The sequence below is a fragment of the Uranotaenia lowii genome, chromosome 1 (assembly GCF_029784155.1).
Source record: "Uranotaenia lowii strain MFRU-FL chromosome 1, ASM2978415v1, whole genome shotgun sequence".
Taxonomy (NCBI): Eukaryota; Metazoa; Arthropoda; class Insecta; order Diptera; family Culicidae; genus Uranotaenia; species Uranotaenia lowii.
In genome coordinates, this window is record NC_073691.1 from 48,645,859 (window position 1) to 48,709,489 (window position 63,631).

At 35.7% G+C, this 63,631-nt stretch overlaps 1 protein-coding gene across 1 annotated transcript; it reads left to right on the top strand.

The window, feature by feature from the left end:
* The first annotated feature begins 37,282 nt into the window (after window positions 1–37,282).
* Window positions 37,283–37,840, top strand: LOC129759825 (uncharacterized). Its single transcript, XM_055757360.1, has one exon. The coding sequence runs from the start codon at window positions 37,283–37,285 to the stop codon at window positions 37,838–37,840; it is 558 nt and encodes a 185-aa protein (XP_055613335.1).
* The last annotated feature ends 25,791 nt before the right edge of the window (window positions 37,841–63,631 follow it).

Here is a 63,631-nt window from a genome sequence, read left to right on the forward strand (position 1 = left end):
TGTTGGTAGGACATAAGGTCAAATAACACTTCACTCAGATGGCTCCGGTTAAATTCAGCGGCAGATTTGAGTTTCTGAGGAAATTTCACGTGTGATAAATGATTATGAAAACAAAATTTTGAAGAAAAATCAGTTTATTTTAATTTGGATTGTCCCCCGGATTTTGCGGAAAACAGGAGCATCTGGGAAAGCTGATGCACCTGGATTCAAATGATGCCCACCGGATCAGAACGACTAGATGCAGCAACTCTTCAAACGACAAGGACATTACAAACCTATACCATCAAGAATGGAACCGAGGGATCCGGAATCGAGAAAGACGGATGAGTATTGTTTTTTTTTAGTGGGAGAAGAGGGGGACTATGGCAAAACCAGTAAATATTATCTTATTAACATAGTTTTTACAAGCTTGTGAAATTTTGATTAGAAAATAATCTAGTTGGAATTCTATTTGCTGTGATGGAATTAAGAGTACCTTGATTGACTTCCTAGGTAAAAAATTTAAATTCGAGAAGTGTTTTTTCTTAACTTGAGAAATTGTTTTTGATTTAAAATATGGAAAATGGGAAAGTTACAAACTTGTCCTTCCTGATGATGGCTTACAGGATTGAAAAGACTACATACAATCAAATTGTTTTTTTTACCCACACAGAAATGGGACAAGAATTTCTAATTACAAATGATATAAAAATGGGTTTTCACATTGTCTTTAGAATCTTGATATACATTCATCTCATGAAATTGTGTACAACAATGTTCAGTTCTATATAAAGCCCATTCTTTCGATTGAATTTTGTGAAAAATCGGTAGTTCCTATGTTATTGATCAACTTTGTATGATAATTTAAAATGTCATTATAGATTCTGGGTCAGGGTGAATTGTTTCAAGCAATTCAATGCATTTACTCTAAACTTTCTGGACAAGTATTGATTTTAAGTGGGATTCTACAAATGGTTTCATTTTTTAACGGTGAGAATCGATTAATATTTGGCATTTTATAATAACAGATTGCATTAGTTTTATTATTCATAGCCAAATTGATAGACGTTTGTGTACAATTTCTATGAAAGTTTTTTGTTTGATTATCTTCATAAAACGACAGTTGCTAATTTTAACTTTCATGCTTTTGGGAATAAAAAGCAGCATTAACATTTTTGATAAGTTTGTTTTTTTTTTTCAAAAATTGAAAACAAACTTTGTGGAGTTTTCAACCATACTTCAAGTCTTTTTTAAGTCGTTTCAATATTTTTGCGGCACTATGCATTAAAATTTTCACTCGAAATAAGAAACAAGAATTTTTAGAGTCCCTTCATAGTTAATTTTGGTCACCATTAAACTTAACATACTTAAGCCTTTTAATGAACTGAAAGCTTTCAATCGGAACTAATAGGAGTTAGGAAAATAATTTTTAAGGTTCACCGTAACACTAGTCAAAAGTGTCTCCCAATCAATTCCTTCAAACCCTTTCCCAACCAAAATTGTTTTGCTAGGATGCAGAGGTAACCTCGGTCCTAAAGCACAAAATAGATCTTTCATCCTTTTCTCTTTCTTCCAATCTATCTATTGACTACTAGGACGTGGCCGGCGCCGTTATTGACGTTAAAAGAGAGAGCATCAGTTATGTTCAGTGTGAATGAGCTGCTAATCCCAAGCACCATTCATTTGACCTCTGATCAAAATTGATGACCTCGGTCAATCACGGAGTAGCAACCATTGGCAATGTGGAACTTGTTCTACTGAGCCACGCCAGCGATCGTGGACCTCGAAGTGATTGTTATCATAATATGTTTTTGGAACAAGCAATGCATACATTTTCTACAACCATGCACTTCGGGTTTTACGGTTTAAGGTGGATGCGAGTAGTTAATAAAGCTAAGCTAAGCTAAGCTAAATTTCACGTGTGATAAATGATATTCCAGACTTTCAAACCAGCGGCTTCGTGTTTTTTTTTCGATTTTGGGTGCGAATTTTCCCGTTGTGCATTGGACGGTTTATATGGAAGACCTCCCTCAAAAAGGGCCGCTTCCAAATTGGATTTCATTTGAACTAGAAGTTCTCATAATAAGTTTCCGTAACAAATATCAGCCTCTTTCAATATATAATGGCTGACCAATAAAAAGACTTTTAAAATGATCAACCATTGGAAAAAATCGGACAACATTAGGCACGATATAAATTTTGCCTGTGCAACTATTAGGCACAGACAAGCTGTTTTAAATGATTTTTCAAATTTTAATGTCACTTTTTTCGATCACTTGAACTTTTGGATCTTGTTGACCAATCCTGTATGAGTGCAATCGACAAAAAAAATCAAGTGAATTTGATTGAGATGACTAAAATACAGCATAAAAACCCAAATCATGTGCTTAGCTGTTCAACGATTTGCAAATCAATAAAAATAGAAATGGCAATAGAAATGTCAAATTGGCTCAGATAAAGGTGCGATAACACAAAGAAACAAAATTCAAATTTCCCGAGCTGCCATAAATTTGAAAATAGGTTTTGACTAACATGGAAACGCATTTTACGCTCGGGTTTGGAAAAAACTTTTGAAAGTAGGAAAAATTCTTTAAAAAATTTTTTTGTACTTTTTCAGCAAAACTGTAGAATGAAATATGATTTTAAAAATAAAATTTTTTCGCAATAATCAACTTTCCCGAATACCGCAAGTTATTTTGACTAATACTTATAGAAGTTTTATTATTTTTTTATTTTTCCCCGCTCTTATAAAATGGAATTCCAGTGAAATTTCGAATCAAAATTAATCAAAGATATTTTTCACAGTATAAGTTTAAACGCTTTCCAGTCTTCAATAAAGAAGAAAATATAATAAAAAGACATCAATGATTATTTTATCATAAAACTGTTTAATAATAAACGCCTTATCAGTATAACTGAATGCGATGGACGAAGTTGATCAAAATTTCGTGATCAGGATGCCAAAATCTTTTAAAACAAGCTATAAAACATTGATAGAAGATTTGAATCCAATATTTAGAGTGTGAAGTTCAAGGTTGTAGTGACAATGGCCAGCACATAATTTCTATTGAGTTTTAAACGGATATTTTAAAAAATAAGGAAATAAACGAAGCTTATCAGGTTATCATGCAGGATATTCAAAAATCAGGCAAGTCCTAAAAAATTAGGCACATTGGCATCTCTGCTTGCATGCAGGATTCATCAAAACGCACTCATTTAGCTACGCACAGCACACGCCAACCATTTCTTTCGAGCGATACTCTCATCGTTTGCGTTCTGGCCGTAGACGCACTATTGCTCAAAACAAAAACGCGCTCGCTTATAGCGTGTTTTTTTCGATTCTCAGTTTGCTTCTGATTTCGTCCGAATAAAAAAAACGATTTTCGATTTTCGAGTTATTCCATCTGTAGGTGTGCGTCATTTGTTTTCCCTTCTGGATTTTCTTCACTCGGTTCTTTAAACCCGGATTGTCATTTTTCGTGTCCGGATTGTACTGGTCAGCAGATAGTAGAATTTTGCTTGGCTGAGAGTTTCAAAATCGCGGCTATAATAATTTTTCAGCCACAAACAGCTGTTCGTTGTTTTAATAACATTGGTAACAGTATTGGTGAACTTCTTCCAACACTGACTTTATTCCCAGGGCGCTTCCGTCAGTTTTTTGTGCGCAACTAGGTTGCAACTGGGTTCCCAGACAACCATTTGGTGGGTATTTCGAATTTGCAACGCAAACATACGTGCAAATATACGTGTAAACATATCGTATATAATGTAACAAAACCAGTATATACGTTTCATTTTGGAGGCCATATAGGTACATTAGCAAACATATTCTTGATTTGGATTGTATTAAATTACGATTTGCACGACTTGTCATGCTCATCATTTACGACTACCCTGATTCTTTTTGGAATATACTATGACATTTTACATCATATAGATGATTGAGGTTGTAATATACGACATTATTCGTAACAATATGGAAAGTTTGACGACTTATTTGGTCGTCTTTTGCGACTTGAGTGCAGGGCTCTAATTTTCCGTCAGTTGAATAAAAATAAGATAATTTTTTTTTTGTACTTTAAACCAATTGGTTTACTCATTTCCAAAAATAATAAAAAATAAGATTATTTCAAAGAAATGCGTTTTTTGCTGTCAAATTCAAGTTTATATCGTACAAATTTATTATTTGCCTGATTGCTGATTTTTTTTTCAACGTTCATGAAGTTATTGTTAGTACCTGGACTTGATCCCCTGACGATACGATCTGCAGCTCATGATGGTTCCTCGACGCTATCTGGAAAATATAAATTCAAGGGGATTTGCTTCAAAGGCATTAAACCAAAAGCAAATCGTATATTTCTATAACTTAAATCTTTTAAATCGTAGAACACGTCATCGATGATCTAAAAATAGACCAACATTTTGAAGCCTCCTTTAATACGATTCCAATCATCGATGTCCCATTATGATAAACGATTTTATTGAACTTTTTTGTATTCTTTGACGATTGCCAGCAAATATGTTTTACGGAAATCAGACATGCGAATTAATTTGCAAAGGTATACGATTGCATGCACATTATTACGAATCAATGCAGTTATAAACGTTTTTTATTTCGAATTATTTTATGCAAAGCACGACAAAATCACTCAGTCACGGCTGATCACCGTATATCGGTCCTTTCACGGATTTTTTGCGAATTGTCGTACACAAAGGTCGAGTTCATATGTACATAAATACGAGTCTCTCTTCTTGTCGTTATAAAATCATACAATGCTTTTGAATACGATAAAGAATATGCATGGACCGCACATTGTAGGTGCAGATATACGAAAATGAGTATAAATAACATTTTATACGATGTAATCTGTAAAAGAAAATACGACTTCTGGTTGTCTGGGTTGCCACCAGGTGGAAAAAACAGAGTGATGGAAAATTTATACAAATGATGCATGGAAACAACACTTTTTAAAGTGAAATTTTGTAACACTTTCCGAATTTTCACAAAAACTGGTGAAAGAGAAAGTTCGAAAAACTATTCAAGATTTTTTTTTTGTTTTCTTTAATATATTTTCAAGGTGAGTATTATGTGATTGAAGGCAGTGCTTTCAAATGGGATTAAAAAACAAGCAAATAATTTAAGATTAAACCAATAGTTTGATTTTTTTCATTAATTGTTTACCAAACGTGTAGTGAGACCTTATTAAATATGATTATCAGATGTGATGAAGTATGGTTCTTGAATAATTGTATGTTAAATTTCTGATCTTTCTTTCCATTCATTCCTAATAACTATTTGAACTTTTTCTTAACTTATCAAGTGGTCGGAAATAAGATCATTTTTGCATTATTTAAATAACCAAACTGTAACCGATTGAACTTAGTCAATAGTCAACACAAACTGTAGACTTCCATTCGCATATAGTCATTATTCGCTTACTTGAACTGCATGCATCTTTGAGCTTAAAAACACTTTATTTGCAGTTTTTGGCTGAATAAATAAGCATTCAAAACTCTTAAAGTAAATGGATTAAAATACACTCTAGGTCGTTTGACTTTAATTTACATTCCAGAACGTTTAAAGCGGTTCCGCTAGAGAGTTAGTTTTGTTCTCATAAGCTTATTTTGGTCAATGAAATCAGTGATTTTGTTATATTCAAAAATTTGGTAGTTTGAAAATTTCAGAATTCTACAAAAAATCATTTTGCAACCAGCCATACCTCTTTAAACTTTTTGTGAAAAAACGGGAAGGATTAACACAGTATACTGAGTCGATTTGGAGTAATTTTTGAATTATTTAACCCTAGGGTCTAAAAAGCTTTGTTTTGGATTTTTTTTGCAGAATTTTAAAGTTACGTTTACATGAGTAAATTCGAACTTTTAGATTTGTATGGGGTATTTAATATTTTGTAATGAGAAATCAACATCATTTTGGTTTCTTCTGTGGAACCTGCTTATAATTTTTGAGCCAGTTTTATAAATCCTTATAAGGAAATTTTCTGCTGAAAAACTTTGTTGACTCAGAATAATAACAAGAGTCCATGATCCGAGATCAAGATCACAATTCCGAATAGAGATCTAAAATCATGATACGGGACCAGGAATCGGTATAAGGTTTAAAATGTGAGAACAGGATTCAAGATCCTGGATCAAATCAATCTTAAAAGGATCCATAATCTAAAATCAGAATCAAGATTCTTAACAGGAGTAGAGGTCAGGATCTCTTAAACAAGGATTAAAAATCAAAACTAGGGATACCCGATCAAAACTAGGATAAGGATGAAAATCAGAATGCGAGAACAGGATCAGGGTTGAGATCATGAATCAGGATTGAAATTTAAAATCTAGATCAGGGTTAAGAATCCAAAATGAAGATGATAATTTATAATCCATAATCCACAATCCGGGAAAGTTTCCGTAAAAGTTTAAAAAGTTCAGTGACAAAAAAAGCTTGAAATTAACATTGCAATTAATTACATCAATTACAACATTCCCAAGCAACTAAAAGTCCCATAAAACAGGTACAAACACGCTTACTCAGCCCCATCATTGATATGAAGTACGTTCTATGCAGCTCAAAATTTAAGTTCTTATTGATGCTTTCAAGTTCCAAAACAAATCTTAATGATCTTCTATTCAGCTTCCAGCGGCCTCTTAACTCAGCTTCCGAAAAATCGCAAAATGAGCAAAAAAATCTCTATCTATCTCAACTGAACCGTTGGCTTCGGTTCATATCACCTTCACTTGATTATTTACTGTGTTCTGTACCGGTGCCGCATGATGCCACGCGCCGGATTTCAAACTCGACAAATTGTTCAATTGCTTCTTCCCTGCATTTCCTACATATATCGCATCAGAATGGTCACTCAGGTACAAAATTACTTATTGAAAAAAACTTGCCCGGCTTGGGGATCGAACCCCGACCTTCGTGGTGAGAATCGAACACGCTACCACGAGACCATGCCTAGATGTTGTTCTAACTGAAACTAAAACTCGAAGAGGTGATTTGATTCTGAAAGCACATAAATGCACTTTTTGTGACTTATAAATACCCGTTTAAGCACTTTTGTGCCCTTTATGTGACTTACCAAATCCCGTATTGAGCACTTTTGTGCCCTTTATGTGACTGAAGTCCCGTATAACGTACGTATAAATCACTTTTGCAGCTTTCAAGTTCGTTAATGAGTTCATATAGTTCACTAATAAGAATTGGGCAACACAAGTCACATACAACGTACATATTAATCACTTTTGCAACTTTCAAGTTCATTAATGAGTACATAAAGTTCACTAAAGGGAATTAGGCAGTTGATTCTCTTTGTATGTGTAACTTTCAATGCATTCATTCAAGTAAATATGTGACTTTTGGTTGCCTGGGTTGTTCAATCATAAACATAAATTTCAAAGTATAAATGATTTTTGATCGGAATCTTTTTTAGGCATTATTGATTCCAAGTTTTCCGTGCGCCAAAGTCGCGATGAACGCGAGAATGCGGGTGGATTTTCGCGTGCTTTCGCAAACTTTGTTTGCCCTTCGGATGAAAGAAGACTGTCGGCGGATGCTTCCAGATCAGTCCAATGAAAATAGACCAAGATAGCAGGACCCCTTGGCAGCAAATTCTAATTAGTGTTGAACTATTTTAAGGTAGACGTTTAAACACCGGCCGGAATATAGAAGATTAAGAGGTGGGCGGATGGCGGAACCTAGATATCAGAAGTCTCTCACGGTTTAGGGAAAGGAAGACCTCGTAGAAACTGCCACTTCTGACTCATACTTCTATACTGAAACTGACCACAGCAATATACGTAGACGAAATCTGCCCGGGATGCTGCAAAAACGGTTGGAATTACCGGCTAGTGATCATTATGGTTATTATTTTTGTTGCGAAGCTCTTTCCACCATGAAGAGATTTACTCGAACTGAGGTGTAATTTTTCACTTAACGGCTAGCAAAATTGGTTTATTAAACGCATGGGAAAACACGCGGCCACAGTTTACTTTTGACAGAATCAATTAAATGTAAATTGAAAAATCTTTATTTATTCTGAGAATTTGTCAGAAATTGTGAAATTATTGAGATTATATTACCAATCGAGAAGTTTGTTTTAATTATTTTCTGATTAAAATTAAGCGGATAACTTGGTAACATCATATCAAAAAAATCACAGGTTTCGGTTTGAAAAGCCTTACAAAATTAAGAGTTCAAAGACAGACTATTAGTAAAACTCAAATATAATTTTCTTGTCGATACCCCCAAATGTACGCTAACCGACTCTCCAACAACAGCCGCCAATCATTGAAGACTTGGGTCAGGTAAGACGAGAAACAAAATCATCAACCTGAGGAAAAAAAAGTATCACGAAGGAAAGGAACTGTAATAAATTTTACATTGGGTAAGGTTAGGTAAAAAATCCAATATTATCATCCCCTATCGTCTTCGTCTTGCTTTTCGGACATGAGATGGAGAAAATTTCTTCCGAGAGATTTTGAAGACGCGTTGAATCAACGATTTTGAACTAAGCAAGGGCCACAACGCTCCATGTGAAGCACGATATTATCATTTTATTTATTAAAGTTAAACTTGTTTAAAAATTGATAATATATTTTTATGATTTTTTTTCCTCAGTAAAGCTCAGTCAACAAAAAATAATAGTTTTCAATTTTTTTTAATCTTTGTTTGTTCAGTTTTTTTGAGAACAAAGTAAGAGAAATTAATTGAATTCTAAAGTGAAGTTCAAAGTTAAGTTCAGCAACGAAAGTCGATCCTCCTGTTCCTGGCGTTTGAAATAGGCATCCCGGGCCCTAGGATCCTGCTTTTATTGGACAATATTTTCCAGGTCCAGGATTTCCTGCATCCAGCATACATGGGGCACGCGATTTTATGCCCGGTACGAGTTTTCCCGGTCATCAATATTTCCTGACTAGCAGACGAATTCCCCAAAGGGAGGAAGGAAAGAAATAAGAAACAGTCACCAGTCACGACAGCGCAATGTTTTGTCATCAAAACCTGAGAAGGAAGCAGGAGTTTAGTAAGGAAAACGCAAAGACCCGGGATCCGTTTATTTGCTATTTTTATGCGAACCCGTATGAGACATACAGAAGTAGGTAAGCAAAAGTGACAAAAAAAAACAAGCTGAATCGAAACAGGAAATGGCAGCAGCACTTTGTTGGAGGCGGGATTCAAGATTCGGGTTTCTGCAATTTTCGTAAGTAAAGCAGTGTTGTATGTCACCATTTAACTCATTTGACATATCTCTAAGCTTGAAAGTATCCTTAACAAGTTTTTAAAAATAAAATCTCCGTTTTTAATCACATACCTTTAAATTGAGTATGCCAGATTTTTTTCAGCACGTATCCGGGTCGGAAAATGCGGGCCATTTTTCTATAAAAACCTGGCAAAATCTGGGCATTTGATTTCAAAATTGACGACCTTAAATCCTCGCAATATCCGTCTTTTTTTTCAAAACCCAGAAATCACTCAACGAAAATAAAAAAAAAAAATGATACAAATTTTCTTTCTTCAAAACTTATCGAAAGATTAGTTCGTATTTTAGTCTTTCAAAAAACGTTGCATGATTATTTTTATAAAACTTGTTCAAAAAATTTCGTTTTGGAGGCAAAAATATAAAAAAAATGTACAATACAATTTGATTTTTGTTTGATTTGCTAAAAAAAGTGGAAAATTCCGGTTAAATTCCGGGCGTTTTTCAATGAAATCCGGGCAATCGGGCCGGGCCGAACTGTTCATAAATTTTGTAATAAATATCCGGGCAAGCCCAGATAAAACCGAACAATTTGGCAATCCTACTATAAATAATATGGGAAGGAATTTTTATTGATGTCTACAATAACATTTTATTTTACTCCAAAATATCATATGTTTACAGAAAACGTTTAAGACTTGCCCAAAAAAAAAAATAAAAATTTATAAAAAAGGTTATGGATTCAAACTTTGATTTGAGGTTCATGTCTCGAAACATTTGAGGCCCTCAGAGCCAAAGGGGTATAAGTGACAAAATTGTCGTTTTTGAATTATTTATTACAAACAATTCTCCTTAATTCAAACTTAAACAGTATTTTTTCGGATTTTAAGATTTTATTAACATACTTTTACATTCGATATAAAAACAAAAATTCTCGAAAAACATGTATGAAATTGCCAAACACAACTATTTGAAATCGTGTTTTCTCAAAACAAGCTTTAATGTACTTTTACTTCTTTGGCTCCAAGGGCCTCATTTGTTGAGTAACCGATTTAACAGTAGGTTTACATTTTTATTAAGGGATAAAATGGGATAGCGAGAACCTTAAGAAAAACTTTTCTTTAACCATACTTGACAGCTAAAATTAGTTCTAACCCTTTTGGGTAGCACCACTAGCAAAATAAACAATCAAAATAATTGGGCTTGTGATATAGCTCTGTTGGCATGTCTGTTGTCTCCTGAGCCGATGTCCGCGAGTTCGAGCCCAAGAGTAAACATCGAACACAGTTGTACCGGATAGTTTTTCAATAACGATCCGCCAACTGTAACGTTGATAAAGTCGCGAATGCCATAAAGATGGTAAAACGACTATAATCGAAACAAAAAAAAAAAAATCAAAATAACAGGCTCGCCGAGATTAATTTGCAATAAGATTACACGGCAGAGGGTGCTCAACTTGCCCCACCGATAGCTGTTGATTTTACAAATATTCCACTGATTTGACATATTAAAGTTAAATCCGAGTTTTGCATAAATTTTAAGGTATGTATAATCAAAATTTTTACAACAAATGAATTTATGTTGATATATTTCCATGTATTTGTAGAATATTTGAGTAGTTTTTGATTGAAAAAAAAAAACAGATACTGTAGAAACCACAGAAGAATTTCTCACAAATATTGGTACTCGTTATGCCCTTATTTTCCACTATGAACATGAGACCGCTGCAAACTTTGCATGAAAATTTCAAATTCATACATTTTAACACTTCCAATTATTTTTTGTTGGTTTTTTATTGCCACAAATAGCAACAGAAAAATTGGAAGCGATTCATACACTCTTAACTCAGCAAGAGTTTCAATTTTGTGTGCAAATTTGTTTAGGGTAGCAAAATTTTTCACTCAAAAATCTCCAGAGATGTACTGAAATTTTTGAAAAATGTATCTTTACATTTTAAATATTCCTTGATTCCTGCAGTACATTTCATGTAAACATACCATAAATCTAACTTTTACTTTAGAAAAGATATTCGATGTTATGCAATTTTTTTTTTCGAAATATATATATGACCCATTCCAAGCACCCCTGAACTGGAGAACCGATTTTTATTTTTCATTATCCAAAAATAAATTATATAGCGTTAGAGTGTCATTTTCCATTAAAAGATTTTCAGCTACCTTTTTTTAGAATTGTGTATGTTAACGTTGAAATTAAAAAAAATGAGTATGAAATTAAATTGATTTTTGAAAATATTCTTTATTTATAACAAAACTTTGTCAAAAATCTGTGTATGTCAAAAACAATTACTGCAAAATGATGGTAGTTAAGCCATCTTTTAAACATGATATAAGATAAATAACAGTTACTGCAAGTTAACGCTCTAGAATCGTTGATAAAGGTATCTTTTTTAAGCGTTGTGACGTCACGAAAATTCTACTGTTTTTAAATTTATGATTTACTGAAATTTCACATATTGTCGAAAATTGAAGGTCTCTTCAAATTTTTTGAGTGAAATTTAATGCAATTTTTAGATTGAAAATCGGTTTAGCAGGTTGTGAGTTGCACCCGGGTAAAGAATGCGTTGTGACGTCACGAAAATTTATTTACTTTTTTTCGAAAACGTTCACGACTTTTTACTTCAACAGTATGATAGTATTTTTTCAATACAAGTTCAACACAACAATGTGCTTCAAAAAACGAATTCTATTATCAAGTTTTTAAAGAAACTTGCACTTTTTTTGCATTAACTTAGTTGTTTTTAAACATTTCTAATAAAACATATAAAACAGCGCTTAAAAACGCTTGATTCAAGAATAAACAAACTATCAAACAAATGAAATCCTCATTGATTTTGTAAAAGAAAATTTGTGGATCATAAAGCAGGTAGGTATCTGTGATTTGAATATAAATCTTGCAAAAGATCAAGTTCTTCATATATCTACGTTAGAATGAAAAACACCGCTAGTAGCTTCTATTTCTTTCTGGCATTATGTTCAAACAAAATCAGTTCCATGAAATAAATGTAATGGGATTCAAAAAATCTTTGAACTTGGTAAACTAAATAGATTAACTTTTTTATTAGAAAATTCATAAGATTTTCAAAGAAGTTAATAAATAAAATTAATTATATTATTTTAATAGAAAACTGCCCTTATTGAAATTTCCACCTCAAAGAATGTCACTAGAAAATCCAAATCGAACCCCGTGTTCACATAAAATCTCACAAAAGAGACTTTGAACTGAATTACAAAATTAAATAAATTCAAATATGTACTAGCATAAGGTCTCATGCAAAGTTTGGGTCAAATTATTCTAAGAGAAGGGGTTGTGCAACGCACCTGAAGTTTGTATGGAATTATGTAGATTTTGTTCGGCATGATAAATAAAACCGTTTTTCGTCAATAATTTAGGTCTTTATCAACCAATTTTTCTTTTAATTTGAGTATTTTAAAGCTTTGATTATGACAATATTTCATCTGAGGAACGCGTTTCGATTAGAGTTATCATAAAACAGCTATAACGTCAAAAATTAGCGATGATTAACGATCATTCAGGTATTTTTTGTATTTGACCCATCAGAAGCTAATTTTTGAAACTCAAAAACCTTTTTAACTAAACCATTGTCGAAATGGGATCTTGAGATAAACTATTTGTCATAATGAAAGTTTTGTGAATGACTATAATTAAAACAAATCAGCCGATAGCGACTTCAGATATTGGTGCACTTGGTTTTAATGTCCTTCCAAACCCAATTTCTCATTATTCCATACAAATTTTAGGCTCATTGTGCCCTCTATTTCCGTGGGCCAATCCCCAAATTTGGCACTGGACTTTGTGTTAGGCCTAGGATCTATTTAAGCTTGCAACTTATAAGATTTTCATTAGATGGCTGATTTAGGCACTCTAGTGTCGATTAACTATCTTTGAAAAGATCGAAGGCTTTGAAATTATCATTTACTTTTCCTTTCCTTTGCAATTAAAGATTAAAAAGATTCAGAAACACATTTCAACGCTTTCACGAATAAATATTTCCTAGTTTTAGTTTTGTCCTAAATAATATTCACATGATCGCTCAAAAAAATTCGAATAAAATTGATGTGAGCAGTGTTGCAAACCTTATCTGCTTATATGGGCCTTTAAGATTTAATTCCTTTTAATTTTTGGGAATAAATGGATCGATTTCATCACCAAATGACATTATTTATTAAATTTTTAAGCATTTTAAGTAAATGAAGCATCCATTTTAAGATTATACTTTGATTTATTTCATGTAGCTAAACATAAAATTTCGTGACGTCACAACGCTTTGCAAAACCCTGCTTTAAAAAAATAATGCGTTGTGACGTCACGAAACTGAACCGCTCTAAAATAAATTGAAATCGAAACTTGAAAAAATCAAAAACAGCGATTTGTTGGTTGTAATAAAACGATACTTTCCTGAAATTTCCATAAAATTTGATCTAATAGAAGAGCAGAAAATTGCGGCGTTGTAAAAAAAACTGAAAAGTGGGAAAAGAGGCGCGTTGTGACGTCAAGATTCCTTTGGCTTATATTTTGTTAACTATTTATTCTATACAAATTCATTTGGTTCCAAATTGTAGAGAATTAAATTTTGACCTTATAATGTACGATTTTCAACAATGTGCGATGAGACCTGTAAAACTTACATAGAATATACAAAAAAATTGTTTTGCAAACGTTGTGACGTCACGCTGGAATGGGTCATATGTATTTTTTTGAATTATTTTGTTTTTGACTGCTCATTTGAAGGCTTTTAACCATTGAATGGAAATATAATTCCGCAAAAAAAACTGCTTTGCAATGCCTGTGTAATTGTTGACAGATTTAACCTAAAAAAAATTCTTGTAATTTGTGAAAGTGGTAGCCTGCAAAACCTGCTATTTTTAAATAATTTCCACTGAATTCATATTTTTTATTTTGTTATTTATAACTTTTTTCATGAAATGAAGGGTGATACGGTTTGCATTTGAAAATCCTGAACACCCTCATTTTGAAGGTGTGTGTGTGTGTGTGTGTGTGTGTGTGTGTGTGTGTGTGTGTGTGTGTGTGTGTGTGTGTGTGTGTGTGTGTGTGTGTGTGTGTGTGTGTGTGTGTGTGTGTGTGTGTGTGTGTGTGTGTGTGTGTGTGTGTGTGTGTGTGTGTGTGTGTGTGTGTGTGTGTGTGTGTGTGTGTGTGTGTGTGTGTGTGTGTGTGTGTGTGTGTGTGTGTGTGTGTGTGTGTGTGTGTGTGTGTGTGTGTGTGTGTGTGTGTGTGTGTGTGTGTGTGTGTGTGTGTGTGTGTGTGTGTGTGTGTGTGTGTGTGTGTGTGTGTGTGTGTGTGTGTGAGTGTGTGTGTGTATGTGTGTGCGTGTCTGTGTATGTACAATGTTGCTCCTATTTTGATTTTGGAATTCACTCTTCAGTTGTCAAAATGCCGCCCAAGGAAGAAGAGCAGCGTATCAAAATTTTCCTCGCGCATCGCGAAAATCCGAGCTACTAGCACGCAAAGCTGGCAAAATCGCTAAAAGTTGCCAAATCAACCGTTATAAATGTAATCGTGCATCGTGCCAAAAAACGAGCCGGACTATCGACTTACAAGAAGGTAGTGACTTGAAATCGCGATGATAAACAATATACGACGGCCAAAGCGCGATCCCGGAAGCTGTACACAACGATGCTGACGAAGTTTGACTGCGTGGTAATGGACGACGAAACCTATGTCAAAGCCGACTACAAGCAGCTTCCAGGACAGGAGTTTTATACGGCAAAAAGAAGGGGAAAGGTAGCAGATATTTTCAAGCACATGAAACTGTCAAAGTTCGCGAAGAAATATCTGGTTTGGCAAGCCATCTGTACCTGTGGCTTGAAAAGCTGCATTTCCATTGCTTCCGGGACTGTCAAACAAGAAATTTACGTGAAAGAGTGTTTAAATAAACTTCTGTTGCCTTTCCTGAAGAAACACGGTTTTTCCGTACTGTTTTGGCCGGATATGGCATCTTGCCATTACGGTAAAAAGGCAATGGAGTGGTACGCCGCCAACAACGTGCAGGTGGTTCCCAAGGACAAGAACCCTTCAACACGCCAGAGCTCAGCCCAATTGAGAAATACTGGGCTATTTTCAAGCGGAACCTAAAGAAGGCCTAAAAAACTGCTAAGGACGAGCAGCAGTTCAAGGCAAACTGGCTTTCTGCGGTGAAGAAGGTGGACAAGGTGGCTGTACAAATGAGCCAGCGGATTTGGTGTAGTGGTTAAAGCTCAAGTCTTCTACGCCAAGCAGGGTTGCCAACATTTATTTTCAAAAATCAGGGAACTTGTGAAATAAAAATCAGGCAAAATCAGGCTACGTAAAAGTAACGGAAATTTTGCTCAAAGTGATGACCTTTTTTTTTTTGGTCATCGCATTTTCACTCCAATATGTGTTGTGCGCTTACTTAGTTGGATAATTCTGCTGCATCAAAGCAATCCCTTCAATTCTCTTTTTCAATAAGAATTAACGGGAAACTTTCGATTGCTTTGATTCAGCCACATTTTCACTTTTTCACTTCAGCTATGGTACCTACTCCAGTTCCTTACTACCCATTTTTCATGACATTCGCAAAAATCAGGCAAAATCAGGCATATTTTAAAAAATCAGGGAAAATCAATGGCTTATCAGGTTGTCAGGCAGAGCCTCGAAAAATCAGGCAACGCCTGAAAAATCAGGCACATTGGCATCTCTGACGCCAAAGTTCATGAGATCGAATCCCGGTCATGGCATACATAGTACACTTTCTGTGGTTTAGTGGTTTTAGCATTTGTAAGATGCTAGCCATTATAACTTCGAAAGATGTACGCTTAGAGTTAAGGAAAGAAAATCTCTTCAAAGAAACATGAAGTTTCACTGAGATCCTATGTGTGTGTGTTCGTTTTAAAAATCTGATGGCAGGGGTTAAGCGTAAGGTCTGCCAATTCGGATTTTGGAAAAGCGGAAGCCTTACTGAATATTTTTCCTGAATTTTATACTAATGAAACTTGAAAAAGAAATAAACGATTTCACCGATTTACACGCGTTTTCCCTTTAAACCAAATTTTGACCGTATCACCCTTTATGGATTAGGATTAAACCCCAGGGCCAGGAACCCAAGTAAGATAAGCTTTTGAATCAAAATTTTGAGATTAACGTGATATTTTTTCGCAGTTACTAAACATCATATGCACATGTTTCAAAATGCAGTAGTTTTTTTTTGGTTTTTTTTTAACTTTTTCCAAGGATTTAATATAGGTTAATAATATAGCTTATCTCATCTTCGAATGATTTTATTTCCACCGACCAGCAAATAAACTTACGAACGCCTCTGCCAAGCTTCGAAATTGACTGCACCAAAATGTCCGTTAAACTCGGTCCTCGGTATTGTGAAGCTATAAATTTTTAATATTTTTACCAGGCTGGAATGAACAACGGTGAGGGACCGAGATGTCGTCGTCGTCGTTGTTTTTATTTTTCCAAATTCACCTTCCTCGAATGCACAATGCAGTTCCATAGCAGCAGAAGGTTGCCTTTACTGGTGCCCGGAAGTCTAAGGACAGAAATGAGATGAAGGTGGTCCCCATTCGGTAGGAGATGTGTATGCTTCCGGATTTGGCCTATCCCGATTCCGGTTGCACTTCCTACTGACGACCGAACACATCCCACCCACAAGAAGTCAAATGGTAGTAAGGAAGGAGGAATTTGAAGTTTCGAAAGCGCATCTATAAAAGAATTATTTCCGGTACGTGACGTGTGCTGATGGGCTGCCGGGTGTCGTAAGATCCGTACCGTGTAAGCTCCGGGATCGACCAGAGAGTACCCCGGGTTCCTCGCAAAGTTGTTGCCGGCGTTGTTGTTTACTAGGGACATCGAGCCGCCAGGTCCTGGATGCATTTTCACTCGCTTGCTGGAAAAACACGATTTTCTGTAGCAGGTTCTAGTGAGAAACGGGGGAAATATAGAGATGTTTTGCTCCTGGCCAACAGCCGGAACTGCATTCGCACATGAATAATGCACACGGCAGTTGCACAGTTGCATTTTATGGTGGCTTCTTGGCATGTCATGAGCCCCAAAAGTCAGGCTTGTCGTAAAAACAAAAAGGAAAAACATTCTGAAGAACTTATCCTGCCGGCCCGGGTTCTAGATATAATAGTGGGGAGGCCGTAAAGTTTGAATTACGAACCCGTGATCGGGCAGCTTGCCGGTTAATGTAATTGAATTTCAGAACCCAACCAGGCAGAGGCACATCGCGTTACGAGTTGAAAGTTGATGTGTTTCAGCTCAATAAAATAAGCTGAAAATAAATGATTTTTTTCCAATTTTGACTTCCAAGCAATGAATGAATGGATTCGACCAGAAAAAATACAGCCCAGCCCGGACACATGTCAGATAACATACGTGTAACAGGAAAGTCAATTAATGAATTATCTTGGCCACGACACGACCATCAGGCTAACCAATTCATCGAAGGATGTGGGACGCGTACACTTTTCTAGCTAAATTTGGAACGTTGCGAACAACAGGAACGTCCTCAACGCCAACGTCGCCGGGAAAAAGATGAGTGATATTCAAATTTTCCCCGAACCAACAGAAGAGGACCGCGTATTGTCGTCCGTTGGGTTGCGTTTGAATGTTGAAGGTAGCGTCCTTTTGCGAAGTCGCGCGTATGTTTTGTTGTTAACTTTCTTCCCTATTTCACTCGTTCTGAAAGTAAAAGGAAATTCAGGCGAATGGGCATCCGACATATGAAGATACATATGTTGATGCAGGAAAAGTGCGAACTTACTGTCGTGGATACTGGACTGGTTCCTTTTCAATGATGAACCTGCTTCCTGGAAATGGTAATGAGCGTTGAAGTGAATCAACCCACATCGAAGTATGGAGATAGTTTTTCATGAATCCTAGACTTACATTTTCAACGAAATTCTAAACTATACTTCTTTAAGTATACAACCTAAAGGGTGATACGGTCAAAATTTGGTCAAAAGAAAACGCTTGTAAATCGGTGAAACCGTTTATTCGAAACATGAAATTAATTTTTTTTTTCAAGTTTAATTAGTATAAAATTCAGGAAAAATATTCAGTTAGGCTTCCGCTTTTCATAATTCGAATTGCCGGGCCTTACGCTTAACCCCTGCCCTCAGATTTTTCTTCGCCGCAGAAAGCCAGTTTGCCTTGAACTGCTGCTCGTCCTTTGCAGTTTTTTTTGGTCTTCTTTAGGTTCCGCTTGATAATAGCCCAGTATTTCTCAATTGGACGGAGCTCTGGCGTGTTGGGAGGGTTCTTGTCCTTGGGAAACTGCACGTTGTTGGTGGCGTACCACTCCATGGCCTTTTTACCGTAACGGCATGATGCCAAATCCGGAGAAAACAGTACGGAACAACCGTGTTTCTTCAGGAAAGGCAGCAGACGTTTATTCAAATACTCTTTCACGTAAATTTCTTGGTTGACAGTCCCGGAAGCAATGAAAATGCTGCTTTTCAATCCACAGGTACAGATGGCTTGCCAAACCAGATATTTCTTCGCGAACTTTGACAGTTTCATGTGCTTGAAAATATCTGCTGCCTTACCCCTTCCTTTTGCCGTATAAAACTCCAGCCCCGGAAGCTGCTTGTAGTGGGCTTTGACGTAGGTTTCGTCGTCCATTACCACGCAGTCAAACTTCGTCAGCATCGTCGTGTACAGCCTCTGGGATCGCGCTTTGGAGTCATTACCTTCTTGTAAGTCGTTAGTCCCGCTCGTTTTTTGGCTCGATGCACGGTTGTAGACGATACACCCAGGGATGCCAACTGTTTTTCTGGAAAGTCTGGAAGATTTTGAAAAAAAATTCTGGAAAAGTCTGGATGGCTATCTTTGTAGGTGATGACCTTTTTTTTTTTGGTCGTCAAATCGCAATATTGTAGTCTAAGGATCTATACTCATTCCTTGAAAATAATCAATGTCTGAGTTTATGTGACCGAAAGCTTGAACAACCGAAAGCTTAGACCCATTCAGCAGTCAAAATAACTTCTGTATTCTGCTTCACAGTAAATTCAGTCTTGCAGTTATGAGCAATTGGATTTTAATAGCATTTTTTTACTAAAACGTTGAGCTTATAGAAATTTCTGGACAAACCTGGATAATTTATGAAAAGTCTGGACCAGACAACATGAGGTCTGTATTTCTGGATGGCACATGAAAATCTGGAAGATTCCAGTAAAATCTGGAAGGTTGGCAACGCTGGATATACCCAGCTTATTTGCGGCATCTCGGAGAGAGAGCGCGGGGATTTCGCTTGAAACTACCGGCAACTCTCTTTGTCGTCTCAGCGGCTTCCGGTTTTCGATTTCCTCCCGATCCAGACTTCCTGGCTGTCGACAAACGTTCCCCAAACACTTTAATTACATTTGTAACGGTTGATTTGGCAACTTTTAGCGATTTTGCCAGCTTTGCGTGCGAGAAGCTCGGATTTTTGATACGCTGCTCTTCTTCCTTGGACGGCATTTTGACAACTGAAGAGTGAATTCCAAAATCAAAATGGGAGCAACATTCTACACACACACATACACCTTCAAAATGAGGGGTGTTCAGGTTTTTTAAATGCAAAGCTGAAAGAAATACGTCAAGTTGATATTGACCAAATTTTAAACGTTTTACCCTTTAAATCACTAATTTGCCCTCAAATGCCCTAATTAACACGAGCAAATGGTTTTGTATTTTGTAATTGCATCAACTTTTGAGCTGCTAATTATTCATTTTCTTTTAAATTTCAATAGAATGACACATTTGGAAAAGTCAAGTATGGCTATTAGAAAACTTTAAATATTTTTCCTTTATAGACTTCTTTAACTTTCATGAAGTATATTTTATAATCGCTTTTATAGAAGAAAACAAGAAGATTTCCGCAAACTATATGTGTTGGGTTAAAATCTTGTAATTTGCAACTTTCTTCAATTTGAAAATACATTCCATTTATTCAGACACCACGTGATCAGAAAAATGAGATTTTTCCCCCATTTCTCCTCCGTGGAAAAGCGTGGACATTTTGGAAACCCTCACTCCTAGGTGTCCACGTGTACAGATTTTTCCCAGCTAACATGAAATCGTAATACAAATGACAATATAAGTCGTTTAAATTGAGATTGCTCGTGGCTATCGTACAAATGTTTGTTCTGAGTTTTTCATGATACATTTACGACTGCTTCCGAAAAACATTTCAAATCGAGCAAACAATAACTTGAATCGTGAATATGTAGTCAAAAAGTATCAATTCGTTCAGATTTACGACAAATGGGCGGGACTTAAATTGACACTCAATCGGGTCTCTTCCTTTCTTCTCGTTTCGAACAAAATGTTTAATGTTTAATGTTTATTGTTAGGAGCCTGTCAGTGCGTGATGGAACTTCAACATCTCTTATGGAGCAACAGCTTGACTCTCAATAAACTAATAAGTTGGGCTTGAGGGTAAGGTGCCGGTGAGCTGACTCGGAGGATTGGAGTTCAATTCTCGGTTAGATCCATTTTTTTTTTCGTTTGCCTCAAGTTGTTCATGATTGTATATTTGCTTGTTGTAGACGTAATGAAATCGGAAATCCGTTTTGGAATCTAGTCATTATCGATATTTCGCCTCCACTTTAGTAGCTATATGCTATTTTGGTAAATTTGATACGATTATTCCTTCTGGTATAAGCGTTTCTATATTCCTTTTGTTTCTGCGATATACCTAGTTAAATGTTTGCTGGGTTATTGCCTACATCTTTTACTACTGTTAGCAAACCTTAGATTTGAATGGTAACTATCAGAAATAAACAATTTATTCAATATTTTTTATTAAATTTTAAAAATAAAGAAAAAAAATTGGAAATATTGAGTGCTTGAAGAAAAAATACGTTTGATAGGTCACTATCAGACTATCGACCGTACCGTTTCGCATCCAAACCCCGGATTTAACAGAAGCGCGATGATAACAAACTGAGAAGACTATACATCGATAGATGCGTTTCTGAGTTAAAGGGAGTATATCTGAGCGATCTCATTTCATCTTTTTTGTTCGTCCGCACTGCAAGTTTTCCCTTGTGGGGCAGACCACGCTTGGCCTACTAATGTGTGGTGGTAGATGCAACTCTATCTGTATCTACCGCTTCATAGTAGTAGGCCCGTGAGGAACAAAAATTTGATATGTGATGATATGCTTCTAAATAAATTCTACCCGCTCATTTTCAACATCTTTCATTTTCATCTGACCTTCTATCCACCTAGGGGAGGAGCGGGCTATATGCGCCTATTAAGCAGAACACTGATTTAATCAAATATCACATCGAATATGTGTACAAAAACTATCTACACGTGTGCAGGCATCTGTTTTCTATACAATGGAGTAATTTTTATGTTAAAATTTTCTTCTGTTTCCAAGAAAACGATTTTATTGTAAGTGTTGTCTAAAAAGCCGAACCTCAAACCGTGCGGGCTAAATGCGTCTATTTATGTTTTGAACAAAATTTATGTTTTTTGGCCAATATTTCCGTATAATTCCATTGAAACTGCTAGAAAATAATAATTTCCTTACGACTAAGCTGAAGTTTTATAAAAATCTATGTATATTATAATTTTATGGAATAAAACAAAAGTTAGGGTTGCCATACTATGGAGGCAGTTCATCTATGAGAAAAACTTTATCAAATCTGTTTTTAGATCTTCAATTCTCTCTTAAGATGTTATTCAGAGCTTAGATTTGAAGGTTCAATGATAAAAATCATTTATTTATTCTATCTAACCTGTTATTTTAGGATGGGGGCATTTTACAAACATGATAGGAGCATACAAAAACACTCTATTATTCCACTATATAATCATTATTAAACCCCCAAAAAAGCTGAAATATGTTTAATTTCTTAAGTTCATTTGAGTAAGAAACAAAAATCATCCTAGTTTTTGTTTTAAGCTTCTTTACGTATAATTCTTAAAAGTCGAAATATTACATCAAAATGTATCAAAACCTTGGATGATTTTTTAAATTTTTTTGAGTTTGTTAATTCATAAAATTCTTTCTTGCCTTATGTTCTAAGCGTATCACCCTCAAAATGCATTGGTCAGATAAGCTGTCTAGTCAGCCATTTCATCAAACAGCCGTAGGGTCATTTAACCCGATAGGCCCATTTAGGAAACCTTTCCCCTATATAAAAACTTCATAATCTTTAGATGTCCCTACTAAAAAGGACATCACTTTTCGCCGCTAGGCCGATAAATTACATCTACATTTGTTTATCGTTTAAAAAAAACTTAAAATAGTGGAGAAGCGGAGTAGGTTCTGGCTGCATACGACGCGAAAATTTATGTATCTCGTGTCAAAAATTTTAAAATTTGAATAGTTTCTTGATATTTTCGAATCTACAAGGGCAGTTTAGAATTAGTGTTGAGTGTTTTCTTTGAGGATTACAGGTTTCTTTTAATTGTTGGCTTCCTGAGTCGGATTCGACGAAGATTTCTCGGAATACTCTTTGCTGGAACTGTGCCTGAAAGGGGCTGGTTCTACGCCCTCCGGACTGTCCCTGGATCCTGTTTCTTTGCGACCGGCGGGATGTTTAAGAGAAGTTGTATTTCTATATTTCCGGATAATTACTCTGTTAATGATACTAGTTACAGTTAAATTGAAGGTAAACTTGCTCAGTAACAATTTGATTGTCCGACAAGAAATTTCATTTTGATACCGATAATGCCGAATAAATTATTTATTTGGTCATTTAATTTCTTTTTACTTTGAGTTGTTCTTTGTTTAAAGGTAACTTATTGAACGTTAAGAATCAGATGCAAGATGAACGACCTCATTTTTCTAGCAATCGTACATCAGAGTTCCTTACAATTGAAGTTTTTCATATTGCTAAAAGAGTTCATTTTGTTTCATAAGTTATCAGATGTTGAGAAGTAAGTAAATTTTATTTTTTAATTTGACTTATAAATTGAAACTCTAATCGACCCTAATGTTCAATACTGTAACGGTGCGAGAATTTTTGGTGTTTATACGAATTTCAATAAATCCAAGTAAAGAAAAATGGCTTACAAAATTGATTTATTTTTTTTTTTCGAAACATTTCGATGTGAATAATAAATTGTTTGAAAATTCATAACACTGAAATAAAAATAATGGCAAAACTTAATGGCAAAATTAATTTTCAGAACTAAATGTGAAATTTATAATGAATTACCAACATGAAAATTTGATTATTGATTCTGGAGTTTGAGTTATCTTAACAGTTTTTAATAGGAGTAATCCAGTATTTACAAATAATAAAATGTTCTGATTGATTAATAGTTACTCGAATTGGTAAATCGAAAAAAATATCAGATCTTTTCAAAAGTAGCAAAAATTTGAACATTACTTTGTACATGCAATGATGCTCAAAAAAAAGGCAAGGAGAAGAAAAAATTAAAGAATTTTCAAAATGGTATTAATCACAAAAAATAGTTTGAGAAGTTTTTGTCGGCATATTATGAAAAATACATTCAATTCAAAAAAATGTTTTTTTCTTTCAACCATAAAAGCCTTTTGATAATTCTTTGATTAAACGGGGACCACTGTTAGGGAAAAAAAGCTAGTTTGGTAGGGATGAACTGAGGATGGTAATTTTTTTTTTCAATATTTAACTCAATATATATTTATTTAACGTTTATCGAAAGCCTCGTAGAAGTAGGAGTTTCCTTATGAAATGTCTAGGAGCATAGAAGGTGTAGGAAAATACGATCGCACCATTGACCAAAATGGATCCTGATCTTTACCTTTTTCTAACACACACACCCCATCCTTTGATACTTGAATATAGATTCGCAGACGTACAGACGGTTTCCATTGTTGGTGATACTTACTTATTTCTGGTTCTGACTATTTCAAAATGATTTTTGGAGTATGCAGGAGCCTGAAGTTGCTAGTTGAACCAAAAGAGTGTCAAACTAACATTTCTTCCTTTTCCCCATTGACTACTAGGACGTGGCCGGCGCCGTTATTAATCATTTAAAAAACGGAGAGCATGAGTTTTGTTCATTGAGAATGAACTGCAAATTCCAAGCACCATTCTTTTGGACTTTGTGCAAAATTGATGGCCTCGATTAATCACGGAGTAGCAACCATTGGCAACGTGGAACTTGTTCTGCTTAGCCACGCCAGCGATCATGGAATTCGAAATGCGCACGAATTGATAAAAAATAACAAAAAAAATCATCTTTTCTTTTTAAGTACGTAATTAAATAGCATTACCATCCCCTGAAACAATTAAATAGCATTTCGAGTTCAATGATTTAAGGTGGATATGAGTAGTCAAACAAGCTAAGCTAAAAAAAACTTAAAATAGTTTTTGTAAGTAAAACTGTTTTTCCCCTAAGAGTGTTCACTTTACGATGTTGAGAAGAGTTGTAGACCATACTTTTCCTTACCACCAAAAACCAAAACATCGAATTCTTATTTTTTTAAATCGACTTTAATATTAGTTTTCATTTTTTTTTTTTCAGTGTATGATTTCCACTGACTTTTACCAACCATTATTACAATCGAAGCTCTTTTTTCTTCGAAATCAGAACCATCAATTCAATGAAACAGTTTTTGAGATAAAAGTTGAAAATCTACAGAGAAAAAATAAATAACATGACGTTAGAAAAACTTGTTTCCCTTAAATATGCACAAGTTGCAATGTATGGACGACTTGCAGGCCTTATTAAAACTCGGCTTTTTTCCTGTTGGGGAGAGAATCCACTACGACCATTAAGTTCATCTATTGTGGAATTACTTAATTCGTTATTATTTTTAGTTTGCTATGCTACTTGACAGCCTTGCACTATTGGTTGAAGTTGCAGTTGTTGTTTACCTGTAGCACAACAACACAAACATAGCTAGGTAGGATCTCCAAATGCAATCTAAGTTCGATCTAAGTCGATCTCATGAACGTTGACTTAGAAGACAAGGATGCTATCCTCTAGGCCCCGATCTACTGGCATTACTCGGCTTAGAAACAAATTTCATCAAAATCTGAGATGACATTTTTTTTGGAAACTGAGGTTTAGTTTTTGAAATACGTTTTTTTCATTGTAAGATTTAAAAAAAATCTTTTTTTTTTCTTAAAAGCTCAATAATTTTTCTAAAACTCTCTCATGAACCACATTTGGGGAGGAATTGTAATTTTCGAGCTAAACTTTTTGATAAAATTTATGCCTGAAAAGTATGGACCTTTTCAAATGTTAGTCTACATCTTTTTTTTGGGGAACTATGAAGGGTAAGTTTCTATACTATGTGGGCATAAAGAGCTTACCTCTTTATGCCCAAATAGTTTTTTTGAATTCAGAAAGGGTCACGCCATCCTCCCTTCGTGTCGATTTTACGTGAAATCCGTCAATTACCTGATTTTCAAAACTCAAATGCTAGTTTTTTTCGTTAGTTCCATTAAGCCGAAACAAATTTTGAAACCTTCTTTTGTCACTTGGAGTTAAAACATTGCGAAATTTATTTTTTTTTTCGAAATTTAAATGAAATACTTCAAACTTTATTTACTCCCCCCTTCGGGTTTTTTGGAAATTTCGAAGGGGGGGGGGGAGGCAGACAAATGAAGAATTTGATATTTTTTCTAGCCTTTTCATTTTCAAAGAACATATTTAGTCTCTAAAAAATCCCAGTTCTTCAGTATTTTGGAACGATGATGGAAAACAAATTTCATTTTAAAATTAAGAAATACAATCGGTTTTCCCAGTATTCGTTTTCCTGAAGTTTTTTAAACTTGTAGGTTTTATAAAACGGAATAAATAAAGATCACTTCAAAAATGATGGTTCATACTTAAACTAAATAGATATTTGACCCATGAATCTTGTTGTAAGTCACGAGAATTCCTTAATTAGACAACAGTTTGGTGGGTATTTCGAATTTGCAACACATGAATACGTGCAAATATACGTGCAAATATACGTGCAAATATACGTGCAAATATACGTGCAAATATACGTGTAAACATATCGTACATAATGCAGCAAAACCAGAATATGAAGAATTAAAGTTTATCACCGGTACTTTTTATACGGTTTTTGCTTATTGAGTTTTTTCGGCAATGTACGTATAATTTTGGAAACCATATATGTAGGTACATTAGCACACATATTTTTGATTTGGATTATATTGTCGAAATAAAATCATGCAATGTATTTAAATACGATAAAGAATTTCCATGAGCCGCACATTGTAGATGCAGATGTACGAAAATGAGTTAAAAAACATTCTATACGATATAATCAGTAAAATAAAATACGACTTCTGGTTGTCTGGGTAATGTATACATAGTTTTGCTTTCACAATACTTGTTATTCTCAGAAAAACCTCAAGTAGAACTCTCATTCATCATCGGTACCCAGAATCCATTCAATGGATACAATCTGTCACCGGTGTTCGCCATCCACCCTCATACCATCGTCACCTTTCCTGAAACAACGCAACAAACGAAACCTGAACTTGAAATGGTCATTTGGACTGATTTCATTTCCATTTGTACGTACCTTCTATGCACTTACTCGTTACTTCATCCAGCCTTCATCTACAATTGACACAGGACAATTCATCCTGCCTCAATCAGTTTTCCTTTCTTCTGGGTCTGCGTATGAGGACCGGACCAATTCCCTGAATGTGTCCAATCCAGTCCATAGACCCAAACACAGGAAAATCCGTCTCGCGAACTCATAATGACGCAAATATAATTGAGATGAAGCCCGCCAGATTGTTCTTCCACGTTCGTTCACGTCTTGTTTTGTGTGAGGTTGTTGTTTCTGGTTCGGTTCATCCATCCATTTATTGAGTTGAGTAGTTTTGTCGTTTGAATTGAAAAAAAAGAAGCTGGTAGTCGAGGGTGGGTCATCAGCATCCAGACCGTCCATCCATCCTTGCCAAGTGAACATAAATCCCCAAAAGACGGTAAGGGAATATAGAACTGAGGAAAAAACTCGACCAAATTCGCTTACGGGAAACTACTTTGCATATCGTCATCGGCCCCACGACTCACGAATTGGCCCCCGTGACCGTCAACAAGTAAGTAATGAAGAAGAGTGAATGGGGAAGGAAGACGACGAGGGCTGACTGGGATCCACCCCCTTGATGGCAATTTCATTGAGAACAACTCACCTTCAACTGTGAGTATACAACACACAAACGCTGTTCTGTCATCAACTGAGTTCAAGTCGCGGAACGGGGAAGAATCTGGAAGACAATTGCCAGAAAGAACTGCCCTGTCGATTGGTGGTCAAACTTCTCAAGAATTGGTTACCTTCAGGAAGTGATAAGATCGCACTGAATTCGCACTTTTTGTCCCCTGGGATCAGTCATTCGCACTTCGGATGGGCTTTCCATTCACGCTTTGGATCGGAATATTGTCTGATCGGTGGTTCCCAATATTTTTCTTCAATTAACTAATGTCAGACTCCGTTTGAATAAATTTTGACGGTTCTATGGCGACCGTCAGAATTAAGTTGAACACAAGTCTCCGTAAACACTATCAAAGCAAAACGTCTCTTAAGAGTTCAAATAATGTACAGAAAAATGTATCTTCACACAATTCCTGCATTGTCAAAATAATATTCGGCACTGTAAAGGCAGATTTTTTCACAAACTAAGAATCACCTGAATCCGGTCACACTTTTTTCTCCCGGTGTTCCCTTGCAATTGCTTCCAGTAAACGTAGGAAGGTACCACTTAATTTTTCCCGACAACTCCCCACCAAGACTTGGGAGCAGTTCACGTGGAGGCTCTCGGCCTTTCGTCCCTACTTTGCTGGTCGTGTTCATTAGCGAGTCATTTGATCTACTGATTAGCTTCTCGGGAAGGTTGGCTTCCCTCGAATCAATATAGCCACCAATATCCAGAGCCACCTTCCCGGGAAGTTTTTTTTACATAAATCGCGAATCAAAACATTGTATTGAGCAGAGATATAGTCAACCGAACTGAGAACTTAAATTCGAAGAATTTTAATCCTCAATCAGAAGTACTGAAACTTACTACATTTAACCAAAAATTCTTTTTGAAATTCATCTTGATTGTTTGTGTAAAAATGTTCCAAATGTGATTTGAAAAACTCATAGAAATTCATGAGGCTTTAAATTTATCTTCCATTGGTTGATTGTTTGTTCATCTCAGTCTGAATTTTTCAGAGATGTTTTCCCCAAAATTAAAATTTTTAATCAAAGTTTAATTTCATTGCAGCAGATTCAACACACTTTCTGAAGAAAAAAAAAATGATATTTGGATATCCTAACGTATTTAAGTGCTTTCTAATTTTAACTACAAAAAAAGAATTTTCCAATTAATGACTTGGAGCGGTGATTTTGAAAGTGATCGTGAAGTGATTTGAAATTCAAAGAAACGTCGACATTGTTTTTTTTTTCAAATTCGAATTCATTTCAGGCCTTCTTCTGTGTTAAAATTGTGTTCATTTTTAAACTATCATTTGTATTTTGGGCTAACGTGAAAATTATTACTTCGAACATAGAGTGATAATATGGAGTTTTCAACTTTGATGGAACAGATTGGAGAACAAAATATCAAAATTCGAATCGCTTCCGGAGTTTTTAACCTTTTTCAACAATTCTCGAATTATTTTTTTCTTGCGAAAAACATTCTGTGAATAGTTTGAGTGTAATTAAAAACGGTTTAGAAGTTTTTAAACTCTGAAACCGTTCAGAATTTCATCTCCAAATCAGTCCTAATCAAATAAAATAAGTTCCGAAGTGAAATTCAGCTAGCGTTTTAACAACAATCTATCAAATTAATGATGAGCAATAGTTTTTAAAATCCAACTGTTATGATTTTTTGAGGAAAACTTTATATTAAATCTTACTCATCAAGTGAATTTTGATTTTTGTTCAATGCAATTTTATAATTTCAATCTAAAGTTTTTTTTCGGATTTTTTTTTCAAGAACAAAGTGAGATCGATTTACTGAAAGAAATTGGACTGTTTGTGAAAAAAAACTCTGTTTCAGAGATGAAAAACTTATTAAAAAAACTAAAGGCTTAGGTTTTTTCATCTAATTGAGCAAATCCAAAATTTTTCATAAATATTGATTACCATGAAATTTGTACTTTCCAATTGAATCTATAGAAATGTGAATTTTAAAATGTTCATTACTAGATCTATTTTTAACATGCAATCACAAATATTTTCATGACACTCATTTGAAATCTTAATCATTAAAATATTTTTTTAGACTTGCTTAAAACAATATTTTTTAAAATGGAAATTTCAGTTCAATTAAAAAAAACATTAAAAATCGCAACAAAAAATTTGTTTTTTCTTAAAAGCTCTGCTCTAATATAGAGCATCAAGACTAAGATAAAACTTTGATTTGAATTAAAAACCTTAAACTCTGATCATTGTCTATTGTATGATCGTAGTAACGGGAGTTTTTTGGGGGGTTGAAAGCACCCCATGAGGGTCAAGGAAAAACAAGCGATAAATTCTACTTCACACTCAAAATTTTAATTTTTTGATAAAATTTTTCTAAACCCGTCCAAAATATCGAAAACTTTTCCCAGGTTCAGAATTCCGCTACAGGATTTAAAAATTTTCTCGCTTACCGATGGCGATTCAGTAGAGAATTTAATATTTTAAATGAGATTAAACTCATTTCAGAGATCCAAGTTCCAAACAATAAAAATCATATTTGCATTTTCACATTTGAGATTCTGTATTCAGTGGAGGATCTTTGATTTTAAGCTTGAATTTTCATAAAATTCGAAATGATAAGCTTGAGTCTTGATATTCTGGCTTGATTTTTTCCATTTTATTCTAAATATGATTCATGATTTTTGATACTCATATGAATTTTCAATATTTAGACAAATATTTTCCGAATATAAAAAAAAATCAAAAATAAGAAAACATCCTGAGTTTTGTTCCATTTTAAGATTCGAAGTTCTGAAACAAAATTTTAAAGCAGAATTCAAACATAATAAATCTCTAAAATGGCGTTTTAGAATTGGAAAACTCAAAGTCTGACTCATCACTCGAATTTCTTTTTTCAACCCAGATTCACAAGTTGAAATAAAAATAATGAAGATAGATTGAAACCCAAAACATCAGAATCTTAATTGTAGATTCATGATTGAGGGCTCTAAAACAAATTTTAATTCTTGGCTCATATTGACAATTTTGACTCGGGATTTTGATTTCGAGACCTGTTTTTTTTTTTACATTTCAGTAGATAATGGTATTGAAATTCGGAAAGAAATTCAAAAACCAAATTTTAAATTCAGGTTAAGAGTTCAGATTAAGAATTAATTGTCGAAATACAGATTCAGATTACACTCGTAAATGAGTTTTACAATCATGACTAAAAATATCAAAAAGACTTTTTTGTTGGGAAATTTAAACCCCAAGAGATCGCATATTCATAATTAGTTGTTGATTCAATTTAAAAATTTAAAAATTTATAATCAATTTCTGTTTTTTCACACAATTCAGCTCAAAATCACAAATTTCAAGTGGAATTTGAGTTTATTTAGGAAGTTTTAATTTGTTAAATAAACCTGATATTCATTTTAAAAAAATCATTCACAGGGTTCCAATTATGGAATCGGTTTTTAACTTAAAACATTTGCTGATGTTAAAACGTGTAATTTTCTCGTGAATAAATCTTAAAGGAAATTCATTTTTTTTAAATATATATTGTATCATTATTTATATTGCAGTTTGTTTCTAGAGCTAAATTTCAAACTAAATTTATAAATTTTTATAGAGTTTGTAAGAATCTGATTTTCACTCTTGAAATTTTGACAGTTTTTTGAGAGATTTCATAAAAAAAAACCTTTTTTATGCCCAGATCATACAAGGTAAATCTTCCAGTCCTTGGAGAAAATTCAATGATTTTATCCATCGATGAAAGTATGTATCCAATTTTGTTTCTGAGAGCTTCATTTTACAACTGAAGCCAACCAGTTTGAAATTTTCAGGATGCATTTTCTAAAGTTACTACTTAATAAGAAACACTATTAAATTAAATGAACTTAAAATATGAATAGCCCTCCCCCCACCAATAAGGCAGTTCTTCCTACGGTCCTTGTCCGTTGTCATTAAAAAATTGACAAGTTCCTTTTTGAAAACGAATTTCATTATTTTTGTCATACTTTTAAAGATCGGATTGTTTTTAAACTTTATTTATTTTTCTGCTGTGTTATTAAATTTTCAGTTGAATTTGTTGAAAGATCTTATCTTCCCATTTTTCCACATATTTCTATTTTGTACATTCTTTATCTCACCTGTACATTCCTACTCACCTCTAATCTTATACTAAAACTTTCATAATTTGCTTCAAAATAAATTGCAGCAAGAATTACGCGATTTTTCAGCCATCCATCTGACAACCAAAATCGAAATGGTTGAAAAACAATCGCAGCAGCCTTGACAAATATTGCTTTTCAAGTATCTCCGTCTTATTAACCGGAGGAATAAACCATCAGCAGCCTTAACAACCTGGCGTTCTTAGCCAATCCGTCTTTTTCTTCTGGAAAGCCAAATCAAAATACACAATCAGGAGCAGGTCCCTTCGGAAGACCGACTAAGAAAAAAATTATCAGCAAAAATCTACGCTGCCAAAGCCAGGCCGTCTTTTTCTACCGGAATGTCAAGTCAAAACAACCAAATAGCAGCTGCAGACTTAAAAATCTGCATTTCCAAAGCCAATTCGTCATTCACCACCGGAAACAAACCAAAACAAACAATCAGCAGCAGTAGTAGCCTTGATAATCTGCGTATTTTAAGCCAATCAGCCTTTTTCCATCAGAAGGCCGATTAAGAAACAAATTATCAACAGCAGCAGCCTTGAAAATCTGCACTGCCAAAGCCAGGCCGTCTTTTTCTACCGGAAACCCAAATCACAACAACCAAACAGCAGCAGCAGACTTGGAAAATCTGCACTTTCAAAGCCAATCTGTCTTTACCCATAGGAAGGCCAAACCAAAACACACAATCAGCAGCCGAAGCAACCTTGAAAATTTGCGCTTCCTGAGCCAATTCGTATTTTTTTAGAAAGCCAAACGAAAACAAACAAACAGCGGAAGAAGCCATAAAAATCTGCGCTTCCAAAGCCAATCCGTCATTTGCCACCGGAAGGCCCAATCAAAACACACAATCAGCAGCAGTAGTAGCCTTGAAAATCTGCGCTTCTTAAGCCAATCCGCCTTTTTCCATCGGAAGGTCAATTAAGACAAAAAAAATATCAGCAGCAGCAGTCTTAAAAATCTGCGCTGACTAAGCTAGTCCGTCTTTTTCACCGGAAAGTCAAAACAAAACAAACAAACATACAAACAAACATCAGCAGCAGCCTTGGAAATTTGCGCTTCTTAAGGCAATTCGTCTTTTTTCACCGAAAGGCTGATCAGGAAACAAACAAACAGCAGCAGCCTTAACCATCTGCACTTTTTCAGTCGATTCATCTTGTTTATCGGAGAATCATACAATTATAGCACCAGTCTTAACAATCTGCGTTTTTCCAGTCGCTCCTTCTTATTTACTGGAGTCGAAACCATTTCATTCAATCTGAGTATCAGCCTTGCAAACCTGTGCTCATCTTACTAACAACGAAATTTCCATGATTTCACGATTCTTATAATTCTCAATTAAGAGAATCACTCGAATACGTCTGTCGCTCTCAAGAGTAGATCAATGACTGACTTGTGTTTTTTTACACTTCGTAGCCTATTTTCCACTGTTGCCACATATTTGTTTAAAAAAATTTCTTAAATTTAATATTTTATTTCGTACATTCTTCATCTCACCTCTAAAAAAATGTTCCTCGATTTTTAAAAAAACCATCTGGCAACGAAAATTTTGTTGCGACACAAATTGCTCGTTCGTTTTACGCATTTGCAATGGTATTGCGTCTTTCAAACGAAAATTTTTAAGTAACACACATTGCATACTTTTGATGAGTTAACACTTAAGACTTTCAGATAATTTTCAAACCATCGTATCTTTTTTACTATAACTCTAATCGTGGTGCAGTTTCGGGTGAAATGTTTGTGATGATATTAGCTTTAACAAAACTAACATTAAAAACATATCGATCACTTCTGGAATAAGCTATTGATGAGAAACCACTGCAGCTATTCGTTTGATCGAAACACTTTCTACAAAGAATAAAAAGATAATCTTATCATAATTCATGAACAATTTTTTTTTTAATAACTCGATGTTTTTAAGAAATATTTTTATTTTATTCAGGGTATCTCCCATTTGCCGGCGCATAGTCATGATATTGTTTATCCCACATATAGGGGAGGAGCGGGCTATATGCACCTACTAAGCAGAACACTGATTTAATCAAATATCACTTCGAATATGTGTACAAAAACTGTATACAAGTGTGCGGGCATCTGTTTTCTATACAATGGAGTAATTTTTATGTTGAAATTTTCTTCTGTTTCCAAGAAAACGATTTTATTGTAAGTGTTGTCTAAAATGCCGAACCTCAAACCGTGCGGGCTAAATGCGCCTATTTATGTTTTGAACAAAATTTCTGTTTTTTGGGCAATATTTCCGTATAATTTCATTGAAACTGGTAAAAAGTAATAATTTCCGTACGACAAAGTTGAAGTTTTATAAAAATTTATGTATATTATAATTTTGTGGAATAAAACAAAAGTTAGGGTTGTCATACTATGGAGGCAGTTCATCCATGAGAAAAACTTTATCAAATCTGTCTTTAGATCTTCAATTCATTCTTAAGATGTCATTCAGAGCTTAGATTTGAAGGTTCAGTGATAAAAATCATTTTTTTATTCTATTTGACCTGTTATTTTAGGATGGAGGCATTTTACAAACATGATGGGGGCATACAAAAGCACTTTATTATTCCACTATATAATCATTATTAAACGTCCACAAAAGCTGAAATATGTTGAATTTCTTAAGTTCATTTGAGTGAGAAACAAAACCCATCCTAGTTTTTGTTTTAAACTTCTTTATGTATAATTTTTAAAAGTCGAAATATTACATCAAAGTTTATCAAAACCTTGTATGATTTTTTAAATTTTTTTGAGTTTGTAAATTCATGAAATTCTTTCTTGCCTTATGTTCTAAGCGTATCACCTTCAAAATGCATTGGTCAGATAAGCTGTCTAGTCAGCCATTTCATCAAACAGCCGTAGGGTCATTTAACCCAATAGGCCCATTTAGGAAACCTTTCCCCTACGTCGTGTAATCTGTTCTTAGGTGACTGAATCCTTTTCTATCAATTTCCGCTATTCACTTGTTGACCTCCAAAATTTTTGCTTTTTAGTACAGCCCAAAATAAACTTTCCGAGTAGACTTCGATGCCTGAATCGATAGCAAACAGTAACCAAAATAAGTTATCAATGCCAAAAGCATAGCATAATTTAGCATCGCATATTGCCCGATGGCAAAGTTAAGTTTTATTGAAGTATCATACTGAAACTTAACTTTGCCATCGAAAAATGATACCAAACCAATACCTAAATAATGCATTGACCAAAATGAAAGCACTGTTTGTTTCGGTGTTTTTTTTTTCAAGATAACAAAACAAGGCATCTTTTAGGTTTCATTTATTACTATAAGGAGTATTGACGAAAATTGGCCTCAGCCATAACCTCAAATTTTGATTTACTGGCGGCCTCACCAGTGATGCTAGGTGCGTTACTAAAATCAGTATTTGCTTGCTTTAAACTAATTATAATATTTCTGAATTCATTAAATTTTTCAACTATCAACAGCTTAACGTTTGAATTCATTACGGGGCGTCCCTAAATGGATTAAGATAAGCCATCTTTTGCTAATGTATTTTCAAGGTGGATTCAAATCATCTGATATATATTTTCATATACAGCTCGGTAGATTAAAAAAGAGTTGTTTCTAAGTTCTAAAGGAATGCAAAATCATTCACTGTTACAAACAAGTAAATTAATGAAAGCCCCGTCTATGTTGATTTTGAAAATAATCGCCTACATGCTCTGATTATTTTAAACATATCCACATAATTTGCTACATCGTTTAAGTGTGCGATACAGTAATGATGCGTTTAATTTCACAGTCGAATAAAAATCTACGGGAAGATTGCAAATTCTTAGCACTCATGAAAAGGTTTTTAATAGCAATGCAATTAAAAAAAATATAATCATTCTCCAAATATCAATGCACTTGGCAGCACTGAACACCCAAAAAATCAAAACACGATCATCTGTGTATCGCTTTTCCACAGGGCGAATTTGTCGATATTAGTATCGAAAAATCGCGTTTATCGTGCGCCCTTCTCAAAAATCGATTCTGTTCTTCCATGGTTTGAGGTTAGGGCTGAGGCCTCCTGCTAAAGTGGTGTTCGTGCAGAACTGTCAATATATCCTAATAGAGCAGAAAAGTGAGATTACACAGAAAAAATTTTTGACTAATACGTGTCACTGAAACTGCAACCATTAAAATAAACCAACCTGTAGTTAACAAAACCTGTAATTGAAAATTGTTTTCCTTGAAAGTTAATGAAGATTCATTTATCATTACAGCAAATTTCCTGTAATAACGTTGTACACTGAAAATTATTAGGTTTTATTAGAAGATTTTTTACATTATTTAAAATGTTATTTTTAAATCTTGAAATATCTGGTTTTTCGAAGGCTCACAAACAAACATCTCTCCTGATCAAATTTTTAGCATAAAGGAGCAAATGGGGTGTTTTATAGGAAATTTCAACTTTTTCCTTTGCTTATGTTCAGTTCAAGTGTTATTTTTTGGTAATTTGATGATATTTTTTGGGTATTGAAAAAAAAACGGCGATTTACCATGAAAAAACCCGTATAGTAAAAATGGCTAAAACCCTATCAAATGGTAAAATTTGAAGAAAAAATGAACATGGGAACAGTACGGGGACCTAGGGAATTGCATGAAGGCAAAATTTCATTTGTTTTTAAAGCAAAAAATAATTGAGAAATTTTTATAATTTTCACCCCTAGCTGTATGCAGCAACATTGTCCATCTATTGATAATAAATGTTTATGAAAAAAAAAATTAAATTTTTTTTTTGTTTCGATTATTGTCGTTTTACCATATTTATGGCATTCGCGACTTTATCAACGTTACAGTTGGCGGATAGTTATTGAAAAACTTTTCCGGTACAACTGTGTTCGATATTTACTCTTGGGCTCGAACTCACGGACATCGGCTCAGGAGACAACAGACTTGCCAACTGAGCTATATCACAAGCCCAAAAAAAATTTTAACAAATAAGTTTAGTCCTACCAAAAATTACTGTGATTAATCTTCTCGTTTTTGGATTGATTTTTTTCGGTGATTCAATGAATTAACTGCCGTGTAGTTTACGTTTCGGTTTACTTATTTTATTTCAACCATCTTCAGAACTAATTTTATAAAAAATAAACGGAAAAAAAATGTTTTAATTAATTAATATAAACTTTCTCATCTTTCCTATCTACTATGTTTCGCTTACACTAATAGCTTTTTTACACCCGCTGGGGCGGTCACATTGATTTTTTCTAGTCACTGTTGATGCTGCTGCTGCTGCGGCTCGCTGTCGACTGAATGTGTTCCGTTTTGCGATGTAGTTCCATTTCCTCTTTTTTCCGCAGCTTTTTCCACAATCCGTTGTACACGCTCGAGATGCCTTTTGTGTCCTGTTGGATGTTAACTGCACGATTCTCTCGCATCTTTATGTGCAGTTTTTCAGCCTGTAGCTAGGCCTGTAGCTTTCTGTTTTAGACGCACGGTGGTTTCGTGTTGTTTGATGCGTTTGGCAAGAGTTTGCGACGTTTGTCCGATGTACTCATTTCCGCAAGCGCATGTGATGGCATAAACGACATTTGTTTGTTGCATGATCGGAATTGGGTCTTTAAGTTTCGTAAAGATGTTGGACTTGATTTTGTCGCACGGCTTAGGAGCTGCAATCAAATTGTGCTTGCGCAAGATTTTCGCAACTTTCTCGGTCAGACATGGTATGTACGGCAACGACATGAAACGGCTACCGTCGGGTATGTGTTGCTTGTTTTCGCATGTTGCTAGCTCAGCATGCGTTGGAAAACGGCCCCGGTCATGTGTTTGATTTCCCGAAAACGAGAATTCTCGAACGAATCCCAAATACAACACAATGCCGTACATACCATGTCTGACCGAGAAAGTTGCGAAAATCTTGCGCAAGCACAATTTGATTGCAGCTCCTAAGCCGTGCGACAAAATCAAGTCCAACATCTTTACGAAACTTAAAGACCCAATTCCGATCATGCAACAAACAAATGTCGTTTATGCCATCACATGCGCTTGCGGAAATGAGTACATCGGACAAACGTCGCAAACTCTTGCCAAACGCATCAAACAACACGAAACCACCGTGCGTCTAAAACAGAAAGCTACAGGCCTAGCTCAGCATGCGTTGGAAAACGGCCCCGGTCATGTGTTAGATTTCCCGAAAACGAGAATTCTCGAACGAATCCCAAATACAACACACCGTCGGATAGCTGAAAAACTGCACATAAAGATGCGAGAGAATCGTGCAGTTAACATCCAACAGGACACAAAAGGCATCTCGAGCGTGTACAACGGATTGTGGAAAAAGCTGCGGAAAAAAGAGGAAATGGAACTACATCGCAAAACGGAACACATTCAGTCGACAGCGAGCCGCAGCAGCAGCAGCATCAACAGTGACTAGAAAAAATCAATGTGACCGCCCCAGCGGGTGTAAAAAAGCTATTAGTGTAAGCGAAACATAGTAGATAGGAAAGATGAGAAAGTTTATATTAATTAATTAAAACATTTTTTTTCCGTTTATTTTTTATAAAATTAGTTCTGAAGATGGTTGAAATAAAATAAGTAAACCGAAACGTAAACTACACGGCAGTTAATTCATTGAATCACCGAAAAAAATCAATCCAAAAACGAGAAGATAACAACAACGGTGACTTAAACATTTAAAGATACTGTGATTAATGTTTATGCCTTCTGTGCTAAACGGCAAAATAACAATAATTTTGAAGATGTAGATGTACGTTAAAACCATAGTGATCAAAGTTACCCCGAAACTGGAAACCCCTTCCAAAATATTCAAAAATGAATGAAAAAAGTGATCAAAGTTCCCCCAGTTTACGGTACAGGAAAACAATTTTTTAAGTGTTGAAATTTGAACTTAACTGAAAACAAACTTTGTATTAATTTTTCTGTTATAGAAAAACAAGGCATCGTTAAGCTATCATCGAATCGATAAGAAATCAACAATTAAAATCTATCTAAATATTTTGGTTACACTAAACGTTTTTTGATACCTCGTTTAGCCAGCCTTTTCAAAGGAGTTTTGAGGGGTCAACAATGCCAAATTTTCGTTCTTTGGAACACTATGCCCTCAAAAGTCGTTTAAAAACGTTGGCTTACAAGGCATTATTAAGGTTTCGGTTAAACCTACACGCATAAACGAGATATCATTATACGAAAAGTGAGACCCAAATTTTTAGCGTTGTACCACCTTTTTTTCGGGAAAAGTGATACCACATTTCACTATCACTATCACATTTCACTATTACTGATAGCAAAATAAAATATAATTTTGAAATAAAAATCTGCTGGGGTTACAAAACCAGATCAATATACAGATGGTATACGAAATCTGTCACAATTTAAAGAAAAATCTGTCGGTGTCGTGACTTACGGAGACAAAAACTTGCTTATAAACTCTGTAAGTTTACATATATTGTCCCTTGCTAAAATTTGCATTCAACGTACATTCTTGTTGTAATTTCATTTCTAAGATGATCCGTTATATGTGAAAATGTGAATTTGAAAACGACCCCACCGTCCCACTGAGCCCTTCTAACGCCCCCAAGGGGGCAATAGGGACCACTTTGAAAACCACTGCTCTAAACCATGTTTTCAATGGAATGTTTGCAAGCTGAATCTGACAAAAACGGAGCAAAATCCTCATGAGAATGAACTCGAAGTATAATCGATTAGTTAAGATTGTAGCAAAAACAGCGATAACCAAAGTTTTCCTTTTGAAAATTGTTATTATTTTAAAACAGTTATATATGAAATTCGTTAATACGGAATAATCTAATTGACATTTGCCTTGAGATGTATTTTCAGATTTCATAAACTATATGATAGACTGAAGTTAAAAAGTCATCGTCCGTGTTCTGAGTGCTTTGATAATTATAATTTCTCTCTGGCTTTTTTACATTTTTGAGGTTTCATAAAAAGTATAATTGTTTTAATCTTTAGCTAATCAATCAATTTTTCATGTCAGTCTTCAGATAGCCTTTGTCCGTATCACTCAAGCCAAAGTTTAAAAATGGGAGTGGGCCGGGGCTTCCCGAACAACTTATTTCAAGTTCTTGTTCATGTTCCTCTTTCGGGGCATCAAAACGGGGGCTATCGATCGATTTTACGACAATGGCGGCCATTGTACCGACGAGCTAGTGAAGCTCTAATCAAACTACAAAAACCGACCCATGTAAGCAAAGGCAGCAGCAAAAACGGTATACATAGGTACACACGAATAGAAGCAGGATTTCTGCCATGAAAACTACCCTTCAACTGCAACTACGAAGCGTTTCAATTAGCAGAACAATAAAAACATTCCCCATTACGTCCCCTTTTTTCCTTACTCTCCTCTTTCATTCTGGGATGAGTTGAAGTCGTCGAAACGTCTACTTACACACAGGATCAGCTTCTGAAAGGAGTTTGAAATCTGGAAATCCATCCTTGACCAAGGCGGTGGAACACAAATAGGGGAAAATGGCGGGGAGTTGCATTACCCGCAGCTGTAAATACACACAAATAATGGCGAAACGTGCATTATCGCTATCGACGTGATCGACGTCCCCCTCTGGACCGCACCTCCCCAGAAAGTTTACGTGTGTGTATTTGTGTGTAGCTATAATTTCAACAAACGTCAACAATAGTTCTCCACCCACCCCACCCCCATCAGCTACTGGGAGCTCACAAACTACTGGGTGAGTGAAAAAGTTCTAGTTTCAAGCCAGCGCGCGTGAACGCCGCACCAAAACGAACAGCCGCAAACTCACGCGTGGGATTTGAACCTCCGCTAGGGATCGTAAAACCGGTGATTTTCAAGATCTATTCGTTCGTCGCCTCGCTCATTTTGGTACACCGAAAAAACTCTTCACATGAACGCTACGTGAAAATGTACATGGATTTTTGTCACCATGAAAATCACGTGAAACCTACGTGAATTTCAGGTAGCAAACAGAGCTAGTAGGATTTTTTCGTATCTTATAAAAAAAAAACTTTGTGGATTTTGCAAGAGATTTTATGTTTTCAAGTTAAGATACATTTTTCAATTTCACTTTTTCACTTTTTTTCACATTTTCACTTTTTACACTTCACTTCACTTAAATCAACATCAAATTCTCGCGAAATAGTCGTTATTGTTTGCCTTCTTGGTCGTCCTAGCTGCTCAACTTCGAATTCTGTTGTAAAAGCAAAAGATATAAATAACTAATACACAACCATTTTTAACTTCGTACCAAAAATCAGGTTCCTCATCACTAAGTAATGTTATTCCTGACAGCACCAACAGTTGGAGCTACGCCATATTCAGAACTGTTTTCTTTCACATAAATGTAACGTGAATAAGCTATTTAGAGTTACGTGAACATCACATAAAATGCACCAACTCCGTCTACACTTAGCGGACTACTGGACTTTCACTTAAATCAGATGTGTATTTGTTTTGGCAAATACAACTATGTGAATTTCACGTAGCAATCAAGTGGTTTCTGGGTGGGTTCCAAGTGCATCACGTAAATCAAGCAAAAATTCACGTTATCAACCCCTACGTGAAAATCAAGGTGAATTTAACGTTTGATTTTCGGCTGAGTGTAGTTTTACTAGCCGGACCCTAAAAAAATTTTAGAGAGAGAAAGCAAAGAGGGAGAACTCCAATATTTGAAACGTGTGTCGAAGCTGTGCGGTACACTCAAGTAAGAGAGCGTCACACGCCTTTTTATGTGACGGGTTTCCCCAGGAAATTCACCCGTCACCCCTTTAAAGCAGCCCCGAAATGCAGTCTTCGGATTAAATATTTTTCATAGTTTAGACTTTAAGAAAAACCGTTTTCAGAAGAAATCGACCTAAGAGGACCAAAGTTATTCATGAAAAACTGGATTTCATGTTTGAAAAGACATACACCGTCTTAGCCGATTCAGGCTTTACAGACAGAATAAATGACGTGGACAACTTAAGATTCACATTTAACACCCAGTACCGAGATAGGAATCGAACCCATGCCATCAGTGGACCAGCGATTACCGTCATACCACGCTAACCACTCGACCACCGAGACGTAGGGGAGGTGCGGGCTATATGCGCCTATTAAGCAGAACACTGATTTAATCAAATATCACATCGAATATTTGTACAAAAACTATATACACGTGTGCAGGCATCTGTTTTCTATACAATGGAGTAATTTTTATGTTGAAATTTTCTTCTGTTTCCAAGAAAACGATTTTATTGTAAGTGTTGTCTAAAATGCCGATCCTCAAACCGTGCGGGCTAAATGCGCCTATTTATGTTTTGAACAAAATTTCAGTTTTTTGGGCAATATATCCGTATAATTTCATTGAAACTGGTAAAAAGTAATAATTTCCGTACGATAAAGCTGAAGTTTGATAAAAATCTATGTATATTATAATTTTATGGAATAAAATAAAAGTTAGGGTTGCCATCCTATGGAGGCAGTTCATCCATGAGAAAAACTTTGTCAAATCTGTTTTTGGAACTTCAATTCTCTCTTAAGATGTTAGTCAGAGCTTAGAGATGAAGGTTCAATGATAAAAATTATTTATTTATTCTATTTAACCTGTTATTTTAGGATGGAGGCATTTTACAAACATAATGGGGGCATACAAAAACACTCTATTATTCCACTATATAATCATTATTAAACCTCCACAAAAGCTGAAATATGTTTCATTTCTTAAGTTCATTTGAGTAAGACACAAAAACCATCCTTGTTTTTGTTTTAAGCTTTTTTACGTATAATTTTTAAAAGCCGAAATATTACATCAAAATGTATCAAAACCTTGTATGATTTTTTAATTTTTTTGGAGTTCATAAAAATTAAATAAATAAGTAAATTCAATTCAATAAATAAGGAGTAAATTCATAAAATTCTTTCTTGCCTTATGTTCTAAGCGTATCACCCTCAAAATGCATTGGTCAAATAAACTGTCTAGTCAGCCATTTCATCAAACAGCCGTAGGATCATTTAACCCAATAGGCCCATTTAGGAAACCTTTCCCCTACACGTGTTCCTCCCGAAAAAAATTTCTCAATAGCTTCTATTTCAAATGCTCTTCGCTCTTTTCACCACCTTAGAATTTTCTTCTGATCTTCTATCCGTCTTTCATTTCAACTCTTTAACCCTTACCGATAAAGCCGCAAATTAATTTCATAAAACAAATTCCTGGTGATTTCTCTTCTCAAATATTAACTCTAATGCTATATCATCTGGCGTCTTTAACCAGCATTTCAATCATTTTTTTATGTGAGTGTGACAGAACGCATGAACGCTAAAGATAACGGTTCGAGATCAATTTTACGATTCTGATAAATTTGAAATAAATCGTTCGTACCATTTATTCCCCTTTTCAGATACCGTCACTTTTTTACATAAACGTTCATGTTCCGTTGTGGAAGAAAAGTTTAGTATTATGGTTATGTATACAGAGATAGTCACTTTTTGTGGGTCCGTAGATGTACCGTATGAATTGTTACTATACAGTTTTTTACTATGCGAGGACTCAAGGCAAGAAGAACGATTGTCAAAGGCAACAATTAGATGAAGATCTAGTGGAATGAGATAGCTAAAATGAAGGACGAAGAGCGTGTGCGGTGCCTAATAAGCCATGTTACAGAAAAAATCGGAATTCCTTCGAAACTGTGACAAATAATTTTGTACGTATTATTTCTTAAAAGTTAAAAGAAAACGCATTTGTATAAAAAAGATCTATCTGAAGCAAGCTTTAGCAATCATTGGCTAAGTAGAGCGTGTTCCTGTGATCATGGAATTTGAAAAGCGTAAGTTGAACAAAGCCAAATCAAATATATTATAATGAAGTTTTATTTTAAAATTAAGGATGAATGATCATACCTTATAATATTTCAAGTTCAATGATTTAAGGTGGATATAAGTAGTCTACCGGTCTAAGCTAAGCTAAACGCAATGAGTATGTGAGGACAATGCAGAGGACTGAACCAGCTGTCAAATCGCATATAAACGCACCGTACCAAATTTTTGGTACCCAGAACGTCAGTGTGGTTCCAGAAATTTAACACTTCACCCCATAACAGACTCGAAATAGGGTAACATTTTGGTTGCCAAACGCATCTGTTGTTGTCATACCGCAGATTTAGAATCAATTTTAACAAGGATTATGCTGAAAACTTTGCATTTTGTGCCCAACCATAATTTATAAATGTTGCCATAGATCCCTTTGATTGACATTCCCTAGCCGCAGATATCATTATAAGGATCATTAAAAAATTGCCTCCTGTATGCACGGAGAAAAAAGTATAGTATTTCCAACAATAATCCACTTCTATTCAATCATATATCTGATTGCTTCTCCGCTAACTATAATTATTAAAATTTCAACAATACATATAATAGACAATCTGATTGATTTCGTTCAGTCAACAGTGTATATAATACATTCAACTATTGTTGTATGATTAATATTATGCATTCAACTATAAATATAATAGATTCAACTTTAATGCACGGTTGATGTTATACATTCAACAATAATTATAATAGAATCAATTATAATTATATAATTGATTAAATTATAAATATGATAGATTCAACTATAATAATATAATTGATTCAATTATAAATATGAAAGATTGAATTATAATATGTACTATGATTGATTTAATAATATGATAGATTCAATTTTATTTCTATGATTGATTCACTGAGGTCAACTATAAATATTGTACATTTAATTTCTGTTTGTATTGGAAGTTATCATATCTGAAGCACTTTTTCGGAATAATTTATTGTCTACGTTTTATTTTCTTTTAATTTATTATTTCAGCATTTTACATTTAGTTCGTTTTTGCCACCATATTGCTAGAAAACCTGACCGGAAATCCCGATAACCACGTACTGGTTCCAAAGCTGTTGTTCTTTTTGGATCTTGATGCATGGTTGCCCAGGAAATTGTGCGTCTTAACTAATCGGTCCCGGAAGACGTCCGTGCTTCTCCACCCGGCGAAGATTGACCTTTTGGGGGGGGGGGGAATTTACTCAATATCATGACATAAATCTATCATACGCTGACTTACCATAATGCTAGTTTCCTGTAGGATCCTGCCAGGATCATGTAAAAGAACGTCGAGACCCACGGCGATTTCCTGGGCAGCCAGAGTATATGTATTTTTTCCAATTCCAGGAACTGTCGGCCTTCTACACGACCGCTGCCACGAACTGGTAGAGGAAAATGTTTATACATCACCGGAGAGCGCTTGCGTTTTGCCACCTATGTCAGGAACTATCGACTGAGCCCTAAAACAGCGATACGATCGCTACAGGGAACACGTATTGTGTCCCACACTTACTATTTTTTTTTGTTTTTGCTGATGAACACTATAGTATTCAAGTAACACAGAATCTATCATAACAATATAGTTTTATTTGCTATATTTATGGTTCAATACCTAGAATCAATCATACATTTGTAGTTGAATCTATCATATTTACAATTGAATCAATTATACCACTACAGTTTAATCTATCATATTTACAGTTGAATCAATTATACCACTACAGTTGAATCTATTATATTTATAGTTGATTGCATAAGGTCAATCAGCAGTTTGTATTTGAATCTATTGTATTTATAGTTGAATGCATAAAATAATTCATACAGTTGAATGCATTATATTGATAGTTGATTGCGTAAGGACAATTAGAAGTTTCTAGTTGGATCTGTTATAAAAGTAGTTGAATGCGAAAAAATCAACTGCATTAAGAAAGCATATGAAAGCGTGTCGTACGTTTCTCGGTTGGAAATTTTCTATTGACAGTAGTTCTCGTTTGCTAGTCACGACACGCATCATTATTTAAAAAAATATTTCTTGTCTTCATGATGTAGTCATTAACTTCAGCTTTCATATGCATAAGGCAAATATTTTTTTGGACGTGTAACATATGAACTACAGCAGTTTTCGTGAGGCATGTTTTTTCGGATTTTTTTTCTTTCATGCTGAATAACGAGAAAACTAGTAACTTTAGCTATATATAATGTTCTAAACATATTTTACTGACATTACAAGGTTTCTTTTGATGTAAGTTATGTTTAAATCGGTCCAACACGCCAAAAGTTATAACGATTTGAGCTTGTGGTGTCAAATTGACACCACAAGTGCTGATTAGGGTAATGAAATCTAATGCGGATGAGGGTTAAATCATATTTCCTGATACACGCACCTGCTTTTGAGAGATTTTGACATTCTAGGCAGATTATTTTAAATTTTGGTTTTGTGATTTTAAATTCTCATTCTTAATGAATTGCTAATTTTGGCTTAGAATATTTTTCTACATTTTACTAAAAAATCAGTATTATCATCCCTAGTAACAATGCATGGCCAATCCCCACCCCTTCCTCTTTCTAAACTAGCTGCTGCCATCATTACTAGTTCGTCAACCGGCGTCCGGGGTCGCCACAGTTTTACACTGCGAGTTTTGTATATAAACAACCATGATGGGTCCCCTAACTTCCATCCTTTCCGTTCCTTTCGGTTCCATTCCTATCGTGTGCATAGAAAAGCAACGGCACCGGCTCGAATGAAGAAAAAACTATAAACATGTTAGCACATAGAGCATGCTAGAACCACCATAGGGCGCCCCCGTTTTGCGAACGAACGCGCCGCGTCGCACAAAGTTCAGCGATAAAAAAGGAATGCAATTCCACCACCCCATTCTCCCATACCGGGGTTCAGTAGCGCCTGCTGCGAGCGCGTTCTATATGCAGTTCTATGATGCCGGGTGCCACGTTCAGAATCGAGGACCAAAGCAACCTAGGAACCGACTGACTGACGAGGGGTTCTCCAACGAGTGAGTGTGCTGCCGAACCGAGACGAGGGGTTGCAGTTGCAGACCACACCCTCTTGCAGTTCTGATTGGTCGCCGAGACCCCCATGCACGCTGCATAGCACACGATGTGGCCCGGGATCGAGAGCGAGAGGAAGTGAACAACTGGCTATCGTTTTTCACCCTCCCTGTTCCCCTTTCTAGCCTCTTGGCTAGAAAATTTTCCCTTAACATCCACCCTTCCCCATTTCGATGTAGAACGCTTTGATGGAAACTGATGCCAACCCGAAAAACAACGTGTGGGAAGTGATGGGCTTCGAGTGCACCGGAACTAGAATTCTAACAGTGAGACGCCCCACTCTTCTAGCTTTCCATACACCCAACAACCTAGAGCCGTCCGAATGTTGAAAATCAACACGACGACGACGAGACGGTTGCAACAACTACTCTACGTCAGCTAGAAGCGCAGCAGAACTCGAACTCGCTCTCTAGACCGTTCTCGACTAGTCCTTGGTAGTGTGGTGACTGACGTTTTACGAATGGACCGACAACCGACCAGGAGAGCAGCTGCTAGTTTTCCATTCCACCCTCACCCCCAGAGTTTTTCACCCAGTTGCAGGCAACACACGCGGAAAAACACGTTGTGCATTTTCCTCTTCCATCCGACACAACTGGCAGCAGAACGTGGCCTGCGAGGATTCTTCCAATATGTATACTCCCGGACATGGTAGGAAGGTAGTGAGGAAAACTTTTGGGAGCCTGTCGTTTTTGTTTTGTTGCATTTTCTGCTCGATTCTGGATTCGCCTTGTTTGACCGGTGTGCCGGTTTTGCGTCCAGTTAGTCGGCGATGTCTCGGTCTTTGTTTGGAAGGGGAATCAGGGATGCCAATTTGTGCAAAGTTTTTAGATGAATTTTTGATCAATTAATGATCTTCAATATACATGTATGTATGCAGATAAGGGCATCTGTATTCGTGGTCTATTCTTGGGTCTAATTTATACAAGAATTGAACCAAAGATATTAGATCCGATCCAATGAAAATACTGGCAACTGCACTCGTGTTCCATTAACTGTCAAACGGTTTAGAACTGCGTCAAATTGGATCCAAATCTTATCAGTTTTGGATCAATCTTTATATCAGCTCTAAAAAAAATTGGGTTGAAACTGGTATAATAGATCACCAGTGCGGTTGCTCGGGTCGGATTTTGGTTCTAAACCGGCTGTTTGGACCACGGATACAGGTGCTCTAAAAATGAATATTTTTCTGACTGTTTCCTATAGACTTGACAAGCCCTGAATGTTCGCAAACATTTTTTCCTTCAATGTACAGGTGTATCCATGATGCTAAATTTTCATAAAGAATTTCAGCTGCTGCTGTCCGCAAGCTTCAAAACGACGCATTTTTTTTTTTTGAAACCTTTGCGACCCATGATCTAAATTCTTGATTGAATTAATTTTCATGTAAATTTATTAGTGATTTATTTTAAAAATTTTACTTGCAATATCACCAAAACTACAGGTGATAGTCTAAGGGTGATTAATTATTTGAATTTAAGACGCTAGAATCTTCCGAAATCAGTCATTTAGGCATAGACACAAAAAATGCTGCTCCCTTGTGTAATAGATCCTTCTATGTTTTATAGCTGGATCACTCAGAGGTTTTTAGTTGAATCATTTGTAATTATAGTTTAATCCATATGCTCAATTCCAAATTTATAGTTCAATCTGTTTTATTCTTTCTAATTAAGTTTTCGGCTACCTTATGAGTCGGGAAAGCCAAAAACCTCAAATTTTCAAAATTTCAGAGTAGAAAAAGCCACATAAATGATTTATTGTTTTTGTTTTTAATTAAAAAAAATCAAAGTATATTAATGATCAATAAACAGTAGTTTTGCCAAAATAACTATAAATCTATTTGGATTTTTTTTAAATCTGAGATTTTTCTATTCAATCAGTTTCTGATTACCATTAAGTGCATGGCTTTCTTCCGGATCGTTAACTCCTCTAACATGGTTTGTTTGTATATTAATTTTAATACGTTGGCAAATATCAAGTCAAGAAAGTTTTAAATGCATATAAAGCTCAAATGAAAACTTTGGATGATGTAGGGGAAAGTGTTCCTAAATGCGCATGTTAGGTAATATGCGCATACAGCCGATTGACGATATGGCTAGAGATTCATCATATCTAATCAGTGCAGTTTGAGGGTAGTACGCTTTTAACACATGGCATGAAAAAATTAAATTGTTATATAAAGTCGAAAAAATTTAAAAATTCAAACAAGATTTTTGTCAGTTTTGATATAATATATTGAATTTTAATTATCGTGCGTACAGATTCGGTAAACGAAAATTTTAATGGTTTTTCTTTCTTATTCATCTGGAAATCGGAAATTCAACAAATTGAAGCTTTTGCAGAGTTGTAGATGATAAGATGTTGGAATACGAGGCAGGTTCTGAATGCCCATATCAAGGCAGGTTAAATGCCTATATCAAGAAAAATAGATTATTCTTATAAATTTTTTACTTCCTATCATTTAAACATTAAATCTACGCTCAAATCACGATCTTACAGCGGAAAAAGAAGAACTTCATACTGATCCGATAAAAATACAATATGAACAAAATATTACCATGAAATATGGCCATATGGCATACTTAACTATGTTTCATGCAAAAGAACTGGTGATGTAAAAAATTTCACCAAAATTTCAGCCTTGACGTATGCCTAACATCCGTTTCTACCATTTTCAATTAAATAATTTCAAAATATTGCGAGTGTAAATGAAATATAGCTTAAAACATAAATATGCGCATTTAGCCCGCCGGTTTCGGAAATCGGCTATTTTGACTTCTTTTATTATAAAATTATTTTCACAAAAACTGTAAGAGATTTTAACAGAAAAATTGCTCTTACGTATAGAAAACAGATGTCCGCTCATGTGCATATAGTTTTCAGGCTCCTATCTATCGGAATATGGGAGAAAATGAGTGTTTTCCTTAATATGCGCATATTACCCGCCTCTCCCCTAAATGTGAAAGATTTGAACATATTTACAAAAGCAGAATATTCATAAATTCTTTGGCAGAGAGAAGCTTTTAAAATAACTAAGTGTAGGGAAATTTTTTTATAAATTATCAAGCTTTTAAAGACATTTCCCAGATTTTTTTTAAACGAACACAACCACAAACAGGATCTCAATGAAACTTAATGTTTTCTCGAAGAGATTCCTTTTTACTTAACTCTAATCGTTCATCTTCCGAGGACATGATGCCTAGCATCTTACAAATGCTAAAACCACCAACCCACAGAAAGTGCACTATGTATGCCGTGACCGAGTTTTGATCTAATGATCGTTGGCTTAGTCACGAGCTGCGGTAGATTAAACCCATCCTTTCCAAAATCTAGAAAAGGATTGGTCGATCTTTCTAACACAGATTTTCGATTTTTTTTATATTGCTTCTTTAGCATGGAAAAAATCGATAAGAGCAGTTTATTTTCGATTCAATATTTCGGACATAAGGATTCCTTTTCTTGCTAAGCCGAGATATTTTAATCCAATTTTGATTACCGACTTTATGACAAAAAGTGCCATCTATTGAGTATCTGATCTAAGCTTGCCAGATGATTGCCCGGATTTTTAACACAAAATTTGAAAATGGTCCAGTCTGCTCCGGTTCGGCGAATTTATTGAAAAAGTCCGGTTATTACCCAGATTTTTCACAGAAATACTCAAATTGAGTTTTTCCAATGATTCATTTTTGCGCCCAAGAAACGAAATTTTAAGCCTTAAGTACGATTCAAAATGTGCTGATGGGTTTCGATAAAAAAATTGATTCAAATTTTTTTAGCTCGGGAAATTAGCTCGGGATTGTACGAATTATGGGTTAAAATTTTGAATTAAAATGCTCAGATTTTCATAGGTTTCTAAATAAAATGGCCTTTCCCGGATACGCGTGGGAAAAATTCTAGTAACCTTAATCAATACGATATTGGAGTTTGATTGGCTTTATGGAGTTTTTGTATGGAGATTTCGACACATCTTGTGTACCCACCTTGTTTATCTTGAAAAGTTAATAAAATTTGCTTTCCCTTGTTAAAACTGGAAAAGATCAAGTTATCAGAGATCGATCTTTCAGCTCCGATGTTTTAGGTGGATCGATCCCCCGACCGTTTAGCTAAATCGATCTAGGAGATAGATCCTTTCTATAGTGTCCATTTCCCGGCCATTTTCCCGTTCCCGGGAATCGGGAAATTTGGTGGCATGTTTCCCGGGAATTCCCGGGATCCCGGGAAATACTCAAAAACATGTAAAATATATGGACTTCGATTCAAATATAGCTTATCGAACCATTCGTGCATACAATCCCACAATGTGTTTAAAATGTACTCTACATAATGTGAAAAAAGGAAAAAAGAAAATTGAAAAAAAAAGGTTTACAGACGAAGATCGATAGCTTTTAGAAACAGATAAATTTCGGACATATAGATAGCCAATGTTTATCACTATTTGTTTGATAATTTAACCTTTTTTCGTTTTTTTTGAACACTGCCTTATTGCTCTTTATATAAAAAAAACGAAATCTTCTTCATTTTAAAGTTTTGAATTTTACCTGGCTTTCAAAGCCAAAGGGAAACAAGTGCATAAATGCACATAAACCTGCTGCGCGATTTTTCAAATATTTTTCCAAGTGTTGTGGGTTTTTGTTCAATGAAAACGGTGTGGAAAAACATATAATCTTTTTAAACTTATCTTTTTCAAAAAAAAAAAATGCACCAAATGGCTGCAAAATGTCTACTGCCACAGGAATGGGCATTCTTAAACTTTATTCTTTTGTGAAATTCAGGGATTGCCAAGCTTCAAAATGGCGATCTAGAACTGAAAACTCGGAACCAGATCTTCATTAGAAACTATTTAAAATATTTAATATTCAGATTCACAAGTCGGATGGAAAAATTCAAATAACGATTGAAACCCAAAACATCACAATTTTATTTAAAGAACCATAGTTGAAGGCTCTGAAACATATTTCACATCTTGCTTCACTATTAAATTCTGATTTGGAATTAAGAATTTTTGATTTGAGAATATGTTTAAATTTTTTCAAGAAGTTTTCCCAAAAAAAACAATAATTTCATCCTCAAATAAAAAAAAAGCCCAATTTATTAGAAAATGAGTTAATCAAAGATTTTGAACATCAATAAAAGTAATTTCTGTATATCTTTGTTACTTGAAGCTCCATGATACAATTTTTACAACTACCGTTTTAATGATTGTAAGACATTTAAAAAAAAAATTAAAACGAAAAATTAATGAATAATGAAAATGAAAAAAAAAATTATATTATTTTTTTTTCTTACATTGTTTTGACGTAAATTTCATAGAAAAAATCAGTTATCAAACCGCCATCCCCCAATCTTAGAGTGCAAAAAAGTGATAGCGAGTACTAAAATTATAAAATTTGATTAGGGTTACGTCGAGGTGCTTAGCGGATGATTTAAATGCGCCACTCCGAAGAGATCATCCCCCTGTTTGGTGCGTGCCCGGCTAAGAGACCCATCAATAGGGTGGGTGTATTCTGTCAGGCCCTTGATTACCGATCACCCTACCGTTCCTCAATCCGTTGACCCTCAATCAAATATCCCCAAATAATTACCGGAGAAAACCAAGATAAGAAGACAAATCCTAAGTTAGTCCCGAAAATACTAACTGAATAAGAAAACAAGTTCCTTAGAATTTCTTCAACCGACCCACTTTCCCCGTACAAGTTTGCTAAGATAGCGTAGAAGGCAGGAAAGGGGCAAAAAAAAAACGACGGAAGTCAACCTAGACTTCCAGTAAAAGAACCACGGAACCGGAAAAAACGATATCTTCAACTCCCCAACAAAAGTCACCAAAGAAAAACTACATAAAAATGTCTTTCAAAAACGAGCTCTATTAGCCATAAAAATTGATGGCGGTTTTGGTTGTAAGTGGGATTTAAATTTTTGTGTTCAGGATTTTTCCTACTCTGCTACCTTACATTTTCATTAGGGTGGTTTCCCCTCTAACGCTCAGCGCTCGCAAGCGCTGCCTGGCTATTTGTTTTCCCTCAGAATTTGTTAGGAGTGCAGCTTGAAACGTTTACTTGGCCAAAGTCATAGAGAATTTATCCTAGGAAATTCTTATCTGATCATGTGTGCAAATTGGGGTTTGGTTCAGTTGCTGAGAGGGGATCTACGTTTTTGGTCACATCCTGAACTGAGGTCCAAAGGTACTTTTCGGAAGCCTGGTCAGGACCATCCACGTATTTGATAAGTTGAAAAATAATGTTAGAACAAGTGTTGTGACCTGTGTGTTCAAATGTTTTAATCAAAGCTACATAAAATCAGATTCTCAAAAGAATTGTTTTGAAAGCGGCGAAAATTAAAGAATCTGGTTGGTTGGGTAATGACGATGACAGCGTTGAATTGAGGGGTGGGTTCCTCTAAGTGGTTTTGAGTGAGGCGCATGCTTACCAGTCGAAGGTAACTAAGATAAGGGTCTTAACCTAAGAGTGCCTAGTGCCTAAGATTTTGTGTAATGAGAAGAGCAAATTTATTTGCAAACAAACCAGAGAAAAGTCTAAAAAAAATCGTTGAACTGCTGCTGATTTATAGGCAGCGAGGAATTGTGAACCTGAACTATGGTGAGATCGTTTCATTATATTTTTCATACCATTTAATATTATTTCAATTGTATATAAGAATGTTCAATTAGTTGCCAGCTGGCCGGGTATATACACGGATGCCGGAATACCCGAGTAAAATTTTAACATTAACAATGTTATAAATTTTCAACTGGCTGAGTAGCTGATTGATTCGTTCTCCCAAAATATACTTACATAGACACGAAATACATTCACTCCATAACAGTTCACACGAAGCCATGGTGCCGGGTATGGTATAAACTGCATTGGAAAAATAATGCAAATAAAGCCATACTTTGGTCAAACTGCGGTGAATCCGTGCATCCATGGTGGATTACCTACATACATACAAACATGTGTGCAAATTGGGGTTTGGTTTGTTTGGGTTGATTGGTTGGTTGTTGGTGATAATTATCGAATTCCAATCATCAATCATGTGCGCGCGAGTTAACGACACGGCTATGTGAGAATGGGATCATATTTTCCAGACTTAGTCAGAAGTCTGGATAGTTGGTTCCCATATGCCACTAGTCTGCTGAATTGCTTGTGGGAACATAGCTAGAAGTCTGGATCATCGGTTACCACACGATCGTACGTGCTTCCGCGAGTGGCGAATGTAAGCAAGCATTGCAGGATTAGGTTTAGGTATTTATAAGAGTGATCTAATAATAATAATATATGGGAGAGGAATACATGACGAAGGGGTTCAATTTTTGCTGAGTACTCACTCGGTTGGCTGCTCAAACCTGTTATTTCCCCGGAAATTGGATGGTTTTCCGGAAAAGTTGTCCTGGGTTCTCCAATGGGGTGGAACAATCAATCCTGGGTGGCCGTCACGCGTATGCCGTTTCGCCGATCTACGGTGTGCTCGTCAGACGAAACGTACCACGAGATGTTGGGTGGTTTGATGATCGCGTTCGCTTAGCGTGGATAATCTTTCCTTAGACCGTCGTGTTCGGCTTGCAGGTAGATCGGTACCTCCAGTTATCTATTTTTAACAATTCGATTAAAAAATACCCAATATGCTCAAAAATCGACAAACCAATTACCCTTTATACAGACGATAAATTTCACTTGAAAACTTTACTGCACTTTTATTTGCACTCGGAGGGATCTGAGGGAAAATAGTAACTTAGTCAAATTGTTGAAAACGTGGTTTCTTCATTACTAGTACCTTTTTGTACTATATCACGCGCGGTATACAAAATTAAAACCGATCCTGCCTACTTCACAGTCGAAGGAAAAGTGGTCAAGGGATCGCATTAGCCGTCAGATCAAATGAGCTATTGATCTTCGGGATTGCGTAATTAATAGCGAACTAATAATTCCGAAATTTCCCGAAGAAAATGTCTTCTTACCCAAACCTTTCCCTTTCATCCATCCGAGGGTTCGTTCTCGGGTGTAAGTTCGGGTGGAGCGATATCGAAACCCCGGTACACCAATACAATCATACTATCCCCGTGATGGGGTTAATGACCGGGCAAGCACCAATCAGCTGGTGATTACAGGCTTCATCCAAACATGCGCTATGCGATTACACCCCAGTTGCAGAAAAAAAATATCTCATTTGAATGCCCGTTCCTTGGTGACGTCATACTTGGAATTCCCTTGGGGTTTACGTCATTGAGTGACTCGCCAGAAGAGCGGATTTGAGTTTCCCTAAAGATTCATATGACGTCACTGAGCGACTGGTGTTGCGAAGTGCAAACTCTCTGAGTAGTCGCATTCTAAAAATAACTGAGAGCGTGCTAGAGGTGCTCAAGCAAAATGTATTGAAAAATCGATACTTTATCGATACAATTTAATGGGTGCTAGGGGTGTTTAGGTAAAATAAGTTTCCGCAAAATCGATACTGCTACATCTTTCTGGGAAAGTATCCATTTCTCAATGAGTATTCTGATACTTCTATTCAGAATATCTGACAACACTATTGAGTTACCGCAAACTTAACTTGAGTTGTTTCTCTTAACCATGTATGTTCCGTGTTTACCATCATTAGCTGTCATCAGCAATTATTAATTCTATTATTCTATTATTATTCTAACAATTTTTTTCTGTGTAGTATGACTTGTGCGCTAACTGTACAGAAAAAAAATTTGACTATTACGTGTCACTGAAAACTGCAACCTTTAAAATATATCAGCTGTAATTAACAAAACCTGTAATTTAACATTGTTTTCCTTGAAAGTTAACAAAGATTCATTTATTACTACAGCAAATGTCCTGTAAAAAAGTTGAACACTAAAAATTAAATGTCACGTAATCATGTTTTCGACCTTTAAAATTACGGTAAATGTCCTGCTCCTTTTTGTTACAGGACATTTGCGTAATTTTACAGGAAATAATTTTTGCTGTGTGCAGCACAGAAATCTGATTTCAAAGTTGACTGAAAACAACCGATCAAATCGTTAAATACCCTCCGGTGTTAAACACCATCGTTTAGCTTCGTCCAGCCCGAAACTTGTTCCTCTCCAGGGTTTCGGCAGTCATTTCCATGTTGGACTTCCAGGAACCTTAAAAGTCCTGATGCTCCAGCTGGCTGATCATAAAAGCTAGCGTTGAATAGCTTCTCTTGTTTGCTGACCACTTCTCTGAGCCGGTTCATAATTGATGGATCTTGAACATTGTCTTAATCGTCGTTATTGCCACTCTCGAAATCGCTCTCGTCTTGCACCTGACTTGCACCAGAATCGAACCGAAATTCTCCTCGATTTTGTTGGCTCCTCAGCATGCAAAAGAACAGTGTTTTTTGCAGGTTGCTTTCTGATAACCTATAGAAAAGCAATCTCTCGTAGCCAAGTGAAAGCTCCATCTTGCAATGGCCCCAATTATGAGCAAGACTTCGTTCGGCAGCACTCATCTGTAATTCCTCAGAATTGATGGGCTGGAGGAATTTGCTGGTGACCAACCGTCGCCCATTCCAACCACAAAGCACGAGAATAATTCTTTCGACTTGCAGCTTCATGGCTTTTCGCTCTGTTGCGTTTAGCAGCATGAGTACAATTTGGCTGTGATACGTTGTTAAAGTTCCTGACAACTAAGCGTCGCCCAAAACACCTTCTGCAAAGCCGCAGAAAAATCATACTACAGGCTTGGATCAGCTTACACATTCTGACCGCAGCGTAGCTTTACATCACGAGAGAATCCTACTCAACTAACAGCTTCTTCCAACCTCCTATCCGGGTTGGATCTAACTGCAACAAGCCTCGTGAAGGCATCGAGAGTAACCCTATCGGAACTCGTCTTCTCGGCTTCGAACTCCAGTGGCACCTTCTGACTTACCTTGAACACCTCGTGGCCTGTGCGTTGGGGATCTTCTGCGCCGATGGCCGTATGTGCTCGGATCAGCTCATACATGCTGACCATGGCGCACATACAAAGTACGAAAGTGATTCTCGGCTATCAGTTCCAATCAAATTTTCAGGGGAGAATATTCCAACCTTCACGCTGAACCAACGGTTGCGATCCTGAGACTTCTCCCGGCCGTCGGACATGAGCTCACGCTTGATAACCGCAACGTGGCTCGTGACGGCAACGAGAGTTTGTTCGTCATGCCCTATCCACACATTTCATAATTCATATTCCTTAACCGGAAACGTACTCATTTCTAAATGAGTACCGTAAACTGGGGTAACTTTGATCAACATGAAATTTATTCAGATAATCATCATCAATTAAGTATAAAGTTAAAATATCTGAAAACTGTTTACTACGTTTGAATGCCTATAAATTGAGTTACAAAGAAACTAAATTTCATTTCTATTAGGAGATTTTTTATACTACTTAAAAAGTAATTTTAAAATCTTAAAATATCTGGTTTTTTGAAGGCTCACCAACCAACATCTCTCCTGGTCAAATTTAAGCAATTAGGAGCAAATGGGTTGTTTTATGTAAAAGTTCAACTATTTTGATACTTCTACACAGAACTGATTTAAATCAAAGTGATATTACATTCGATTTTTTTTTCATTTCTTTAAATTATAACAATAGAAACTATTCATAATTGTTGACATGGCAGTAAAAGATATCAACTCAGAATGTCTGGCATCCATTTCTCGGGAGGGTTTATCGTGTCCGTTTTGGCCCAGCACATGCGAATGTTTCTTTTGCATTTTCCCAACAAGGAATGTAACATCCTGTTTTCATTTTCATGTTCTTCTTCAACTACTCAAACCCACCTGTGGTGGATGCCCCCACTAGCTACGCCCATGCGAACATTCTATCGCGACGGTCCAAGGTTCAGTCCTTTATGCTGACACAAGCAAAAGGAAACTGTACTTCGATCGTCCGATGTTTGTTTATGCTGACTACGCGTAAGCTACGTGTAGGTCGCCACCCGAATGTAGGTTTAAGAAATGGATAATAAAATTAATCTTAGTTAGACTCCCAACTTGACCGGATCGTTCGATCGAGATATCACTCCCCTTGTTTCCCTAACTAACGCGGGACAAAACATGGCGATCCAGGCCAGAATTAGCACAAAGTGTACAAGTTCAATGTAGATAGCAGCATCGAAGTGAAGCGCATTACCTGTGCGGGACGGAAATTGATGAAAATAACCATCTACAATTGTTTAACAAGAGTGAAAAGTGAGCAGTTCATTTCAATGTAGATAGCAGCATCGAAGTGAAGCGCATTACCTGTGCGGGACGGAAATTGATGAAAATAACCATCTACAATTGTTTAACAAGAGAGAAAAGTGAGCAGTTCATGTATGTGACTTTTATAATAAATAAAGCCTAAATATGGGGTGGTTCTCTGCTGACGAAACCGTCGTCGCGCAGAACACTTCCAAAGAACATTCAACCATCGCTTGGGCGTTGGTAGTGATTGCCGCTGCTTTAATTAGCTACGTGCTTCTTAAAGCACATTCGCGATACACCGTGGCACGCCTACGGGATATCCAGCAAAGCCAACCAACACGAGTGCAGCTGGAATAATAAGAATAATAAGACGTTAAATCTTTGCACCCGATATTGTTAAAGTGGAAGTTCTGAGAAGTGTGTGCTGAGTGGAAAAGCAAATCATCCTGTGAATATGGACATCACGGCTGCCGCACCACACAATCAAGCGACTGTATATCGGCAAAGCTGGGAGATCGAAGCCGAGTACTCGTCTAGTATGGCCGATTTGAATGTCAACAGTAAACAACCGGAGCCCTGAGGGAATCGCTCCTGGGGGACTACAGAGAATTGATGGGGACGTTGGAAACGTACCTCAGAATGGGAACCGGATCTAGATAAGTATCTATATGTTTAATTTAAAAAAAAAAAAAAAAAAAAATTTAAAATAATGTTTTTAATGTATAGAGTAGTCAAAAAGCTAAAATAATATTTCGACTTTTAGGAACAAACAACAAACAGAAAAACAAAACATGGAAAACGAAAACAACCAACAGAGGAAGAGAACAAATGAAGAGAAATGAAAGACAGAAAAAAAAAAATAATAATAATAATCGTAAGTAGAAACTGTATTTTTAGAAATAATGCCAGGAAAAGCAATAATGCCGCCCAAACTTGACCTTAGCTTAGCGATAAAGGTGGTAAAGCCATTCGATGGCACCGCCATAAAACTTCAAAATTGGATCGAAAGTGTGGAGTTATTGAGCGACTACTCAGAAGGGGTCGCAGAAGTGACAACCCTTAAATTTTTAAAAACAACGCTCGTGGGCGCAGCCCATGGAGCAATTGACAATGCAACTACAATCGCGGAAGCTGTAGAAGCATTAAAGAAAAAATTCACAATTCGAGTAACGCCGAAGGCTATAGAAAAAGAAATGATGACCAAAAAGCAGAATGCAAAGTCGATATCGGATTTTGGAACTGAAATTGAACAACTCTCTGCCAAGCTAGCTGCAGCGCACGTATCTATGGGTACGTTCGCAAATGAAGCGGCATCTACAAATATTGTACAGCCAATTGCTGTACAAGCATTTACCGATGGACTTAAGGACCCATCGGTCAAATTTTTCTTAAGAGCACGAAACCCGACAACTTTAAACAAAGCGGTTTCAGATGCTCTGGAGTGTCAAGCAACACCCCATCAGGAAAACAGTGTTGACACTCTAATGGCACTCTGGTGCACAACCGGAAAACCGTCATATAGAGGCAATGGACAAAATCAATGGAGAGGCAGAGGCCACCCTAGGGGACATGGTTCCTACAGAGGGAATAATGGATACCGTGGAAGAGGTAACCATTATACCAACTACAACCGTGGTTACAACAATAACAACTATGGAAATAACCATAGCAACCAAAACCAAAGAGGGAATAATCGAAGAGGTCGAAACGGTCCACACATGGCAAACATTGCCGAAGGACAACAACAACAAATTCAACAACAACAACCACAACCCCAAAGACAAGAACGAGAAAGGGAAGAAGCCAATCTGATTGATCTTTTTCGCTAATTTTAATGCGAAAAAGGCTCTCAGAGTAAAATTTTTATTATTTGGTAAAGAAGTAGAACTAATAATTGACAGTGGAGCATCTTGTTGTATTTTGGACAAAAGATGTCTCCCTGAAATTTTCAATATAAATAATTCACAAACATTGGAAATAAGTGGTGTAAACGGAGTTACCAGCACGCTGGGATACGTTGAAACTTTTGTAGGATACAATTCTGTAGAATATCCCATTAAATTTAATATAATAGAGAGTTTACCGGATACAGTTAATGGTTTAATTGGTACAAATTTCCTTAAGGAGTTCGGAGCAAACATTGATTTCGCAAGAATGAAGATGGAACTCAAAAACCCAAATCACGAGTATTTTACAATACCGGCTAGAACGGAAATTGTTAGATACATCGAAACTAATTTTTTTGAAACGTGTGTTGTATTGAATGAGGAAATACAACCACAAGTATTTGTTGCAAATGCTATTGTACAACCGTCAAACGGAAAAATACCCATACGAATGATCAATGTTAAAAACAAACCAGTTCAAATTTCAAATCTGAAACCAACAATCAAGCCAGCCAGTGAGTATTTGATACTGGCGATGGATTATAAGAATGATAAGTCAGACAGAATCCAACAGCTTTTCAAAGAATTGGATTTGAGTCTTTTGCCAAAAACAGAGAAACAGCATATGGAACAAATTTGCACAAAATATGCTGATATATTTTGTCTTGAAAACGACAATCTGACTGTAACAGATATCTACAGTCCAGTGGTTAAAATAAATAAAGAAGCCCAGCCAATTTATAGTAAACCCTATAAATTGCCGCAAATGCAAAAGTCGGAAGTAGAAAAGCAAATTCAAAAGATGGTAAAGAACCAAATTATTGAAAAGGCCACTTCCGCATGGAATAGTCCAATATTGCTAGTGCCCAAAAAATCTGCAAATGACAAGAAAAAGTGGAGACTTGTTATAGATTACAGGAAGCTAAATACGGTAATTGAGGATGATAAATTCCCTTTACCTAATATTGAAGACATAATCGATACACTTTCAGGTGCTCGTTATTTTTCGCATTTAGACTTGTCACAAGGATACTATCAATGCACCCTACGTCCAGAAGATAGACCAGTGACAGCTTTTTCGACACCATCCGGACAGTATCAAATGACGAGACTGCCGATGGGTCTCAAAATAAGCCCCTCATCATTTTCCCGTCTAATGACGATAGCGATGTCAGGGTTAGATATGACAAAATGTCTTGTCTATTTAGATGACATTATTGTCTTTGGTAAGTCAATTGAGGAACACAATAGGAACCTCATCGCAGTTTTTGAAAAACTTCGAAAAGTCAATCTAAAATTGAATCCTAAGAAATGTAATTTCTTTAAAACAGAGTTAATCTACTTAGGACACTTTATATCCGCTGAAGGAATAAAGCCCGATCCTGCTAAAATAGAAGCAGTGAAAAAATGGCCTATTCCGAAAAATGCGGACGAGGTGAAGCGTTTCGTAGCGTTTGCGAATTATTATCGCAAACATGTTAGAAATTTTGCAGCAATATGCGCACCACTAAATCTTCTAACAAGAAAGAATACACAATTCAATTGGAGCATTGAATGCAATGAAGCCTTCAATACTTTAAGAGAAAAATTTATAAATCCACCTGTACTTGATTTTCCTGATTTTGGTAAAAATAATACCTTTACGTTACATACGGATGCATCTGGGTATGCAATTGGTGCAGTTCTTTCCAATGGAAATGGCAGACCGGTTGCATATGCTAGTAAATCCTTAAACCAGGCTGAGACTAGATATCCAACTATAGAGAAGGAACTGTTGGCTTTAGTGTGGGCAATCAGACATTTCCGACCGTACCTTTACGGAAGAAAGTTTATTGTTCATACTGATCACAGGCCATTAGTTTACCTGTTTTCTTTAACAGATCCTTCAAGTAGACTAACCAAATTTCGGTTGGCACTTGAGGAGTACGATTTTCAAATTAATTATATTCCCGGAAGAAATAATGTGATAGCGGACGCGTTATCACGCATTTCGATTTCCGATCTAAAAACTATGACAGAAACAACAATGACAATGATAACACGGTCAAAATCAAAACAAATCAAAGAAACCACTGACACGGAAGGAACTGATCAGCCTCAAGAGTCAAATGTGGAATATATGGAAATGGAAGTATGTCCAAATATAAAAGAAATTGAAATAACCCCACAAAAAATAAGAATACCGCAAACTCAAACGTTAACTCACCTACGGGGAGTAATGAAAAAGGTAGCGGATTATATAAAAAATTTAAAAATGAACGTATGCATACTATTAAAAAGAAAAAAGAGCGCTCAACATCTTATGGAAAATATCCATGAAATAAAAATGAAGGATATACCGGATATAATTATTATAGGGGAACACATAAAAGTGATAAAAGAAGACATACAGAAAAAGATAATAATGAACGACTATCATGTCCTACCAACGGCAGGCCATGCAGGCATCAATAGAACTCTGCACACTATCCAGCAAAGATTCTATTGGAAGAATATGAAAAAAGATATCAAAGTTTTCATTGATTCGTGCCAGTTATGCCAGAAAAACAGAATCATAAATAAACCCAAAACACCAATGATAATCACAACAACAGCTGAAACTGCGTTTGAAATAATTTACTTAGATCTTGTTGGTCCTTTACTGCCTAGTGCAGAAGGTAACCGATATATATTAACAACGCAATGCGACCTGACAAAGTTTATTACGGCAACAGCCATTAAAAACAAAGAGACAGAAACGGTAGCGAAAGCTTTTGTAGAAACCATTGTTTTAAACTATGGGATTCCAAAAAGAATCGTAACAGATAGAGGCAAAGAATTCATGTCGAATCTATTTTCGGATATATGCAAATTACTCGAAATAGAAAAACTGAATTCAACAGCATATCACCACGAAACAATCGGTGGACTAGAAAATTCTCATAAAAACTTGGGAAATTTCTTACGTATATATAGTGAGAAATCACCCTTGTATTGGGACAGTTGGTTAAAATACTACCAGTTTGCGTTCAATACTACAGTCCACACAACGACAAACAAAACACCATTTGAACTAGTTTTCGGTAAAATCTGTAATTTGCCATCAAACCTATCTGACGCCGAGACAGTTGACCCAATATATGACATTGAGGATTATTCAAAAATTTTAAAAATTAAATTGAAATCTTCGCAACAAGCAATCAGGGACAAAATAATACAAGAGAAAATAAAACGAGTTGAAAAATTCAACAACTTGGCGAAACAAATGAATTTTAACAAAGGAGACTTAGTGTTATTAAAAAATGAAACTGGGTCCAAGATGGAAAATATATATGTAGGTCCATACCAAGTATTGGAAGATTTAGATCCAAACATAAAAATTTCAATTCAAGGAAAACAAGATTTTGTACACAAATGTAGAGTAAAACCATATATAGGACGTGTGGTGGATGTTTAGAAAATAATACTAATAATAATAATAGTAATAATAACAATAAACCATAATTGTAATTCACCATAATAAATCATTGTAACACTTTATTCGAAACACTAGATGATCTTCAGTTAAATATATTTATACAATATTAGTTTTTGCATTAACAGTTCAAGAAACAATATCTCAATGTAATCAATAACAATATCAATTAGTAACAACTTATCAACAAATCAATTTATTGCTTATTATACTACTATAAATAAGAAGAAGACTATAACAACTTTAAACTTAATTTAAAAATTAAACAATAGCATAATTTTTAAATTTTATAAGAAAGGGCGTGTGGTGGATGCCCCCACTAGCTACGCCCATGCGAACATTCTATCGCGACGGTCCAAGGTTCAGTCCTTTATGCTGACACAAGCAAAAGGAAACTGTACTTCGATCGTCCGATGTTTGTTTATGCTGACTACGCGTAAGCTACGTGTAGGTCGCCACCCGAATGTAGGTTTAAGAAATGGATAATAAAATTAATCTTAGTTAGACTCCCAACTTGACCGGATCGTTCGATCGAGATATCACTCCCCTTGTTTCCCTAACTAACGCGGGACAAAACACACCCACACACACACACATGTGAGCAATAGTGAATCTCTAGTAGTGATGCAATGCTCTTTGTTTGTCGTTGCATATACCAACATGGGTTTTGCGTTATTAACTTTCCACCTGCAAGTGGACTAACCTAACTGGATAACTAACTTCGTTAAACGCACTTTCCAGAGAGTTTTCCCGTTTTCCTCGCTCGTTAAGATTTGCTCCACTCTGCCTAGGGGAA

Excerpts from the sequence above, each read along its gene's own strand:
- LOC129759825 (XM_055757360.1), top strand. The coding sequence starts at position 37,283 with ATGCCGTACATACCATGTCTGACCGAGAAAGTTGCGAAAATCTTGCGC.